This window comes from Episyrphus balteatus, chromosome 4, assembly GCF_945859705.1.
Source record: "Episyrphus balteatus chromosome 4, idEpiBalt1.1, whole genome shotgun sequence".
Lineage (NCBI taxonomy): Eukaryota > Metazoa > Arthropoda > Insecta > Diptera > Syrphidae > Episyrphus > Episyrphus balteatus.
The window spans coordinates 73,816,073-73,888,161 of record NC_079137.1 but is presented as its reverse complement, the minus strand read 5'-3'; the positions used below and the strand labels follow the sequence as shown (position 1 = coordinate 73,888,161).

The following is a 72,089-nucleotide window of genomic DNA, read 5'->3' as shown; positions in this document are numbered from 1 at the left end:
CCCCATTCCAAAAAGTAGGTAGGTATGTTTAAAAAGTTCCTTCATGATTTTTTTCTTTATATTATTTTTTACGTTTTAATTAGGTACTTTATGTTAGACTTAAAAAAGGCTTTTTAGATTCACCCAGCTTCGATTGTGTGCAGGCGACATAAGACTTTCCATAACGACTTCCACAAGCTTTCCCAAAATCATAACGTTTTTTTTTTACTAAAAGTCCCACAAGTTTCTCGTTCCTCTTCAAAGACTTCTCCCTCCACAGGTTCTCCTAGACTGTTCTTAGCTTCGCTACCGACTAGGCTGAAGGTTTTATTAGAAAAGTGTTTTTGAATTTTTTCTCCTACCTCAAGGAAGTTTGCCGAAAGACCGAATTACGACATTCATCAGTATTTTTATTAGGGGAACTCGATGTTTGTAAGTAAACCCTTACGAAATTTTAACACATAGATCAACAAAAAATTTAACTTAATTTTAAGAAGCTTTTGAAAAATATCTTTGAAACTGTTGGCACATTGAAGCTATACGGTGTAAATTTAAAATACTAAAATACAACTTGCCAGAGCCTTTAAGTAACGAAATCAATTAATCGTGCAATTGAAACTGCAAGTTAAGTGACTGCGGTACTTAACTCAGTAAAACTTTTGAGTTTTATCAAATATTTATCTTGACTAAAAATGTTTCAACTGGTGCACAATTTTGGTTATTTAAAAACTTTTTTATGTTGAAATTTTTGGAAAAATTAATCAAGTATAAAGTTTACATATTAAACACATTTCATTACATTATCCAATCTGTCGGAGTAAGGCTACAAAAAATGTTCAAAGATGCAAGAAGGGTTAAGATTTGATGTACCTACTCATAAAACTTTAATAGTTCCAACTACTTAAAAATTTTTCTGTTAGTCAAAAATGCTTAGAAAACAAGAAAATTGAAAAAAACTTCTTTGCTAAGAGGTATTCACCACACAATTATTTAGTAATGTCTATATCCATTTGCAAGAAAACCTCAAGTTGTACAAAGTATTCTTGAAAAAAAAAACTTTTTCTAATTTAATTTATTGAAACTATACTCAACTATGTCAATACTCATGTAATAACTTAAATTGATACCACAACTTTTTAAAGTAAACAGATTCCAGTGGTTGATTTTGACTACCTTTTTACATCTTTTCTTGTTTCAGAAAAATATAAAAAGTTGGTATCAATTTCTTCTCAAAGAAATGTACATTTAGATTCTTTTAGTTTTAATAACGCCATTTGTTGGTGGTATTTAATTTAAGAAAGTAGTTCTAGTCATTTAAATAAACGAAAAAAATCAAGAAAAATTTATAAGGTAAACGACGTCAAGATGCAAATCAACTATACAGGGTGTCCCGAAATGATATAAGAACATGTTGAGGGATGATTCTTGAGGATATTCTAAGAGAAAAATTGTTTTAAATTAACTCTCTATCTTCAAAGTTAACACCCTTTAGCTATGATTTAAGAAAACGCTTACTTTGGTATACCTTTACTCATGTTAATGTTAATAACTCTGTTAATACTCATGATAGAAACTTCATTAATGTCTTGATTTTTAGAAGAAATGCTATTTTTTGTAACTGCATTTACAAAATGTTAATATCTTTTTTAATTGCTCAGATATTTATTTTTAAAAGCAATTATTTTTTTCTTACCCATGATAATTTTTGGCTTTGGGGCCAATTTTCTTCGATAAATGTATGTATAATAAACATAGTGTTTTAAAAATTTATTTTTATGAAGAAAACAATAATGAACAAAAAATTTCAAAGTTTGCCAGAAAACTCATAGTCTAGTAATTTTAGGTTTTATCTGCGGAAAAATTCCTACTGGGCTCAATTTTGGTATAGACCTTCGTTACGGCGTTGTTATGAAGATGTGAAAAATCGACATTGATATCGCGTCCGCGTTAGAAGTTATAGAGGTCAAAAGGTCACGAAAATCTGTTTTTCGCATATATCTCGTGACCTGTTGCTCTGAGGTCAATAGGGGTCTATGGAAAATCTGTTCGTCATAAAATTATCTACAAATATTGCCTTATGCATTTTTCTGTAAAACCAACCGATTTCGGACTGTATTATAACGTAGTCATTCAAACTACATAAATTTGTTCAAAGTTTCGATATGACTCTTAGAAGTTGTCTAAGATTGATTTGGGGTGTTTTGACCCTTAAAAGCTTTTACCCTGAGACCAAAACTTCTCAGGGTAGGTAATTTTGACTTGAGGGTCAAAATTAATTGCTAAGATTTTATTAAATAGTAAGTAAGAGTCACGTTTATTATCCAACCTAAATTTCAGTTTCTATAAAGCGTGTCAGAAGCTACTACCATGCTTCTGATAAGCTTTACAGAAAATAAATACCTCCGCTATTTATCAACGATTTCTAATAAAAAAACTCTATTTACTTCTTCTTTGAAAGCAATCGTTTCATAAAATAATATTCCAAAATATTTCAACAAACCCAATTTACCCTATAAAAATAACTTCCGTTCTTTTTGCTACAAATTAATGTTCAGCAATTTTACATGGTTTGGTTCTATTTCGTTTATATACTATACTCGTATATACGATATATGAGTGAGAGAAAACAATTTGAACACCAGATGGGATATAGTGTGTAGTTTGCTGATGGCCAAAAAAAAGAAAAGGACGAAAGGAAAAAGCAACTTTGAGAAAATGATAAGTGAGACGACCAACAAGGATAACGATATAAATCAATTTGATAAGTTGATAATTTTATAGACGATTTGTTAGTGCACTTTAATTTCCTGGCAACTACTTCTTACTCGTACATATAGTAGAGAAACCTCCTATAAAGGTGCTAGTAATATTAACTACCTTTGGTCTGTTTTTGAAAGTTTAACAAATGAGGCTGAAGAAGTGAAAGAAAGAGACCAGGAATATTTGAAAGAATATAAAACAAAAAAAGAGGAAAAGGAAGAAAATTTAACTTTTTCCACAAGGATATAAAATAAGTTGATAGAGGCAGCAACGGATGTGAAAATGCTTCCGACGACGCTATGACACGGACACGAGAGGAGAGAATAAGGATAAAATGTATTCCCATTTTGTAAGTGCTAAGTACTTAATTATCCTGATTGCAATGGAGCTGAAGTGTGAAAATGAAATAGATTGAACGAGAATGCAAACACAAAATCAATTTTGCTGTACAAAATGAGAGGAATATAAGAGTGTGGACTAGGAAAAAGAGAGTAAGTATAGTAAAGTGCACAGAAGAATGTCTGGTACCTTTTACTACCTGCAGGCACACAGAAGGTGCAAAAGAGTTTATAATTTAATTGATTTCAACGATGTACTCTTATTAACCATGGTTAAAACAGAGTTTAACAGTAAATTGATTTATATATTGAATCGATAAAAAAGGAGTTTGAAAAGTCATTGAAGATTTAAATTGGAATAAATTTTCTACAAAGTATTTTTTTTTTTTACACAATAAAATGTATAATATGAAATACCTTTTTAAATCAAGGACATAGAACAATGTTCCTTTATTATTATTTCATATGTTACGACAGTTACAAGTACTGTTTTTCAGGGTTTCTTTTTGTGTGTTATTTTTTTTTTTTTTTGGTTTTCTTGGAAGGAAACCCTATTTTAGTTGTGATAAATCAGCAAGGACATTTTTTCCTTTGACACACAAAATTGAAGAACAGTCTTAAATCTAACATTTTTTTTTTTTTTTATTAATATTCTCATGAAAAATGGTGAGAAAACTCAGCATGAGTTCTCTATTTCATTTTGAAATAGGTACAAAGAAAAATCATAAAAAATTTATTTTTTCTTGGGAAAAAATATTTATGTTGCTTCCTTTTTGAGGTGACTTAAAGTTATTGACAGACATAAAAATTCAATTGGGTGTCACAAATAACATAAGCTACACTCAAACAAAAACTTTTCATTTTATTTTAATTTTCGAAATTGTTAATTTTTTTTTTCATACTTATGGCAATTTTAAATAATTTTTTTAGCTAATTTTTACCAGTGCGGCAATAATTTCAATTAAAAATAAAGTATTGAGGTATTTTGTATAGGTTATTTGAAAGATAATAAAATTAAGTTTAATATTAATGAAGGATTTTTAAAAATGCCATCATTTTATAGGGTAGATAGGGGTAAAACAAAAGTGCAAAAGTCGATAGATAAATTTACTGTAAGGCTGACAATGGTATTGAAAGAAATCTAAAAAATTTCAAAACCTAGTTATAAATGTTTTTTTTTTCTTAACTAAAACATGAGGTAGAATTTTGACAAAGTAGTGATTATATATAAAAAAAAAAGGAAAAGGGGTCTAATACGGATGTTTTTTTTTTTTTTTAATCTCTTGGTTTTGAAATATGAATTTTTGAAAAACACCGTTTTTCGGAAGTATTTTTGGGTGGGTTTTTATTTTTAGCAATTTTTTGTAGCGTTCAAAAAATTATAGAACATATAGTTTATGTCCGTGTGCATGCATTTGCAAAAAATAGGTATTCTTAAATGATTTTTTACCGAATAACGGAGAAAAAGAGTTTTTTGTCCCAAGTTTTTGAAATTATAACTTCTTATGCGGCGTTGGAGTAAAAATTTCTTTTTTGACAAGAAATGTCAAAGGGATTAACGGTGCTCCTAGTCACATGAAATCAAAACAAAAAACTGTCGGCAAGGTAGTAACTATACAGGGTGATTCAAATAATATTTTTGAGATTAAGGCTGGACCACATGGGAAGGTACGCGGTAGCGGTACGGGTAACGGTACGGGTACTTGTATGAAAAACATTCGAAACTGACACATCAACGTTCAGATGTGGAATTTTTTTTATACAAATATCGTTATCGCTACCGCATACCTTCCGATGTGGTCAAGCATTTACACTTCTTTAGCTGCGACGGATGAAAATTTACTCTTCTGTAAAGAACTTTCACTTTCGTAGTGCCATCTAGCTTATAAGATGGTAGGTACCTATTACAAAATTTTGTTTATTATATTATTGAAGTTATACATCTTATGGGAGGGTGAGTATGAAAATTTACTTTTTGACAAGAATGTCAAAGGGATTATGACGCGATCACCATGGGTAGCAGGGCTGTCTTTTTACCTCTAGAGTAGGCAGTACTTTAGTATTTAAAAATGCAGTACGCCGCAGTGCGGCAAACATAAAACACACAACACGTTGCAAGTTACATGTTTCATGTGGCAAGTTGCATGTAGCAAGTTGTATGTGGCAAGTTGCGTGTGGCAAGTTGCATGTGGCAAGCTGCATGTGGCAAGTTGCGTGTGGTAAGTTGCATGTGGCAAGTTGCGTGTGGCAAGTTGCATGTGGGAAGTTGCATGTGACAAGTTGCCTGTGGTAATTTCCATGTATCAAGTTGCCAGGGTTGCAAAAAGCTCACATTTCAGCTCAGCTCACAGCTCAGCTCAAATTTGAGCTAGCTCACTTTTGAGCTAGGTACCATAGCTCAGCTCATTTGAGCTGAGCTGAAAGTGAGCGCCCCTAACTTCCAACGCCTATATCTCGGAATTTTGAAGAAAATGAAAAAAAAAAATTTTGTTGCCAAAAGGTAGCGGGGACTCTAACCTACATTTGGGTACAACTCTCATTCCTGTAGGTCCACGCGTTCTCAAACCGGGAGAACTTAAAAGTAAAAAAAAATTAGGCACGATTCTGATAAAATAGGCATGATGTGGCGGTTTAACATAGAAGGTGATTTTTTAAAAATCTGATAATGTGCAAAGCGTAGGCCCATGACACAAGCTATCATTTGGCATCACTCCCAAAAATTGCTCTCAAGCGGTTTAGCTTCCAGGAGCGTTCAAAGATTCGGGGATTTTTCGAAAAAAAATTTTACCCCAACTTTCAAAGGCGATTTTCTCGGAATTAAGAAAAAAATCGAAAAACCGGATTATACCACTATTGGGTAGCTGAGAATATAAGCTTTCCTATGGCACCACTTCCATGTCTCCTAGATCAAAGCGTTCGAACGCCTATATCGCGGAATTTTGAAGAAAATAAAAAAAATTTTTGATGCCAAAAGGTAGCGGGGACTCTAACCTACATTTGGATACAACTCCCACCCCTGTAGGTCCACGCGTTCTCAAACCGGGAGAACTTAAAAGTAAAACAAATTAGGCACGATTCTGATAAAATAGGCATGATGTGGCGGTTTAACATAGAAGGCGATTTTTTAAAAATCTGATAATGTGCAAAGCGTAGGCCCATGACACAAGCTATCATTTGGCATCACTCCCAAAAATTGCTCTCAAGCGGTTTAGCTTCCAGTAGCGTTCAAAGATTCGGGGATTTTTCGAAAAAAAATCTACCCCAACTTTCAAAGGCGATTTTCTCGGAATTTTGAAAAAAATCGAAAAACCGGATTATACCACTATTGGGTAGCTGAGAATATAAGCTTTCCTATGGCACCACTTCCCTGTCTCCTAGATCAAAGCGTTCGAACGCCTATATCGCGGAATTTTGAAGAAAATGAAAAAAAATTTTTTGATGCCAAAAGGTAGCGGGGACTCTAACCTACATTTGGATACAACTCCCACCCCTGTAGGTCCACGCGTTCTCAAACCGGGAGAACTTAAAAGTAAAAAAAAAATTATGCACGATTCTGATAAAATAGGCATGATGTGGCGGTTTAACATAGAAGGCGATTTTTTAAAAATCTGATAATGTGCAAAGCGTAGGCCCATGACACAAGCTATCATTTGGCATCTCTCCCAAAAATTGCTCTCAAGCGGTTTAGCTTCCAGGAGCGTTCAAAGATTCGGGGATTTTTCGAAAAAAAAATGTACCCCAACTTTCAAACGCGATTTTCTCGGAGTTTTGAAAAAAGTCGAAAAACCGGATTGTACCGGAATTTTTTTTTATGATTAAAAAAGAAATATTTTACTAAAAAAATGGAAATATATTTACTATTAAAAAAACCAAGAAAAAAGATCACGAAAAATTATCTGTTTTATTTATAAAAATATCCATGTGTTAAAATAATTCCATTAATAACTAGAACCAAACATCTTAAGCTATGGTGTGTTATAAAAGTTTAAAATATCTTCATATTTCATTATACTTTCCAAATAAAAATCAATGTATCCTCTCACCCATCAAAACTCAGCTCAGCTCACTTTACCTTAGCTCACCCAACAGCTCAGCTCACCGACAGCTCAGCTCACTTTCAGCTCAGCTCAAATGAGCTGAGCTATGGTACATAGCTCAAAAGTGAGCTAGCTCAAAATTTGCAAGTTCCATATTGCTACTACTAGTGCTGAAGCACACACAATTCTCATAAAATAACCATATCGCACATTTTATGCGCAATTCATTTACTTTCGTTAACCATATACCGTACGTATGAAGTTATACTTCTCATTCAGTATATGTAAATGAATTTCATTTGATATTTTTAATTTTTATTATTAAATTAATTAATCCACACTTCGTTTTTTACATTTTTATCAAGTGAACAATAAATTAATTCTTTCATCCTCCTTGCGTCCATGTAGTTTTCAATTTATTCTGTGAAATTTACTCATGTTGTGCGGTTCAGAACATACGGTATATGGTTAACGAAAGTAAATGAATTGCGCATAAAATGTGCGATATGGTAATTTTATGAGAATTGTGTGTGCTTCAGCACTAGTAGGAGCAATATGGAACTTGCAGGGTTGCTACAAAGCTCAAAAGTTAGCTGAGCTCAGCTCACAGCTCAGCTCAAATTTTGAGCTAGCTCACTTTTGAGCTATGTACCATAGCTCAGCTCATTTGAGCTGAGCTGATGGTTGAGCTGAGCTGTTGTGTGAGCTGTTGGGTGAGCTGAGCTGTCGGTGAGCTGAGCTGTTGGGTGAGCTAAGGTAAAGTAAGCTGAGCTGTGATGGGTGAGGGGATACATTGATTTTTATTTGGAAAGTATAATGAAACATGAAGATATTTTAAACTTTTATAAAACACCATAGCTTAAGATGTTTGGTTCTAGTTATTAATGGAATTATTTTAACACATGGATATTTTTATAAATAAAACAGATCTTTTTTCTTGGTTTTTTTAATAGTAAATATATTTCTATTTTTTTAGTAAAATATTTCTTTTTTTATCATAAAAAAAAATCCGGTACAATCCGGTCTTTCGACTTTTTTTCAAAATTCCGAGAAAATCGCGTTTGAAAGTTGGGGTAAATTTTTTTTTTCGAAAAATCCCCGAATCTTTGAACGCTCCTGGAAGCTAAACCGCTTGAGAGCAATTTTTGGGAATGATGCCAAATGATAGCTTGTGTCATGGGCCTACGCTTTGCACATTATCAGATTTTTAAAAAATCGCCTTCCATGTTAAACCACTACATCATGCCCTTTTTTTCAGAATCGTGCCTATTTTTTTTTTTACTTTTAAGTTCTCCCGGTTTGAGAACGCGTGGACCTACAGGGATGGGAGTTGTACCCAAATGTTGGTTAGAGTCCCCGCTTCCTTTTGGCATTAAACATTTTATTTTCATTTTCTTCAAAATTCCGCGATATAGGCGTTCGAACGCTTTGATCTAGAGACAGGGGAGTGGTGTCATGTGAAAGCTTATATTCTCCGCTACCCGATAGTGGTATAATCCGGTTTTTCGATTTTTTTCAAAATTCCGAGAAAATCGCCTTTGAAAGTTGGGGTAAAATTTTGTTTCGAAAAATTCCCGAATCTTTGAACGCTCCTAGAAGCTTAACCGCTTGAGAGCAATTTTTGGGAATGATGCCAAATGATAGCTTGTGTCATGGGCCTACGCTTTGCACATTGTCAGATTTTTAAAAAATTGCCTTCCATGTTAAACCGCCACATCATGCCTATTTTTTCAGAATCGTGCCTATTTTTTTTTTACTTTTAAGTTCTCCCGGTTTGAGAACGCGTGGACCTACAGGAATGAGAGTTGTACCCAAATGTAGGTTAGAGTCCCCGCTACCTTTTGGCATCAAACATTTTTTTTTTTCATTTTCTTCAAAATTCCTAGATATAGGCGTTGGAAGTTGTGGGCGCTCACTTTCAGCTCAGCTCAAATGAGCTGAGCTATGGTACCTAGTTCAAAAGTGAGCTAGCTCAAATTTGAGCTGAGCTGTGAGCTGAGCTGAAATGTGAGCTTTTTGCAACCCTGGCAACTTGCCACATGGAAATTACCACATGCAACTTGTCACATGCAACTTCCCACATGCAACTTGCCACACGCAACTTGCCACATGCAACTTACCACACGCAACTTGCCACATGCAGCTTGCCACATGCAACTTGCCACACGCAACTTGCCACATACAACTTACCACATGCAACTTGCCACATGCAACTTGCCACATACCACTTGCCACATGCAACTTGCCACATGAAACATGTAACTTGCAACGTGTTGTGTGTTTTATGTTTTCCGTACTGCGGCGTACTGCATTTTATAATACTAAAGTACTGCCTACTCTAAAGGTGAAACGACAGCCCTGCTACCCAGGGTGATCGCGTCATAATCCCTTTGACATTCTTGTCAAAAAGTAAATTTTCATACTCACCCTCCCATAAGAAGTATAACTTCAAAAATGGACTTTAATTGAAACAAAAAAAAAAGAAAAAATAGATTGATTTTCTTTCTTTTTTTTGATGAAAATCGATTAGGTTCAATATATTCTAGCTCTTTTTGTTAGATGTCATACAGACATGGTTGATAAAAATATTTTGAGCAAAAACAATAGGCTCTCAGATGGTATAAAATTTATAAAAAAAATTAATTATGTTAGAAAAAAAATGTTTGATTTTTTCACTTTTTTTTGCATAAAAAACGATTGTTTTCAATAAATTTTAATCTCGTACGATAAATTATATTTATACCTTTTACGTATTTAAGTATGGCTTTAATGATCGAATAGGTAAAAACAAGTTTTTTTGAAAAATCCCTTACCAAACGTTGTAATTAAACTCCATAACCCCCCCTAAATACGGCTATGGTGGTCACCATCTCCCTTCAAAGCCAAAACAAACAAAAAAAAAAAGTTAACGAAGGTTTTGATCTTTTTAAATTTCTTCAAAATTCTCGAACCCACTTAATTGTGGTTATCGATATAAGACTTTTAAATTAGCAATTAAGGACAATATCAACAAAAAACAATTGCCAAACACCCACAATAAATAAGCACACATAATCCCAATAAGCTAATAAATCCAATCAGCCAAAAATACATTCAATATTAACCCATTCCACCAAAATTCTAATTAATTGTTTTGAATACGGATTTTCTAGGAAAAACACACTTCACTAACGATTTTCTCTCAAATCACTGAACATTACTTAATTAACGTTCAAACTAAATTCAGCTTTCAGCTATCATTAATACTGTCTCTATTCTCTTCCCTTTTTTGTGTGTGGGTGTATTTTTTTATATCCTTACGCAAAAAAAAATCATCTAAGGATTTTAATGATGTAACAGAAAAAAAAACTTAAAGTAAAATTGAGATAATTAATATCTTGTTATCAATTTTATTCAAAACAGAACCATTTTCTGACCTAAAAAAAAAGCTCTCCATCAATACAATTTAGATAGAAAACTAGCATCATTAAAAGACTATCACATCTTTTGTGGAATAAACTTTTTAATCTTGTAATATAAATTGTTAGAAAATATTCACTTAATCATCTACTCTTACTACGACAACTGTCAGTTTTTTCCTCAAGAACTTCAAGTTGTCACTTCGAAGAAAGACCATTTTCTTTAAGAAGTTTTTTTTTTTATTTTTTTTTGTTGTTTATAATTCACAGAAAATAAAAAGTTTAACATTAAAGTTAAAGAGCTCTCTACACCAATTAATTTAATATTTATTATTTTCTCAAACTCGAGATTGAAGTGTTCTACATCAGACGACCGACGACGATAAGGACAACAACGATAAATTCTTCGAAATGGCATTGGTCAAGATGAAAAAGTAAAACTTTTCAATAAGTTTTTGAATTTTTTTTTTTTAGTTTTTTGTGGATAGACCCTGTCACATCGAGATGTGGAATAGAAGAGTCGTTATCGTTTTGAGGCTTTTGGTTTGGAAATATAACATAAAAGTCATTATATTTGCAAAAAAAAAAGTTAAAATTGCAATCCTTATCCGATTTCTCTTATTTTTTATGATGAGGTTTGTTGATTTTCCAAAGTCAAATGTTCTTGTGAGGGAGTGAAGTAAAAAAACTTTTACTTCACAGAATTATTGAAATTTCTGTTTTTTTTTTTTTTAGGTTTTTGAGTAAAGAGTGGGTGCGTTAAGTTTTAAGGGTTTTGCATTGTTCAAGTGTTGTTTTGGGAAGTTTTATAAATATATTTTTGAGAGAGAAAAATCTGAAGGTTAATGCGTCAATAGAGATTTATTTTTTACCTGTTATAAATAATTACTATTTCATGTACAAGTACAACTAATATTAGTAGGTTGGTATTATTTTGTACTATGTACTAAGTACTTTTTGGTACTACCCGAGTACTGCACAGTGGTGACTTTGGTGCTTTTTGGTGTCAAAATTCATTTGCACTGCCATTTCTTGACAAAAAGTCATAAAATTTGGTAAACTGAATAATATTATTATATAGATAATTTATTTTATTCAAAATGGCGGCCAAAATAAGCCTTTAAATAGAATTTTCTTTTTCAAAATATGTACTATATCAGGTAGAAATTTTGCCAAATTCATGTCAAAAAGGTGTTGGATCTTCGATTTAGGATAAATAGATTCATATTCCATGAAAAAAAATCAAACATTTTGAAAACAAAGTCCAAAACGTACCAAATAAGTAAAAAAACACTTTTAAACCTCTTATTACGCTATTTATTGGATTTATTCTTATAATTAGCTCAGTTTGACATCTCTTTTATTTATATTTCATAAAAAATTGAATATTTTGAGGTTAAAAACTAAAAAATTCTGTCGTAGTTTATAATACAACCTTTGGAATTAGGCCTTTTTTTTTTTTTAAATATCAATTTTTAATATTTAAACACAATTTTTATTACACAGTTTTTTAATATTTTTTTTTTTAATTTCAAATACAAATAAAATGCACGACTGGGGTCGCACGTCCTTGCTTTTGCATTTTATAACACTTTACTTATAGATTTTAAGAGCTGCCTCTATATAAATATAAATTTTGAAGAAATTTTGTTGATGTTCGGAGCCGACATTTAGGGCAAAATTTTGTTACATAAATTTTTTTATTTGACTTTTTTTGAAAGAAAATAAAAATGCATTTTTATTGCAATTGCTTCAAATATTACGTCTGCAAAGTTTAATCAAAATCGTTAGAGCGGTTTTCGAGTTATTTGGTTTGAATTTTTTTTAATACAGGAAAATAAAATTTTAATCAAACAATATTGAATCCTAAGTGGGCTTTAGGTCTTTATTGAATTTAGATTGTAGATTTATCGACGTTTCGAACGTGTCTACGTTTTTCTTCAGGAAATATACAAAATCTGTTTAAATTCTAAGAGGTTTTTTAAAATTTATTTAGTTGGTTTTGGATGTTTTTTTATTTTCAATATTTCAAAATTCAATAATTCAAAGTCTTGAAAAAGACGTTTTTAACTTTCAAAATTTCAAAACAAGTGCGCTTAGGATTCAATATTATAAGAAAAAGGTCACGAAGATAGAAATTATTTTTATCAAACTGTTTTAAAAACGTAAACGAAAATTTAAGCCATTTTAAAAAAAGAAACACATTTTTTTGTGTCTGCATTTAGGGTTATCGCTTCATGAAAAAGTACCTATATATGAAACTATTGTGGTTCAAGTAAATGGATTTGGTAACCTTTTTTCTGAAAAAAAAAAAAAAAAAAAAAATAATAATAAAAAATCAAAATTTGCACTATTTCGAAGACGCTTAGTGTTTTTTTTTCGAAGTAAAATGTATGAATTACTGACAAAATTTGATCGGCAATAAGATTTTACTTCACATAGTTTATGACAAAAAAAATAAAAGAGATTATAATATCACCATTATTATATGTATGTACATATTTATGAAGAATAATCACTTTCAGAAATATTTTGTTTCATTTAAAAGAAGTAAGAAAGCAAAAAATAAAAATAATAATATAAATTAGAAAGATAAAAATATCATTATAACAAACTGAAATTTTAAATTCAGGAATACGTCCTTGATTTTTAATACAAAAATAACTAAATTCCAATAAATTTTGTATTAGACTTAAAAATGTACATAATACATTGTATACAATCAAAGTATTAAATTTAACCCAATATAACACATGTAACCCAATTTTTTGTAGAATCGACACCAAAATTTTAAACCGTGCGATTGCCAACTATGGTTGTATAAATAATAAGAAACTATGATATAATGAAACAATTCAATGTTCAATAAAACTGAAAATTAATTTTTTTGACGTCACGTTTTTGTAACGTCATAGATTTATTGACATTTACACTAGATAAAATTAAACATACACTGTCAGAGAAAGAAGTATGTGGATTTTGTTGTTTATTTTTCAAACATTCATTAATAGTACAGGTAAAATAGGCATTTATAAAAAAAAAATTGTTCCACTCATGAAACTTGGCAAAAAGTTTGCTTTTGGGATAAGAACCAAGTACAAAAAAAGTCTATAAAAAAGTTGGGTGGAAGGGTGTTTTTTCGCGGACAAGAGGGAGGGGGTGAAGGTCAAAAATATACCGAAAAAAATTGTTTGTTTAATATCATCATATGACACATGTTTTCAAGGTATTTTTTGATGCTGATTACTGAGAGACAGTAAAATCTGTAATTGGTCCCAAAAAGCCAATGATTCATTTTATTTATGGTTTTGATGACAAATTAAACATTTATAAATAAGTTCTTACACGTTTTACGCGAATCATTAGCTTTTTGGGACCAATTACAGATTTTACTGTCTCTTCGAAAAAAACACCCTTTCACCAAAATTTTTTTTAAGAACACTCTTTATTCTTGATTTCTATCCCAAAATCAATGTTTTTACCAAATTTCATAAGGGTGACCCATCATTTTTGTTTTCACTAAAAAAAAACACCCTGTTAACCATGATATTTTTATAGACACTTAAGATTCTTGTTTCTTATCTTAAAAGTAACATAATTGCTAAATTTCAATAGGGTACCACTAATATTACTCTAGTATTTCACACTTTTTCAAATAAACCCATATTTTCTTTACTTCTAAAAAAAACACCCTTACACATAAAAAAAATTTATAGACTTACATTATTCGTAGTTCCCATGGGAAAGAGAACATGTTTAATGAATTTCGTAAAGGTACCATTTATACCATTGATTTTATCGGACTTATCGCGGATTTTTCCCTATTTCCCAAAAAAACACCCTTTAACCTAAAATATTTGTATTTTTTCCCAGTTTTTGTATTACTAATTCCGAATTTCATCATTTCTTGAAAAAAAAAAAACACCCTTTCACTTAAAATAATTTTTTACTTTTTATAGATTCTTAATTCTTATACCAACTAAAACTATTTCACCAAGTTTTAAAAATTAATAAAATATAAGTTAGCTGTTATGATACCTTTCTCACACACAACTTAACCTATCAAAAAAACACCCTTTCACCCAAAATATTTTTAAAAACTTTATGAATCCTTTGTCCCTGTTTTATCTTAAACCTTCATCCCAAATTTTGTCAGTGTAGCATGTTTTTCACATGGGTTTCGGTTATATTTTACCTGTTGAGGTCAAAAAACAAGCACCCTGGTTTTTAATCGGAAATAACTTTTCTTAGAGCAATGGTATTGACTTTATTTTTATGAATACCTTGAAAACATGTGTCATATGATGATATTCAACAAACAATTTTTTCAGTATATTTTTGACCTTCACCCCCTCCCTCTTGTCCGTGGAAAAACACCCTTCCACCCAACTTTTTTTTATAGACTTTTTTTGTACTTTTTTCTTATCCCAAAAGCAAACTTTTTGCCAAGTTTCATGAGTGGAACAATTTTTTTTTTATTTCTTGATTTTATGTACTATTTTACCTGTACTATAAAAATTATTGAATGCAGCGTAAACACATTTTTGAAATAAGACTTATTTTACTTGACACTTGCACTGACTGGTTGGTTATCAAAAATAAACTAAACCGACTTCCATGGATCAAAACTGGATTTTATGGTTTTTCTCATAGTTTCTATACAGACGAATTGAGTACCCCCTCCTTTTTGGAAGTCGGTAAAGAAATCATTACCTTACTGTACAGTTTTTGTAAATAATAATTGAAAAAATTGTAAAAAAAATAAGAATTTAAAACAAGAGTGTAACAACAGTTTCCGACATTGTTGCTTATTCTGAGAATCAGTTATCTAAATTAGGGTATTCTTCCCACATCCATAAAATAACATTTTATTTTATCTTCAAAAACTGTTGTTGCTTCTGTAAATTAAATTCACTTACATGAAAACCTTTACCATACTGACTCCCTGCATAGTTTGGGAGGTAAACCCATTTTTCAATGGAAATTCAAACTCAATTTCACTAAATAAGTTAGTTATCTATGCAAGTTTTTTTTGCCCACACACATACCTACACAGATTTTGTTAAAAAATTATAAATTTCTTTAAATTTCCTAGAATTCACACTATACAAAACAAAAACTATTCAATTCGACTTTGTTATAATAAAACAAAAAAAAAAAAACAAAAAACTTGTGTTCACGGTGGCGTATACGTACTATTTATTATTATTTCACAGAAAAGCTGCAACAATGAATATTCTATGAAAGTTGAATGTTTTATATTAGTTTTGAAAAGAGTATTATTTGGTTTTTTCTAGGAAATAGTTGATACCAACATGAAATAAAATTTATATTTAGATTTTTTAAGTGAAAAGTTTAAAACAGAGTGTGGAAATCAATTTATTGTTGTGAATGATAATTGGCATCATTAAAAATGAATTACAAATTATGTCGTTTTACGGGATAAAAATTCTCATGTCCCATTTTGAGACTCATATAGTCTCAACTCTGATGGGCAATAATAAAATCTGAAAAAATGAAATCCAGAATTGAATCCTTTAGAAACAAGCTCATTTTTATAGAACCGATTTTAATCGCCCACGTGTAAGTATTTTTTTTTTAATTTTAAATTCTTTTTTTTTCAAACAAGTAAAAATGATTATTTACCTTCATAATACTGTCTCCGGATTAAGCTTACAGAAATATGCAAACGACGCACACACATGTGATTTGTAGCACGTTGCAATTTTCTTTTTAAAAAAAAGAGTCTTTCCTTTTGTTTGGATAATGTTTTTCTTTGAAGACCATTTATTTTCCTCGTGAGAAAATTATAGGTCTCTTTAGTCTCCTTAGATAAAGCATCATGAGATTAATAAAATTACTTTAAGAAAACAGATTGCATTTAGAGAAAACACGTGTGTGTAACAATCAATAAATTTTTCATTGAGAGTTAGCTTACGTAAACATAATAATTGTAAGGGATTAATAAATTTTACAACATCGTAGGTTAATGAAAAGGAGAGCTGTCGTGGTTACCATTTTTTTTTGACATGATAACCTCTTATAAATCGATGAACCATGGCAGCATCCACAAAAAAGTGACTCTATTTTCTCCCGTTCCACCTTAATTTTAAAAATTAAAAATTAACTATTGGAGGTACAAAAATTTTCTATAGCTTATTTGAAAGATAATAAATAACCTAAAGTTCAATACCAATGAAGGATTTTTGAAAAATCTCATCATTTAATAGGGTAAATAGGGGTAAAACAAAATTGTAAAAAAGTGGCTATTTTTTATACGCAACGTTGTAGAAAGTTTATTATTTTTTTTAATCGATACCTAGATAAATTCATTGTAAGACTGACAATAGTATTGAAAAAAATTCTAAAAAATTTCAAAACCGAGTTATAAAATTTTTTAAAACTAAAACATGAGGTTAACCTTTTACAAAGTAGTGATTATAATTAATGGACATTTTTTTCACATTTTGAAAAATGCCATTCGAAAGATAATAAAAAAAAATGTGAGGAGATTTTTTTTAAGTCTCTTCGTTTCGAAATATGAATTTTTGAAAACCACCTAATTTTTTTTGGGTATTTTTGGGTGTTTTTATTTTTTTAATTTTTATTTTAAAACGATTTCTAACCGAAAAACGGGAAAACAAGTTTTTTTGTCCCAAGTTTTTTGATCGTTTTTTACCGTTTTTTATTTTTATCTTTTTTTTTCTTTAACAGATAAATGAATAAAATACTGTACTATAAATAGATAATAGGCAGGACTATATTTTCGCATTTTTTTAAATCAATTTCGTATTCACAATTTTGAGATAACGGAAAAATAAAGTTCTATTTTTCAACACGTTACATCTTTTGATCTAGAGCAGATAAAAACTTTATGAAACTTTACTGAGCTAGCTGATAATATTAACTTTCATTTGATATATCACACATAATGGTACATTTACTACAAGCGTCACAATGTTAAATTAAAAAACTTCAGAAATACTTTAAAACACCTGTGGAGATCTGTTACCCATGCCCAGTAGGGTGTGTCCAAATGCTAAAGTATGGTATTTTCAAATGTAACAGCTTTTAAAAATTACATTGCTTATTAAAATTAAATCCTGCTTTTAAAATTTTCATTTTAATTAATATCTTTTGCTCGCTCAAAATATAGGAAGAAATCGAAGATTTTTTAGAGATTTTTGAAATATATGTTTTTATACAAAAACAAATATAATAAATATTTTTAGGCTTTCACGTAAAAGATTATTCCAAGAAAAAACTTTCAAGCTTATATTTGCGAAAAATAAGCGAAAAAAATAAATAAAATCGTTTTTTTCTTAACAACTTCAATCGTTTAGAGCTAGCCAAAGACGAACGATATTATAATTTTTTTGTACATGAAATTATGAAACCTTAGACCCTAATAAAACTTTTGACCACTATTACATTGCCATACAAAAGTGACATACCCTTATGCCTAGCCACCAGTGTGGGAAGTATCGTATTCTCAGTTCGAAATTTTAACATGGTTGCCTTAAAAAATGTTTACTTTTTTTTTTGAAGACATCGTAGAAATATGATTGAAGCACCATATCAAAGGTGAAATAATAAGCTTTCACATGATATAAAATTTGTTATAGGTTGTCATAGAAAAAAATCGATTTAATGGCGTGAGAAGATAAAAAAGATTGTTTTTTTTTTTGCTTTTTTTGATGAAAACTCTTTAAGTTAAAAAAATTCTAGCTCTTTTTGTAGATGTCATCAAAAATACATATAAAATATATAATAGGTTGTCATTTCTAATGACGTTATCACGTAAAATTATCGTCCGTAAACCGACTTTACAGACAACCACTTTTTTTTTTGTCTTGCATAAATACTCAAATGCTTTAGAAAAAGGAAAAAGGTAGATTGTAGTGTACATTTTACACTGATTTTTCTAAAGCATTTGACTAATTAAGTCACACAATTATTATCATCAAACTGAAGTCTTATGGTTTTCCTCCATTCTTTCATGTCTTTCACATCCATTCATCTCCCATTCTAGTGTACCATAAGGAAGACGCTCTTAGCTACTTAGTTTAATTGAAACTAAGGTGTCCCAAAAGTAATCCTGTCTTGTAACGAAGCGTTACAAATTTATTATTTCGACCGACCGAAACCGCTTACTAATAAATAATAAAATCTACCCAAAGACCAGAATTTGCATTCAGCACGTCGAACTAAATAACCCGAGATTTTTTTTCCAAATGTACAATCTTTTTCAAATTAAGTTTATTCCATATTTAAATTATATTAATGCTTTTGCAAATAAAATTAACCATTTTTCAAATTGAAATGAGTGATTTTTAAACCAAATTCAGCGTTTTGCAAATCAAATTCACCCTGAAAATAAAATTCTTTGTAAAATTGATTTTATTCTTTCAGTGTAAAAAATCCATAGTTTCATTTTCTCTATCACATGACTTATATTATATCCTCACACTTTCATATGAATCTAATTTGTTTCTCATATTTTTTTGTCTTTGATGCAATATTGACAAAAGAACTGTAAATTTCTCACCATATGGTTAAAGTTGAAGAAAAAAGAAAGTGCATTTCAATTCTTATGAATTTCAACCACTCAGCAGATTTTTTTTTTCTTTTCCAAATTTACTCAAAAATGCATTTGCAACGAGAACTATTCAACTATTTTTTCCTTTCACATGTAAATTACATTAACCTTCTAAAGGATAAGAAAGAAGAAAATAATATTGAAACAGCTTTTTCAAATGTCCACACCAAAAAGGATACAAATTACATAGAAATAAAACCCTAAATGGAATCATCCTTCTTTGAGTCAAACATTTATTCAGTACAGTCATTTGTCAGCTGACATATAGTTTTTTTGATAATGTATTCGACGATAACGCCCATAAAAAGTGATACCGTCGATAGATAAATTCAATTAGATTCATCCTTTTTTTTTTGGGGGAAACAGAAAAAGGATACAAAAAAAACTCTTTTTGCAGAAAAAGACTTTGCGAATTTAAATGGGATATAATAAATTTTTGTTTTCACTCAATTTAATGGTCTGTGAAATTATTACACCGGAAGTTGATGTTTTACTACTATTTCCTTCGAAAATGAAGAAATAAGAATCTCAAACGATTTAGAGACGGAAAAAAAAATTGCATCATTAAAGCAACAATATAATTAAAATTACAGCAATTAAATCAAGTCGTGTCCTTTTTACAGGATTTTGTTTTTATTTTTTAGGATTTCCTTTTCCAACTAAATCTTGGAATTGTGCCAAAATGTTTTTCAAAATGACATACAATTGTCGGGCGTTGCATTTTAAATTGAGCAAAAAGCCATTTTAATTGGCCAACAGGAATACTTTCACGAATCGTATAGTAGTTTATACAAAAAAAAAAAAAAGGATTAACGAGAGCAATGTGAATAATCTAAGTGGAATAAAAGGATTCACTGTGTGATTTTTGTCGTCGCGTTGAGTAAATCTGTGAAACGTGATTAAAATGCTTTCTCACATTATTTCACAGACAAAAATGCCATAAGGACTTCTAAAACCCCGCAAAGAGCCATTTAAATATTGTCAGTTTTTTTGGTGTAGAAGTGTTATAGTGTTGGAATTTGACTCTGGGAATGTTTTTAAAAATGTATAAAATTTTCAGAGGAAAGACTAAATGGGTTTTATTACAAAAATTATTAAATTTATTTGCATAGTAGTAAAAATAATAGCTTGGGACTATAAGGATTACCTAAACGATTTTTTATTTATATAAATTAAGAGGTTTTAAGGGACATTATATTGTTATTTAAAGCCAAGTTATTATTCAATATCAAAATAGTTATTCATGGCATCCCAACATTAAAAAAAAGCCATATTAATGGACTTTACATAAACCATAAACAGCGGCCAAGCAACGGTCTTCTAATAAATCTAGGTTATAATTAATTTTTTAATGCATTTTTTTTCCATTAGAAATTTCTAAAAAAAAATATTTATTGCAAATAGTTTCCATTATAAAAAAAAAAATTTTATTGCAACTGAAAAATATTCTCATTGAAAATAAATTTTGTAATTTAAATAAAAATACTTTGTATAAAAAAAAAAAAATGTTCTGCATTGAAAAAAATTTTGTCGAATTTCTTACAGATGAGGTCCTACTTTTGATATTAAACAAATATTTTTTAGACCATTGTTAACGGCCACCTGCCATAGAACCGTTTTCTTGGGTTTTGACTTTCTCAAAAATCACTTAACCGATTTCAGCGAATTTTTGTGCAAAAATATTTAAGAAGCCTTAAAAAAAAACTCAATTTTGAATTAAAAAAAAAATATTAAACTTTATTTTTCAAAAATCGAAACAATTTTTTCGATTACTAAAAAAAAAAAAAAATACAAATTCCACGACTGGGGTCGCACGTACTTGCTCTTATGGTAAAAGTTAGTCTTATGTTAAAGATTTTTACTAAACAAAATTAGGTAAAATATAAAATTTGATATTTTTATACATAGAATTTTATAAGTAATGAAAAAAAAAAAATAAATTTGTTTTCAAAAATTGACTAAAGACCGTTTTAAGTGATCTTTTACCCAAAACCAAGTATGCCATTTGATTTTTTGTTTAAAATAGAATTTTAAAAAGATAATCGTTAGAGCCGTTTTTTAAAAAAATTCTTTTTTTATACTTTATACAGGGTGTCCCACAGTCATCGCCCCAAATGAAAATCATGGATTCCTGAGGTCATTTTAAGTCGAAAAACTTAAGAGGTAATTTTCTCGTTTTCGAGTTACCACGGTTTTTATGATTTTTGCTCTCTTGTCCTTTAACTGGCCTTATCTTTGCCAAACTAAGTTTGATTTGAAAGATTTTTTTTACAACCAATCAAGAATTTACTACAGTTTAAGTTTGTCTCGAAACTTTTTTTTCTGCGGACAACCGTTTCGCCACAATTTTGCATCAAACACAATTTTCTTCGTTTTTTAAGTTGTTTTTTACACTTTCATATTATTTTAGTCAAAAAAACAAGTTAATGAGTATTAATTTTGTGTGCTTTTTATTAAAGCCCAGTTTATTTTCATAAAAAAAAATAAGTTTTATTTCATAAAAAAGGCTACTGAAAGTAATTAAAAAAAAAATAAACAAACTGAGTGAATTAAAAAAAAAAATAATTTTTAAATAAAAAATTAATTTAAATGAATTAAAATCTTTTTCTGAGCTATTGTGGTTAAGAAAAGAACAAATAGATAAAGCTCAGAAAAAGTTTTAATTCATTTAAATTAATTTTGTATTTAAAAATTATTTTTTTTTTTAATTCACTCAGTTTGTTTATTTTTTTTAAATCTTTCAAATCAAACGTAGTTTGCAAAGATAAGGCCAGTTAAAGGACAAGAGAGCAAAAATCATAAAAACCGTGGTAACTCGAAAACTGGCCGAAAACGAGAAAATTACCTCTTAAGTTTTTCGACTTAAAATGACCTCAGGAATCCATGGTTTTCATTTAGGGCGGTGACCAGTGCCTCTAGGCAAAATAATTCTTGGGCCCTTTTCCGATGCTTTTTCAATATCATAAGCTATTTTTAAGTTTGGTTAGAAATTTGTGCAGGTAACTTACTAGAGACTAATCGGATATAATCTGGTGTCTTATCATGTCATTTTATAAATGTAAACTAAATGTTTTGAAATAACTATAATAAATATTGTTATTATTATATTGATATTATTATATCAACAAAAAAATTTTAGCAACTTGATGGTTCACAGATAATTTTTATTAACGATAAGTTATTAGAAAATGTCTTAGATTCAAAAGGTAAAAGTAGGTATACCTACCTATGCCGACTTTTCACGAGTCGATTTTAACCACTTGATATGTCTCACGGCTTAAGTCGACTAGGACTCTAGTATGGGGATTGTCACTTAAGTCGCGTGGAGCTTACGTTCACACGACTCGACTGAGGCCAAAAAGCTTCGCCGCACGGCGAAAATCAACTCGTTATAGGTCGGCATTACGGTTTCATCAACTGGAAAGAGAAATCATACGAAAAAGTTTCAATTCTGATTTTATTATTATTATAGCCAAGGCAAAATACTCAAAACAGAGATCCGCAAAACAGTTCCAAAGCCAGAACGAACATGGAACGGTTGTTTTTTCGGTCGGAACTAGTTCCGCGGAACTATCTAGAATTTGAGTTTTTTCAGGAAAATGCATCAAAATAAGAAATAGTATGAATTTGAATATTTTTTCCTGATGGAAGACATGAACTGGAACTGTACAAACTTATAAACGTTTGTACGTTATTTAATTAATTTGCAAATATTTCGTTTTTCTGTAACGAGAGCTTCTGTGTGAACGATTGATTTAAAAGGTTCACCAGACGAAATACGATCTTTCGTATTTCGTCGATTTTGCTATTCCCACGGGAACGTAGTATTATATCTGCGTGTGTCACAAAGAAGCTCATCGAAATTATAAAATTGCACTCTGTGGCCGGAAATCCTTGAATTAAATTCAGTGCTTCTCCTGTCAGATTAGCGCGTAAGAAATACAATTTTTGTGCCAATGATATAGGTTGCTCAAGTATCATTGGCTTAAATAAGTCATAAAATTGACGCCACTTTAAGTAACTCCCATCAAACTCTATTTTAGGTAATTTTAGGATGGTTCCTTTGAAGGGCAGTCATTTGTTGATGGAGTTGTTGTTACTCCAAGCAACAATTCTTCGTATTGCTGTTGCAGATGAAAGTATGTCTCGATATCTTCCTCTTCCAGCTCTTCATCCAGACGGTTATATGTGTTCTTAATTTGGTCAAAGTTCTCTCTTATGTTGTTGACTTTGACCTTAAACATCTGCGGCTGACTCTGTTTTAGTTCTGGTGAACAATTATCCAACGATATTTTAAAGTAGTTTGAGAGTACTTTAAATTTCTTCTTTAAAGAGAAAGTACTTCCCTGATTAAGCTGAATACTTTCTTTTATTTCCTTTGGACTTATATCAGTTTTCCTTGTAGATCCTGGGTTGACCGATGATCCTGATTGCGATGCTGCTGGTGGCTGCAACTGGATCTGGTCTGCTACATTTTTTCCTTGGAAATTGGCCAACCGATTCTTAATGTCCAGCTTCATGGCCTCGTAGACCTTACGAATTTCTTCTTAGTACGACTTCGTGAAGTACGCATGTTGAAACGCTTCTGGGAATTTATCTCGTATGTCACTGTCGTTTTTATCGAAATACTCCAATTTTTCCTTTCTTTCTTGCAGTTTTGCAAGGGTTTTTCGATCATTCCCATCCTTTTTGTAGTTTCGGTAAAGGATGGAGACCTCTTCTCCAATTTGGTCTTGCAGTGTTGTCAATTCTTCTAGAGTTTTAGACATACTTGCTTTCTTATGTTATTTTTTGTTGTAGTTAATTAAACACACTTGTTGTAATTTATTGTAGTTAATTAACAAATTACAACAAATTACAACAATGTTGTAATTTGTTAATTAAACACACTAATGACACTAATGGTTTGTATTTTGATAATGTTTTAATTTGATTATAATTCTCGGTCTTTTAACACACACTTGATGATTTGAATAAATTCAGAACTACCCGTCCTGTCACGGTCGCCAAAATGTATGATAAAAGAGTAAATTAATGTAGTTCCATGTCCGTGAGCACGATTCATAAGAAAGTAGTTGTGGTTTTGGTTTGTGAATTTTTGGCGCTCAACTCGTTCGCATCCATGTGTGTGTGTATTGTGTATTTCAAACAGAGACAGAGATATATTCGCTTTCATTTTGTTTCTTGTTCCTCTTCTTCTTTCTTTCTTTTGAGTGTGGCTGTGTCTGAACGATGGAACTGTTTAAATTAAATTTGCGGAACGAGTGGAACTAGTTCCGAGTGAGGAACGAGTTTCAGGAACTTTTTGGCTCCGGAACTACCAATCTCTAGTCTGAAACGCGTCCAAAATGCGCCTGAAACGCGTCCCAAACGCATCCGAAACGCGTCTGAAACGTGCCCGAAACGCGTCTGAAACGCGTCCAAAACGCATCTGAAACGCGCCCAAAACGCGTCTGAAACGCGTCCGAAACGCGTCCGAAACGCGTCGGAAACGCGTCCGAAACGCATCTGAAACGCGCCCGAAACGCATCTGAAACGCGTCCAAAACGCATCTGAAACGCGCCCAAAACGCATCTGAAACGCGCCCAAAACGCATCTGAAACGCGCCCAAAACGCGTCTGAAACGCGTCCAAAACGCATCTGAAACGCGCCCAAAACGCGTCTGAAACACGTCTGAAACGCGTCTGAAACGCATCTGAAATGCGTCCGAAATGCGTCCGAAACGCGCCCGAAACAAATCTGAAACGCGTCTGAAACGCGTCTGAAACACATCTGAAATGCGTCCGAAACGCATCTGAAACGCGCCCGAAACGCGTCTGAAACGCGCCCGAAACGCGCCCGAAACGCGCCCAAAACGCGTCTGAAACGCGTCCGAAACGCGTCAAAAACGCGCCTGAAACGCGTCTGAAGCGCGTCCAAAACGCGTCCGAAACGCGTCTGAAACGCGCCCGAAACGCATCTGAAACGCGCCCGAAACGCATCTGAAACGCGTCCAAAACGCATCTGAAACGCGCCCAAAACGCGTCTGAAACACGTCTGAAACGCGTCTGAAACGCATCTGAAATGCGTCACGCTCCCGAAACTCATCTGAAACGCGCCCGAAACGCATCTGAAACGCGCCCAAAACGCATCTGAAACGCGCCCAAAACGCGTCTGAAACACGTCTGAAACGCGTCTGAAACGCATCTGAAATGCGTCACGCTCCCGAAACTCATCTGAAACGCGCCCGAAACGCATCTGAAACGCTTCCAAAACGCATCTGAAACGCGCCCAAAACGCGTCTGAAACGCGTCCGAAACGCGCCCGAAACGCGTCTGAAGCGCGTCCAAAACGCATCTAAAACGCGCCCAAAACGCGTCCAAAACGCGTCTGAAACGCGTCCGAAACGCGTCCGAAACGCGTGTGAAACGCGCCCAAAACGTGTCTGAAACGCGTCCAAAGCGCGTCTGAAACGCGTCTGAAACGCGTCTCAAACGCGTCTCAAACGCGTCCCAAACGCGTACCAAACGCGTCCCAAACGCATCCGAAACGCGTCTGAAACGCGCCCGAAACGCGTCTGAAACGCGTCCAAAACGCATCTGAAACGCGCCCAAAACGCGTCTGAAACGCATCTGAAACGCGTCCCAAACGCGTCTGAAATGCGTCCAAAGCGCGTCTGAAACGCGTCCAAAGCGCGTCTGAAACGTCTCAAACGCGTCTCAAACGCGTCCCAAACGCGTCCCAAACGCGTCCCAAACGCATCCGAAACGCGTCTGAAACACGCCCAAAACGCGTCTGAAACGCGTCCGAAACGCGTCCAAAACGCATCTGAAACGCGCCCAAAACGCGCCCAAAACGCGTCCGAAACGCGTCCAAAACGCGTCTGAAACGCGTCTGAAACACGTCTGAAACGCGTCTGAAACGCATCTGAAATGCGTCCGAAACGCGTCCGAAACGCGTCTGAAACGCGCCCGAAACGCGTCTGAAACGCGTCCAAAACGCATCTGAAACGCGCCCAAAACGCGTCTGAAACGCGTCCGAAACGCGTCCAAAACGCATCTGAAACGCGCCCAAAACGCGTCTTAAACGCGTCAGAAACGCGTCTGAAACGCGTCTGAAACGCGTCTGAAACGCGCCCGAAACGCATCTGAAACGCGCCCGAAACGCATCTGAAACGCGCCAGAAACGCATCTGAAACGCGTCCAAAACGCATCTGAAACGCGCCCAAAACGCGTCTGAAACACGTCTGAAACGCGTCTGAAACGCATCTGAAATGCGTCACGCGCCCGAAACTCATCTGAAACGCGCCCGAAACGCATCTGAAACGCGTCCAAAACGCATCTGAAACGCGCCCAAAACTCGTCTGAAACGCGTCCGAAACGCTTCCGAAACGCGTCTGAAACGCGCCCGAAACGCATCTGAAACGCGCCCGAAACGCGTCTGAAACGCGTCCAAAACGCATCTGAAACGCGCCCAAAACGCGTCCAAAACGCGTCTGAAACGCGTCCGAAACGCGTCCGAAACGCGTGTGAAACGCGCCCAAAACGTGTCTGAAACGCGTCCAAAGCGCGTCTGAAACGCGTCTCAAACGCGTCTCAAACGCGTCCCAAACGCGTCCCAAACGCATCCGAAACGCGTCTGAAACGCGCCCAAAACGCGTCTGAAACGCGTCCGAAACGCGTCCAAAACGCATCTGAAACGCGCCCAAAACGCGTCTGAAACGCGTCCGAAACGCGTCCAAAACGCGTCTGAAACGCGTCCAAAACGCGTCTGAAACGCGTCTGAAACACGTCTGAAACGCGTCTGAAACGCATCTGAAATGCGTCCGAAACGCGTCCGAAACGCGTCTGAAACGCGCCCGAAACGCGTCTGAAACGCGTCCAAAACGCATCTGAAACGCGTCCAAAACGCGTCTGAAACGCGTCTGAAACACGTCTGAAACGCGTCTGAAACGCATCTGAAATGCGTCCGAAACGCGTCCGAAACGCGTCTGAAACGCGCCCGAAACGCGTCTGAAACGCGTCCAAAACGCATCTGAAACGCGCCCAAAACGCGTCTGAAACGCGTCCGAAACGCGTCCAAAACGCATCTGAAACGCGCCTAAAACGCGTCTGAAACACGTCTGAAACGCGCCCGAAACGCATCTGAAACGCGTCCAAAACGCATCTGAAACGCGCCCAAAACGCGTCTTAAACGCGTCAGAAACGCGTCTGAAACGCGTCTGAAACTCGTCGGAAAAGCGTCCGAAACACGTCCAAAACGCGTCCAAAACGCGTTTGAAACGCGTTCAAAACGTGTGTGGGTGGTTTAGTTTTTTTTTTTTTAATTGATAACGCTGGTCAACAAGGTTTTGCCACAAGATCCAAAATATACTTTCCTAGTTGTTTTGGATGTGTTGAACTCGAATCTGAAGTCAACCAAATTAAACTTTTTTTGTCATAAGAACCAAAATATACTTTTCTGAAGGTTTTTTGGTTGCTGAATTCGAATCCGCAGTCACAAAAATTCTATTAGCCTTTGTTGTTGAAATATTAATGGTATAAAATGCAGACAAAAGATTTTTTTTTAAACGGTTATATTTCAAGAACTGAGGCTAATAGAATATTTCTGACTGCGAATTGGAGTTCAGCAACCCAAAAACCTTCCGAAAAGTATATTTTGGCTCTTGTGGCAAAAACTCTGTGACCAGTGACTTAAACTTTAGATTAAGTTTATTTTCTCTTTTGCTTATTAACTGAAATTTAAGATATCTCGAGCAATAAAAGATATATCGGAAAAATTTAAACAGTTTTTGAAAGAAGAATATCTGTTCTTATAATCACCGTTACAGATTTGTTTTCGATGAATTACTCCACATAAAAACAGAACCTCGAAAACAGCCAAAATGACATTTTTTTTTATCATTTTATAACAGTAATATTTCAAAAACGGAGGCCAATCAAATTTTTCTGACTTCAGATTCGGATTCAGCACCCCAAAAACTACTAGGAAAGTATACTTTGGTTCTTGTGGCAAAATAAAAGTTAAATTTTGTTGACCAGTGTAATCAATTTTTTCATGGAATGTGTTTCGCTGGCTGTCCTTATCATACAAATTAATTTGTTTGGCTGATAGGAGGTCGGGAGCAGCCGCCATCTTGGAAAAGAGATTGGTATCGTTTTTATTGAATATCTCCATTGTTGTTCAAATAAACAAAAGATGACAAATGTACCTAAGATTTATTAACTATAAACTTATCTTAAAAAATTATATACAAACCAATTAGTTGAGTTGATTAAATAAAATTTTATAATTTTCATACTACCCCAACAAACTTCGTCAGATATATGAAAAAATTCCATTTTGCCCCTACCTTGCGAGACAAATCCGCACTTTTACCAACTATAAAATTTTATTTAATCAACTCACGGAATTGGTTTTTATATCATTTTTTAGATAATTTTATTGTTAATAAATCTTACCTTTGTCATTTTTTGTTAAAATTAACAACAATTAATAGAGCTTTTCAATAGAAACGATACCAATTTCTTTTCCAAAATCTTCGTGTAGAAGCAGACGTTAGAAATCATCAAACTTCTGTAGATTCTTAAGCTACAATACAAGTTGGGAACGTTTATTGGACAACTTTATCTAATATTAACTTCTAACTTTTCTGCATGCACAATCTCAGATTTTTCTGACATATCATCTGATTTCAACATCATGAAGAGCTTTAATGGCACCATCTCGTTACTAAACTCTGGTTCGATGTCGTTGGAATAATATTCGAATTGACCAGTATTTGTCTTGGTATTTAAACGTGATATATTTTGAGCTGACTGTTCTGGGTTGATTTTCCATTTTTCCCTAATCAAAAATACCGAAAAAAACAGGAAAAAATCCCTCAACCTGGCATCGCTATGTTGGGCCCTTCAGGATGTGATGGGAGTCATAATTCATTATAAACACATGTAAACAATCAAAATTTAATTGATACGAATTTGAACCCAAACTTTAGAACTTGGTACACTTTTACATCTCAGTACTTTTTGTGCCAGCATAATTTCAACATAGGAGAACTTGGCTACTTTTTAACAGTAATGTTTTTGTTGTGATTTCACTACTTTTTGCAAGGTATGGCTGTAGAATTGAAAATCTCTATATTTGATGAAAATTCAGTGAAAATGGGTGGTTGTCACGCCCCCTGGCTGAAATTCTCAAACTTTAAATTTTTTCTTTGTATAAACTACCATCTCTACCATTCTACCAAATTTCAAGATTCTACGATAATTAGAAGTGCTCTATTATATTTAATGAAAATTCAGCGGAAATGGGCGGATGCCACGCCCCCTGGCTGAAATTCTCAAATTTTAAATTTTCTCCTTTGTATAAACTACCAGCTCTACCATTCTACCAAATTTCAAGATTCTACGATAGTCAGAAGTGCTCTATAATATTTGATGATAATTCAGCGGAAATGGGCGGATGCCACGCCCCCTGAATTGAAAATCTCAAATTTTCGATTTTTCCCTTTGTATACACCACAAGCCCTATCACCGTGTAAAATTTCAAGTTTCTACGTTAACGGGAAGTTCTCCATAATTTTGATGATCTGTCAGTGAGTGAGTGAGTGAGTCAGTCAGTCAGTCAGTCAGTCAGTCAGTCAGTTACGGTTTTTGCGATTTTTGAAGCCCTATATCTCAGAAACTACTCATCGTAAAAGGCTGAAATTTTGTGAGGAGTTTTGTTTTGACAATAAATGTAGCGAGTTTGAAATTTCTAGCATCTTTGGTGTGGAAGTTAGAGGGGGGTCGAAAATGGCCTGAGTTGTTTCCTGTAAATAAGGGTGTAGTGCCAAAGTTGCTAGAGAACTTGGCTGGGCACTACCGTGCCCCTTGATCTACTCATGAGTAAACTACCACCTCCAATGGAACGGGGCTAATGTTTAATGATTTGCAAACGTTTTTTTATTCTTCTTTTTACAAATCTGTATTTTTACAAATACAAATGTAATGCTGTTTTTTATTGTAGGTACAACTCCAAGAAATTTTGTTTGTTCGTAGTTGGGGCGAGGGGCCCCTAGCTGAAGTGGGGCCCCTAGGCAGCTGCCTAGTTTGCCATGAGGCTAATCCGGCACTGGCGGTGACTGTGGGACACCCTGTATAAAAATTTTCTAACATTAAAAAAAAAATTGGTATGCCACTTTAATTAATTAACCACAATTAATTTACACATAAAAATTAAATTTCAAAATTTTTCACCAACTCATTTTCAAAAAATTGATTTTTCAAAAATAAAAAATTTTTAAATAAATTTTTAAAATACAGACAGACAGAAGTGCCGGACACACTTTTTTGGCACTATCCATCTCCGTAATTTCATGTAAAATCGTTCGTTTTTTGTTTACGAATCCTAAACTTGCCCAATAGTACATATATCGCAAGTAAAAATTTAATAATTCGATAACTATTCAATAATTCAAAAAATCAAAAAGTCTTCCTTATTTATAACTAATCAAATCTCATACTCTGTTTTAAGATGAAGACCATTTAAAGAGTTGTTTTTGTAATTTTAAAATCAAATTTTAATACTTTTTTAACTTACTTATACAAATAAATGATAGCATTAAATTAACATTACTAAGTTAATAAAAAGCTTGAATATTCTAAGCAACTTTTTCCAAAAATTTATTTATTTTTTTAACTTTTTAAGTGTGAGTTTGTAGTTTGACTAAACTTAACGCACCTAACTAACAAATTTCTTTTGGGGGGTCTTCAAAAAAATTTAATAAATCTTCCCAAGATTATACAAATACATACATTTCCCGTCAGTTTAAAAATGTATGTCTGCTTTCTTATTAAACATGAATATCTTTTGCTTACCCAAAAAAAAGTATAAAAAAATATCAGAGTAAAAAGTTCAGTCATCTCTGGCAAAAATTCCTTCCACATGAATTAATTTAATTCATAAACAAAAAAAAAAAAAAAAATAATTGTATCATCCTATACTTAAAATCCTATATACTCATTTTCATTAATTTTAATAACTTGTCAGTGTCAGTAAAAAAAAAAAAAAAACATCCTATTTAAACTGATTTAATCTCAAGACTAAAAATTCTTGCCTGCTTTAGCTACGATATAAACTGCCACCTTATTAAATTTGTGTTAAGCTCCTTTTTAACTGCCTATAAAATTGAATGTTTGTGTAAATTTGGTATAATTATAATTTTCATTCCACTAAATTTTTGTAATTTACCAAAAAAATTTAAATTTTAAATTCGACTTAAAGTTCTTGGGTCAAAAAAAAGAAATTGAATTTTAAATCAACCCAAATTGACCAATTATAAAATGGAATTGTTCTGCTGCTATACAATTATATTAAAAAAGGACGACTCTAAAGGAACTTTTGAACTTTTTTATTTCTTTGAAGGAGAATGGATACATTTTTAAATCCCATCAAATTGACAAACAAATGGCCATTTAAAAAAAATTTTTTTTATTCTTCATGACGAAAAGGATCAAGATGTTTTTGGATAAGCATTCAAGTGTCTTTATGTTGTCTTCATGGTTCTTTCTGAATTGAAGTACTCACATGAACTTAAATTGAGGTTAGGCCCGGCCAGACAGCTCTTATAAAAGAATTATTTTCAATAAACAACACAAAGTACAAAGCTCTTGACCTTGGTCCTTATTTTTTTTTTTATTTCTTTATTTTGGTTAATCCTGTGCTAAGGAATAATTCAAAATCTGTGTCGGCACTCTCCTTGGAAGACTCAGCTGTTGAAATGTGGTATTCTTAAAATCAGACGCTAAGCCACTGCAACCCACACAATAAAAAAAACAAGAAAAAGTATAATATTCACATAAATGTTCAAGTTGTTGGGAAATTGTTATTACACTTTGAGGACATTAAAATTGAAGGTTCAAAAAGCTTGAAATCCTGTGTCTTTTTTGTTTCTTTCTTTTCAACTTTTGTTGCGGATTCTTTGTATTTAAAATGTATATACCAGCACCATATCCAACTGACATATAATATCTTTATGGTTTTTTTTTTCTTGAAAATAAGCTTTTTTAGGTGTAGGTCGGGAACGTTATGCGTTACCAAGTTGTATTGTGTATCCCCAAAAAGTGGGTGGATTAATAATGGTGTGCCAATAATCGTCTTTTCGATGCATTCAACCAAGCATTTCAAAATGTCCCATAAAAACCACATGTCGTTAAACGGAGTCGTCTCTTTTTCGTGCTTGAATTGAAAACAGTTAAGGCGGACAGAAATGTTCTTCTTCTTTTTTTTTTTTGGTTTGGTTTTTTTTTTATTAGAAAATTCTTTTAAATGTATATAATATTCTGTGCATATAGCAGTTATATATCGCATTCGATGTCATATAACGATCGATGTAATTTAATTTCGTCCTTTTATTGTTATGTTTTATTATGACTTTGTATACTGCTTTTGGATTAATATTTTTTGTTGTTGTTGTTGTTAATATTTGACGTGACTTGAGTTATGATTTGAATTTTGTGTTATGTTAGATAGGAGTTGAATAAAAAAGGATATAACCAATCGTAAAAGAGAGCTCTAAGGACGATGTTTGGACATTTTTTTAGTATTTTGTTATGAATTATGTATTTTTAATGTTTGGCTACTTTCAGATTAGTTTTATGATGTTTTGTTTGTGGAATTATTTCAGTAATAAAATTAAGTCTAATTTAGGAATATAGAAGAAGAAGAAGAAGAAGAAAAAAAATTTTTAAAATTAAATTTTTATTATTATTATTTTTTTAAGATTTAACTAATGAGCTTTTTTGAAAAGTATTTTTTTTTTTATGTTTTCAAAAGAGTAACGACCCAAAAGAAGCCAATGAACAATACCTTGACTGTAAATATAAACAAACAACAGCGATTTAATATTCTTCTTTTGTTTTATTTTCAAATACCTTTGTAATTACAACGAAAATAAATTCAATCATAAAAATTCTTTTCGATATTTCTTTGAAAAAAAAAAAAAATCCATCTCTATGATTTTTCCTCTGCAAGACCAAAAATTAAGTACACCATCTTTGTGCAAACAAAGCCCTGGAATGCTATTAAAATTATATTTACCATCATCATTAGGTGAATGATACCTTCTCTTACCTTTAAAAATTTCACGAAGAAATTCATAAAATCTTTTAGCAAATACACAGAAAACAAAAAAAAATAAACATTTTTTGAAGTAAAAAAAACCTTCAAGAAACAGATCCATTAAAACCAAACAGAAAATTATGTTAGGTACTTATTAGCTATCTCAATCGCAGACGTCTGGGGCACATCCAGGCTATAAAGAAAAAAAAAAGGAAGGTATATTATTGGGTATAGTAAGAAAATTACGAGTCAAAAGTTCATGAACCAAATATGAAGCTGAGCATTTATAATAATTGCCAAATGTTTACTTAGAGTTACACACAGAAAGACAAAAAAGAATTCTAATCAAATTTTGCAAATTTCGACAAAATCCTTGGTGCAAGCAAAAGAAAAATTTTATGCAGACAACGAAAATTGTTTGTTTGTTTTGCGATGATACTAATTGAATCTCCTGGCAGCTAGTTACCTAAACTTGCACTAATTAGGAGAAACTCATTAGAAATTGAGTCGAGGGGGAATATACATATTATATCGAATATCTCTCGAGGGTGCAATACACACGCATGTGGGGAGGCTAATAAAGTCTGGCTCTTTGGGACTCAAAGATATATATAAATTTCTTATGTCCTTTGAATTTGAGACAAAGACACATTGTTGTAAATGGCAGTTTTTTCTGTATTTAACTGATTTTGACAGAGCTTGTATGTCTTGAAAACAATTTTCTGGAAGTCTTGTGATTTTTGATGTGGAAAATTATTTTTTTTTTCTTTTCTGATGAAAGGAAATTATTTCTCTTTGGTTAGTTTCTTTTTTCTTTGAAATGATTTTATTTTATTTTATTTGATATTGGAATCTAGCAAATAGGATTGAAAAAGGTATTTTTTTTTCAGGAAGACCTGTTAAACGGTCAATTCTAAGAAATGCTATTGAATGATATTAATGAAGTGTAGAGTTTAGGGAGGCAGACATTACATGAAAGTAAAATCATTTAATTGTCTAGACTTATGTATATTATTTATGAAGATTGATTTATTACAGGATCATGTTCGAGTATTTTCTATCTTGAATCGAGTGAAATGAAGAAACAGGCATCTAGATTTTAAGGAGATTTTGTCAATGTGGTCAATATTTGTTCTTCAAATCCAATAAATATTGGCAGTTTTTTTAAATCTCTGACTTACTTAAAAAAAGAAAAAAAACTACTAATTCTAAACTAGGAATTTTTTTTTTTCATTTTATTATTCCTTGAAGTCTGCAGTATAAAACTATAAAATGGAGTATTTTTTCTTACCGGTAGTAGAAGCACTCATTTTCCCATCCATTTTTTTTTTAGGGAAAAATTTATGATTAACTTAAACTACAAAAATAAATTTTTAATTCGTACCCATTTTTGACCAACGCAAAAAAAATACATATTTTTTTTAAAGATTTTACCTGGTGCAGGTTTTCCTAAATATCATAAAATTTAAGAGTTTTCTGGCAAACTTGTTGGTGAATGTTTAGCTCATTATTATTATTATTATTTTTTTTTTTTCATAAGTATAAATTATTAATAAAACACTATGATTAATAACACAAGTCAACAACGTTTTTGGTGCAGAGACTAAGATATACTTTTCTAAAGGTTTTTATTTTTATCAGCTCCTATTTTTGAAATATTACCGTTAGAAGATGCAAACATAACTACTTTTGAGGTTATGCTTTTATGTAAAGAAATTTTTTTTAAATACAATTTATTACGGTTTCTGTAAGAACTGTTTTCCTTCATTCAAGAATTTTTTAAATCTTTTCGATATCTTTTTTATTGTTCGAGATATCGTCAGTTTAATGGCTTATTGTAATGTATCACGTTTTCATATCCTTTTTTGATAAATTAAGCCAAACATTCTTACTTCATTTTAAGATATCTCAAGCAGTAAAAAAGATATTGCAAAGAGGAGGAACGAAACTTGGAGGAACGAAAATAGTTCTTATAGAAACCGTTATGATTTATATTTAAAAAAAATTTCTTCAAATTAAGGCATAACACCAAAAGTAGTAAAAAAACGTTTTTTTTTGCATTTTCTAACAAAAATATTTTAAAAACGTGAACTGCTAGGATATTTTTGACTTCGGATTCGAGTTCAGCACACCGGAAACCTTCAGAAGAGTATATTTTGGTTCATGTGGGGAAAATCTTGTTAACTTCAAAATAAGTCAAAACACGATTTTTTTTAACTTTCAAACAGTAATATTTCAAAAACGGGAGCTGATAGGATATTTCTAAATTCAGATTCGAGTTCAGCACATCAAAAACCTATAGAAAAGTATATTTAAGTGCCCACACCAAAAAAAAAATTAAATTTTGTAGACCAGTGTAATAATCATGGGTAAGAAAAAAAGAATGCCCTTTAAAAATTTATATCTGAGCAATAAAAAAAATTTTAACATTTTATAAATGCAGTTTCAAAAAAGAGCATTTCTTCTAAAAATCAAAACATTGATGGACAATGGTGTTTTACATAACTTTGTTGCTGAATCACCCGAAATGAAACAAAATCGGAATTAATTCCTTAAATAATAGTATGGGAATAGTAAAGCGAAAGGGTTTTTTTTTTTAATTTAAATTTTTCACTTTTTGTGAATATTGGAACTTTTTCCTCGTCAATTCTAGACTTCCTCAGGGTTGGTATCTGGAACCTATATTATTTGTTTTGTTCATTAATGACATGGAACTACAATATTTTTTTTGTTAATTTGCTTTTTGTTATACATAGAAGCTACAAAATATTTGTGTAAACCAAAGGAATAAAAAAAAAAATAAAAAATATCTTCTTTTTCATGTCCCGCACGTGACTGAAGAAAATATCTCCCTATTTTTAAAAATAAAATGTTTTTATACTTGTAAGTACAATTAAATAAATAAACGAATTCTAATATCTTCGTATACAAAATTATAATTTTACGAACTTACATATACAGTAAAGGGAAACAATATAGGTATTCAATGCACAAGTTTCCCACACGTTACAATGGAATACCCCACATATAAGCAATTTCGCTTTATGGGTGGTAGGCACAGAACAAACGTCGAAAAGGCATAAAATAAAACAACCTCTTTGCCAACTGCTAAGCAGATAAAATAATAATTGCAAACTCAATAGGTACGAAATAAAAATAAAAATTGAGGAACAAAATTGAAAAATTCAATAAACCAGAATCCCAAACCAAAACTCTGTCTTTTTATGTAATGCACGCATACAATCAAAAAAGCATATTTTTTTTTTTTATTTGTGGCAACTAAATTCAAAGTGTCTACAATTTATGCTTCAATATTATTCATCAACCAAAAATATGTAAATATTTTCCTGATTCGAATTTTTAATGTGATGATTTAGGATATTATAAAATGAAAACAAAACCAAACAATGGCTTATATAATTTCTAAAAACCAATTTGGTGTTTATTTTCTTAATTGTTTGTTTGCTGGTGAATTACAAAATTGAAATTCAATTTACCAAAAAAAAAAAAAAAAAAAAATAAATTGAATTTCAATGTCGACAGCTAAAAAGTGGTTGTTTAATTTAATTTACAAATTATTTCAAAATAATTTAGATTTTTATGGGTTAAAATAACATAGAGGTTTTTATAGGTTTGGTTTATTTGAATTTAAAATATTTACAAATGAATTGTATTGAAAAAAAAAAACTGCCATCAGCTCAAATAGTATATTAATGTTAAAATTTCGTGGGTTAATTTCTGAAGTGAAAACTTCTTTAGTATCGTAGTGATTTGAAACAAGATGAAATGAAAAAGGGACAGTAAAAATTAATAAATTATATCTTTTTTGTTTTATTAGATAGATGAATGCAATTTATACTGTAGATAGGTAGCAAAAAAAAAAACTATATTTTATAAAAAATTCAAATAATTTCATTTTCACAATCCTGAGATAACGGTGAAAATATGTTCTTTTTCTAAACATGTTATATCTTTTGATCAAGAGCACATACAAATTTGATTTAACTTTAATAATATTACATTTCATTTGATATATCACACTTAACCGTACGTGCTCTACAAGTTACACAATCTTAAATTGAAAAACTTTTAAAATACCTCAAAAGACCTACGAAGATCTGTTACCGATGACCAGCCACCACCAGTACCGTAATGTCAGTTTAAAATTTCGACATGGTTGGCTTTACAAACTTGTAACTTCTTTTCTAGATGTCGTACAAATAGGTATGATTGAAGAAAATATTTTAAGCTTAAATAATAAGCTTTTATATGATATAAAATTTATTATAGGTTGTCATATAAAAAAATGGATTTCAAAGTGATGGAATAAAAAAAGTTAGATTTTTTATTTTCAAGAAAAATTATTATTTTTTAAGGATTTTGTTTTTTGCTTAAAATTTATAATATCAGTTAACATGTCGACAACTCATTATTTAATCGTCATGAGTCATCACTAAATACAAACACCTTTGATCTGGGAATAAACTGATAATAACCAAATCTTCTTATTATAAATGTCAATACCTTCCAAAATATCTTTTGAAATCAAACAAATATGTATTTCCAATTATTATTACTAAGGCTCTTTGAAGTCATTATTTGATACGAAAATAAACATAAATTAAAGATTATCTCCAATGGATTACACAAAATTCATAAATTACCCTTGTTATCATGTAAATTCTTAACAAATCCAAACAACAACAAACAAAAATAAAACCTGTTTATTGTTAAAGATTTTATGAAATCCTACATTTTTAGTAGGTAAGTATCTAGGAATGAACCCAAAAACACACCTACACGCATCATATCCTCTCTTTTATCTTTTATTCTCAGACAGGATAATAAAAGTATAAAACCTCTAAAATGCATGTTCTTCTTTAAGATCAAACATTTTATTTATATATTTTTCACGTAAAAATGACGACAAAACACACAAAAATAAGCAAAAAGCATTGAGTGTTTTCTGAAGAAAGGAAACACAACGAAATGTATTAAAATCCATCTAAAAAAGAAATTTGTGTAATAATAATAAAGATTTGAAAACAAGCACGCTCCTTGTTTTTTATTCGGTCTCAAAATATACAAAAATATATAAAATCTCTGTATTACAACATTCCTTTAAGAAGATTGCCTAGAAACTTTGAGTCGCCACGTGCCTCTTTGTCAACACGACCACAAGCATCTTTTTGTTTTGTGTTGCTTTTTTTATTTATGTATTTTATTTTCTGAAAAAAAAAAACAAGGTAAAGTACTTCTTTTCGTCTTCCCGATGAGGTTTTAACCATCAGAACATAGAAAACCTCAGTAATCACCTTTCTATTACAGATTTTCTTGTTCATTATCATCCACAACAGCCCACAAAATAAGGATTGCCAAATATTTGAATTGTTCAACTTCAAAATGGGGAAAAAATTCATTTGGGTTTTCTGGAATTTGTGTTTTCGGGATTCTGGGTTTTATGGATTCAAAATTTCGGGATTCTGGGTTTTCTGGATACCAAGGATACCTCGAGCATGCTTAAAGCCAAGATCAACTAGAATCACTACGAATAAATTTCTAAGTCGTTAGCCTGGAATCCAAAGAAAATGACATAAGCCTTTATTAAGAAATTTAGATTTACATAGTATCATTTTAACATCGGAATGGATTGAAGATATCTCCATGACATCTTCTACTATTCCGGCCTTGAATAAAGCTGAATGAAAACGAGTGGTTACCAGGTTTATTGTTCTAATACTTTTTCTGAGAGGATGGGACCTAGTTAAATAGTAATCAATACCATTGAACATGTTATTCAGTTTCGAACTACTACACAGAAAATCGCACTGATAGAGTTAATAGAGTTCTAAAAACGATGTAGTTGCACAGTACTTCAAGGAGTACCATCGTACTTGAGACTCAATTGGAGTTCACTTCGCCATGACCCCGAGTAAAAATAGAATTTCACAGAATTTTCGTTTGAGAACTTACATAATTCTCCTTCAGAATTATAATCTGCGATGGCACTAACTTAACGTGTGTCGTACATAGGGGTATTTGACACAAAAAGGTGATCAAAACTATTTGTTGATATTTTTAAATGAAAAAAGTTTAGTTAATTAATAAATATAAAAATTACTTGCCATATTTTACAATTTTTACAATTTGTATTAACAAATAAGATTTTTCAATATAAAAAAAAAAGTTACGTATTCGCCACAGTGACCCGTAGTAACCACTAACCCATGCAAAAAACAAATCATAAAACAAAATGGTCGAAGTTGGTAGAACTTTTTATTTTCTTACATGATACAGTAAAAAATACTGCGAAAATTATGTAATACTTAGTTTTTAGGTACCTTTTACTTTTTTGTTAATCTTTCATGAAAAGACAATTTGAACGCTGATGATTGATCAAAATTAAAAAAGAAACTTGCTTATTTGAAAAAAAAATCTATGTTTTAAATAAAGTTAATAAAAATTCTTCAAAAATAAAAAAAAAAACACATGACATTTAACTTATTAAAAAAACACATTGGAACAAAATCGCACAAAAAAAAAGTCTATCAAACAATAACTACTAACTTCTGACTTAGAATAAAAGTAACGGATCGACATGGTGATGGCGTGGTTGGATATGGTTGTCACATGATGCAGTGCCTATTTATCTATGACGTAACGGTTAAACTTTCATGTTATGCTTCGTTTTTGTTTTAGACTTTTGATCAGCTTTTTTGTATAAATACCCCTCTGTGCGTTGGGCAGATTGCGCAGCCAAAATTTGATGGTTGCAGAACTCTAGAATTATTATAATTAGGGTGGTGCAAAAAAAACTTTTCTTTTTTATAAAAAAAAATGGATTTTAATGACACCGAAAATTTCTAAATCGTGATTTTTGAGATATGTAATGAGTTTAGTTAAACTGCAGTTTTTTGTATTAGGGTGTCTCAAAAAAATATTATCTATACATACTACAGTTGCTTGTGAAATTAAAAATAAATCAACGTGGATATTACTTTAGCCAAATTATAGAATCAAAAAAAAACAAAAAAAAATCCATTAGGGTGCATCAATTTTTTTTAAATTAAAAAAAAATTTTGATTTTCACACCAGAGAAATTTTGCAAAACGTTTCTTATGAGACAATTTTAAATTGGGTATTTTCGAACAAGGGGACTCAGAAAAGTGCTAGGTATATTTTACATTTACTCTTGGAATTCAAATCGATTTAATTAATTTGATATAAATTTTATATTACTATATCAAAAAAAGCATTTTACAAACTTTTTGTGCAATAAAACTCATTTTTTATTTTCAAAGACGCAAAAAACAAATTTTTTAAACATTCTAAATTAAAATATTTTTTTCCATCGACAAATATGTGAACGACGAGATTTTGTTAAATTATTCATTAAAAGCAGAAGAAAGTACGTATTTTTTTCGCCACCCTAATGTAACACGATTTACAAATGTTCGTCCAGTTTAAATTCGACAAAAACGAGTGTTTTCTTAGGAAGCAACTTACTTTATTTCCGTTTAAAAAATAATGAATAAAATAATTGAATATAGAATGATGGCAACCCTAATCAAACTGATAGGCATTTTCAGATAAAAGGTTTTCCTTTAAAATTCAGGTATGTAGCTACTCTTGGGTGTCAGACCAGACAAAACACACAAATTAAAAGGTTTTCACTGTGCACGCACACGTAATAATGAATGAAATAGTCCTCCTTTTATAGAAACCCCCAAGACAGTAGGATGAGTTTCTTTTATAAATAGGTTAGGTACCTCTACTTACCGGGTAGGGTATAGGTATATATCATTTCTCTTTGAGAGTTTTATGCAAAATTAAGTGGGTCTATTTTTTAAAGCTTACATTTTATATATCTCTCATGAATATGCATAGAGACAAGCTTGGTATCCCTATTTTTGTATAAATAAATGTTAACTGTCGGCAATGTAGTTGATAGCAGAATTATTCAATATTTACACTCCTGATGGAAAGAAAGATTGATATACACATTGATAGGAAGTAGGAGTGTATTTTGCATAATGACCTTGAAATGTCTTTGCATATATTTCTACCAATACCCTTAGAGCAATTTATATACCTACATATTCGAATTAGCAATAAGTTGAAGGTAAATGCCTACCTTAACCGGTAGTTAACCTCCCCAAAAATAAGCCCCCTAAAGAGAAATTATTAGATCTTTTGCTTGTGCACTAGGATAATGCTGTTAGCAAATAGGTGATTTAATAATTTCGCATATAGTTTCTTGTGTAGGTTAATTTGCTTTTCGATACTCTCTTCAAGACATAGACATACATGAATAAATGTACATAAGGGTGGGTCAAAAAAATCGAAATTCTTTTTTTTTTTTTTTTTGATTTTGTACTCCGAAAAATCGATAAAAATGTTTATATTCTAGAGGTGTCTAGGAGTACAAAACAAAAAAAAAGAATTTCGATTTTTTTTTTTGACCCACCCTAATGTACATACGCATCATTATCAACAAAAGAGATTTCTTTTTATTTCATTAAAGCAATCAATATGCTTACCGACATGAAGGCACTTTATTACATAGTTGAGGCATTCGGCAGGATATCAGCAGAGGGTGGCAATGCTATGTGATGGCATCGTGTGGGATTGTTATCTAAGGATTTTAATTACCATCTTAGGAAAATATAGAAAGCCATTTTGTTTTTGGATTGAGAGAGGAAATGATACACCGGTTTATGAACTAATTACACACTTAGTGGAGTTAATGGTTTAATAGAGAGTGGGCTCATTTTGTATTCTCCCCAACATAATGCGCCTTAAGATTTAATGAATAGAAATGAGGGAGTTTTTATTAGTAGATAGTGTTGTTGCCAGGATATTTTGGGGTTGTTGTTTAGTGATGGAGATAAAAGGATATAAAACTTTGATTGCTTTATTGATAGCAAAAAGAGGAATTTTTACGCCAAATCTTAAGTTTCTGTTTGAATAAAAAAGAGAATTGCTTTTGAGTGTGTTTTAATTTAAAGAGTTTAAAGGGGACTCAACCCCCTTCCCACACCATAAATGCATATTTTCGGGTTTTAAAAAATTATTTTATTTTTAATGTATTTCTTCTCCATTACAAATTTTTAAAAGAATATTTACGTATTGCAAATGAAAAAAAAATAGCATTGAAAATAAAATTTTTATTGCAAATAAAAATATTTTGCCGTGAAAAAAAAATTTTCATTGCAAATAAAAAAATTTCTTTATTGAAAAAAAAAAAAGAATAGAAAATGTGTGCATTAAATATTTTTTTTTCAACACTCGTCGATTTTCTTACCAATTTGACTTTACCTAATATTGTCTTCAATATTATATGTAGTTTAAAAAAAAAATTTACGTATGGTCAAATAACCAAAATTGTAACAAATTCAACGAGTATTAAAAAAAAAATTAATACACACATTTTCTATTCAATTTTTTTTTTTTTCAATGCCGAAAATTTTTTATTTGCAATACAATTTTTTTAATGTAAAATATTTTTAATAGCAATAAAAATTTTATTTTCAATGCAATTTTTTTTCATTTGCAATACATTTTTTTTTTGTATTGCAAAATATTTTTAGTTGCAATTAATATTTTTTTTTCTGTGCAAATATTTTTTAGTTGCAATAAATATTTTTTTTTTCAAATCAAATTTTTTTTTTAATTTTTAATAAAAAAATATTTTTTTTTTTGAAATTTCAAATGCATTTTTTTTTAAATTGATATTCTTACAACCCTGATTCAGAATTAAAACACGACTTTCAGAACCCGGAACATACAAAAAGACTAAGTTTGTTAAAAATAATTTTGAATACCTAAATTGATTTCTTGCAACGACTAAATTTAGATTCCCACCAAACTTTTAGAAAAACCATTAAAATATGTTCAAAAATTTGCGCAGGTAATGCAAAATATAAAATTTATTTAACTAAAATTCAAATATAATTTTTTTTTAAATTTAATTCGAAGAAAAATAAAACAAAAAGTCAAAATCACATCTGCATCGATAAAAGAGTTAAGATAAAAATATATTTAGAAATGATAGAGAGATAAAAGTCATCTTTCTAACCTCTTCCATAATCTTATGATACCAGTTTTTATATAATCAAAATAAGGTTGCCGCGATTATTAAGCGTATATTAACCAAAAAAATCTATCAATTTTCCATCAGTTTGAGAAGAAGTCTTGAAGTAAACGAATTATTTACATTACTAGCATTACAATGAAAGTCTTGATTGGAAAAATTGTTATATTGTGCTTTGCCTATGTCAATTGTGCTTCTGTTGAATGTAAGATAATTTAATATTGGTAAATTAATTTAAATTCAACAATTTTTTTTTTATATCAGAAACCAATGAACAAATTCTGGAAATTATCACAAAAGAATGTGATGATAGTTTTTTTGGAAGATACATATATCGATCCATTCAATTGTCAAAGTTACTATAGTTGTATAACTGTGGCACAGGCTTTGGGTTTGATCCAAAACTTGAAAAGTGTACCCCGGAATGATGTTCAAAAAAGTAAAAAGTAAACATTTTTTGATAATTAAATCCTCTTAAATATGTAGATAATAACTCAAGGCGCTGTCCATTACCTAAGTTTAAACGTTTTTATTTAAAAACTAGAAGTGAAACTACCTCTCTCCTGAAAGTATTATTTTTTGTTTTTGGAATCCCGAAAACCGAAATCCCAAATTTTAAAAAATCCCAAAAATTAACAAATCTAGGAAATCGAAGTCCAAAATCCCAAAAAACTAAAATCCCAAAAAATTCTAGAAAATGAAAAATTTCCCCAATTATAATTTTCGGGATTTCGATTTCGAAAAAATAATTTAAAATGTAATGTGAAATGCCAAATATTTTAAAATTGGTATTTAAAAAATAAATTTTTTTGAAAATGGGTTGATGAATTTTATTCAAACTTCGTTTTTATATGTTGAATAGCTAATATTTTCTTAAAAATATGATACCAACATTTTTTTATTTTGAAAAATGAAAATTTTTATAAATAAAAAATTATTAAAAAAAAAAACGACTCTAACGTTTTTTTTTTTTTTTGTTTAATTAATGTTTAACTAAATTTCTAAACAACTTTTTAATACTGGCAAGTCTTTTGACACCTCAAGGTTATTGATATTTACCTATATACAAAATTCTACATTTCGTAAACAAAAACCTTTTGTTATCTTTAATAATACTATTTACTAAACACTAAAAAAAAAAAAGTGCAAAAAAAACTTTCACAAAATTCATATCAATTGAATATCATTAAAATTAGTGTCAATCAATTAAAAAGAAAATAGAACATTATATTTCCTGTTTCCGTTATCTATTGTACGAAATTAAAAAAAACAAAATTGTTTTGTTTGTTCAACTCTATATAAACAAAGAATCTGCATTTTTGGTTTCTTTTCAATTCTAAACGGTATACGGACGTAATTTATGATGGCGGCAACAAAACTTTTATTTGGGCTTATTTTTTGTTTTTCTTATATTAATTGTGAAAGATTTCCCGAGTGCATTGGCAGATCAAATCGAAGTTATGTGACCAGTAATAACCGAAAAAAAGATTGTCGGTCATTTATATTTTGTGATGGAGAAAATTCTTTTGAAGGTTTATGTCCCGAAGGATTAGCATTCAATCCTGAACAGCTAGCTTGTGGTCCTAAGGAAAGTTTTCAATGCAAAAATGATGATAATGGAATATCTATCCAATCAGAATCTTTTAAAGTTGATAACTCAAAAAACCTCATTGTCACAGGTAAAATATTTAAGTCTTCATATCTAAATAAATGATATTTTGGTGAAATATTGTAAATTTTCTTTCGCTCATCAATTCATCATACCAAACTATTTTTTTCCAACTACAGCTAAACATCATCTAAATCCAACATTAAGACCTTCAACACCAAAAAGTTCTCCAACGAAAACAAATTCAAGAAAAAATTCCAACCGACCTATCCCAACAAGACGAAAAACTTCTTTGCCACCAAAGATGCCAAGCAAAAAGCCATCTACAACAGCTCCAAATACAATAACAACTAGAATTCATGAGTTGTGTTTAAGTAAGTCGGTTGGAAGACTTTCCTATCCAAATGATTGTCGTTACTATTTTCGTTGCATGAGAGGAGTTTTGAACAAACGAGAATGTCCTGAATATAGTCTTTTTTATTTGATATAAAAAATGACTTGCAAAGAAAAAAGTTTTGCTGCCACATGAATAATTACTTCCGTTTAATGTATTTAAGTTCATAATAATTACTAAGTGATATACCATTTAATTTAATTTTAGTATTTAAAATTAAAGTTATGTTCAAATATATTTAAGAAAAATTTAAAGTTAACCAACTAAAATTTTGAAATGTATTAAAAATATGGGATAAGTTGGTTTTTAATAATAAGTTACATTCTCTAAGAAAAAATTTAGTAGTTATAAAAACTTAGAAAAAAAAAAACAATACAAACAAAAAAAAAAAAATAAAATATATTTTTTTTTCTCATCTGCTCATCAGCAATATATGGAAAAATACTTTTAAACATCTGTCAAATATCTTTCTTCTAACTATCCCACAGTTAATATACTTTTACTGAACGAAGAAATCAGTTTAAATTCATCGTTCCATTCGTTTGCCACAGTTTCTATTAAAAAGCTTCGTTCTTGTTGATTCTCATGAAACTGAATGACCAATACGAAAAAAATTATTTTCAGTTTAAGTAAAAAAAAGTTGCTTATAAAATAAAACTTAAAAATTACAATATGAGAACAAAATTATAGATAAAAAGTTTGCGCAAGCTAGTTTTGAGATATAAACTATTCATCGAAAGTGATAAATTGAAATTGGAGATGAATTGCTGATAAAAATATATAAAAAAAACATGATAACTTCTGCCGCAAATGAAAGAAAAATAAAACATTTTTTAAGAACAACAGTTAGCGGGCCTTAATTTACTACTTTCGGGTAATAAGGCCAAAGATTTTGAAATTTTAAAACTATCAAAATATACACCCTATCAACAAATAAAAGATAAAAAAAAAAAAATAAAAATTTAATGGAACTTCATAATTTAGTTTTAGAAAAATTTAGGCAAATATGGCCCACCATGAGTTAAATATTGTCTACCTTGTTCTGGTGTTTTTAATCTTTCAATATACAAAAAAATAGAAGTCAGAAGATCAATTGGAAAAACATGTCAAATATGGCCCTTCTAAGCACTAAAATATGTGATTGGCCATTTTAACTATCACACTGTGGTTTTCTTTGACTCGTTTAAGTATTAACACATTTTACAATGAAATTTAAAAAAAAAAAAATTGCCGCGTTTATATTACACACCTCATCACTTAAAACAGTATAAGTTTGGACATAGGTATTTGCAAGAAAAAATTTTGTATAAAGGTTTTTTTTTTTTAAATATAGTGGTGGGCCATATTACACATGCGGGTACTATTTGCCACACTTACTCACCTTAAATCAGCCATATTGTCATCATCACAATCGTGACAGTATGAACTTAATTTGACCGTTATGAAAAACTTTTACTTTTTGGAGTAAATGCATTTTTGTATTCTCAAGAGGCCTCCGGACAAAATTTCGTGAAAAACGAGAAATTCGGAAATTTTCTGCACAGTTTGTGAGGTCCACAGAACACTTATTGCAAAAAACTAATTTGCTAATGAAAGATTGACATTTAATCTAAAACATGGTCTAGCCACATTTTTACTTTTTAAATTTTGTTCATACCTTATATTAATATTTCAGTAACAGTTTTTGCAAAATAGCCGAAAACAACTTTTTTCTTGCATAGTTTATGAGAAACTGAAGTGGAAAATAGATATGATATATATGTCAATTTAAAGGTAATGAATAAAATTAGAGCATGGTCTGAGCGGATTTTTCATTTTTGGCCCTATTTTTGAATAATCATTTCATGAAAAACATCAAAATTGCTCATTTTCTCATGCCTTATTAAATGTGTAGTTGTATGAAAAAAGCAATATAATTTTCCCCAAATGACAAAATAGGTACCTTCTTTTAACTGATCCAACAAAAAAAAATTAATCAAAAAGCTACTTATTATTGCAAAATAACACAGTTAATAAAACTCTATTTTTTTTATTAAAAAGTCGTTACTTTCTGTTAACGACTAATTTTAGTTCATCGATTTACCACCAGGGTTGTTTTTTCGAAGATACCCCTTTTTTTTGTTGGAAGTTGGAACATAAACAAGTTGGAAGTAAGAAGATACAAAAAAAAAAGTATGACGATAGAAAAATGTAGAAAGCGACAAGTGATAGGTTATTTTTGTTTTCAATAACATTGCGGATCTGCGGATGTTAGACAGAGACATGGATATAGGTACATAGATCTTTATATGGATATGGTCGAATACGAATCTTCGAATCTGAGTTCGAACTTTTTTCCGGAGGCCTCTTAAATGGGTAGGCCTTATTAAACACCAACAATAACATAGTAACAGTGATGACAGCCGTTAAACTATACCAATTTGAAGCATGGTGGAGCAAAAATTGTGAGAAAGTGTCAATCTTATGATCTTGATCTAAAAGACTAGTCCATTGTGTTCTTCTTCAAGAAGCTCTGAGATTCTTCTTGTTAAAAAACATCAGTTAAAAAACTTTGTTATTTTTGTATATACCTATTAATCCAAAAAAGTTAAAACTTATAAGACGAGTCCATTTCACTATTGTTATATAATTGCTATTCAGATTTTTATTTACTTAATATTTGTTAATACCTATATAAATCCTATCAAAATAAAATTTAGTTTATAATTGCAACATTTATTGTAATGAATTTATATTTATTCAGGAAATCATTATAGATTTATCTCTCATTTTATAAAATTTCGATTTTACAAATAAATAAGATAGAAATCAATATTTATTTTAAACATCAACAGAAGTTTTGATTGATTGTATTAATATGAATGAATCAAGATATATTATTGGTATTTTACATAGATAAATTTATTTTCTAAATTCTAAAACATTATAGAACAGTATATATAATTATTCCCCATTAATTTAGTTAAATTGATCAAATAAATTAGAAGAAAATTAGACTACAAATAAGTGATGGTAATTAATTCGAAACTAAACCAACATAATTATAATACAATCAATTATATAAATTAATGCAATAACTAATTGCTTCATATTGGTTGATTTGATTACATTTTTAAATTATGAGTCATTAAAAGACCAGGGTTATATAATTATTATTTAAGTGCCTAAAAAGCCTTTTAATTTGTTGATTTTAGTCATATCAATTTATTTTGGGCATTCGAATTCATGAGAATCAACAAGAACGAATATTTTTTTTATGAAAATTCTAGTTTACGAAACTAAGTGAACGAGGAATTCTTAAATGAATTCAAAACGAATATGCCTTCAGTTATACCAGACTTTTCTAAGCATTTAGAAATTTTTATTATGGTTACCAACTATCACAAAATTAAAATGATTGCCATATTAGATAAAAATAGTTTTTTTTTTTCTTCAGAATATTTGAAATAACAATTCTACTCTGAGCAAATTGCAGATCTGTTATTTTTTTTTCTGTCAAAATTATAATTGAAAGTCTCTAAAATAAACAACAATTATAAGTTATTACCAAAAATTCCCCAAAAACAAACGAAAAAAAGAATCCTTAAACATTTATATAAATCCATCACCCAACACTCTAATTCAATTAAAAACCCTGAAGCGTTAAAACCCATGACCTCTTTGCGCAATTGGACCTTGTACATAATCCATCAACCTCCTAATGGCTCTATCTACAGCACAGTGCCATGTTGCACAAAATAAAACCAAATAGAGTTATAAATTACCACACTCAATTGGTGTTATGTATTTATTTGTCGAAAATGCAATCCTTTTTTTTTTTTCCTTTAGTCCAATCTCCGATATGGTCTCTCTCTCCCTTGTGTATAATATTCAAACTGAACCTTGAAATGACCATATTCCTCTCTAAATTTTGTGCCAATGCAAAAATAATAAAAAAAATAAACCATTCACTTGTTGTTGGTTCAAAATTTACAACTTAATCCGTTTTGATAAATGGCAAATGGAATTAATTGCATAAACTCTTGTTTTGCTGCTATACTATTTCACACCCGCCCGCCACTTCTCTCGACTACAACAGACTTCCGAGGATATTGGTGGTGGTGGATTCAAGAGAGAATCATATTTATATCCAATTCAAATAGCAAGTTTATATATTTTTATTTTGATAGCTATGATGAAAGCTACACAGGATATCCTCTCCTGAATTTTACCATTTCGATGTATCTGCAAAAATGTTTGGTCTGTATGAATGTTTCTGTCATCAGAAATGAAGTAGGGTATTATTGTATAGTAGTTATTAAAGTTGGGTGTCCTGTTAATTCCACTTCAATTTTTTTTGTTGTTGTTGGTATATTTATAAATGGAATTTGTGGATTCAGTGTCCCATGTTACAAGTACTTCTTAAGAGGAATTAATTTTGCCAAAAATTGACAAAAGTGGATATGAGGAGGTCACAGCTAGAAAATCACATTCACATAAATTTAGATTGGTGTTGGTTTTAGTTGTCGAAGGTAAAAATAGGATTGATATTATTTTTTGTTAGTATGAAATGTAATTCCTGAGTGAACGAGGCATTTTTTTTTGATTTTCTAAAAATTTTAATATTTTTCTTGCATCCTTCTGAAAGTAGTGTTAAGTGTGAAGTGGTTAGTGGTAAGTGTTAAGTGGTTAGTGTTAAGTGGTAAGTGTTAAGTGTTAAGTGCTAAGTGTTAAGTGTTATGTGTTAAGTGTTAAGTGTTAAGTGTTAAGTGTTAAGTGTTAAGTGTTAAGTGTTAAGTGTTAAGTGTTAAGTGTAAAGTGTTAAGTGTTAAGTGTTAAGTGTTAAGTGTTAAGTGTTAAGTGTTAAGTGTTAAGTGTTAAGTGTTAAGTGTTAAGTGTTAAGTGTTAAGTGTTAAGTGTTAAGTGCTAAGTGTTAAGTGTTAAGTGTTATGTGTTAAGTGTTAAGTGTTGAGTGTTGAGTGTTAAGTGTTAATGTGATTAATTGACAATTATTACTCATATATTGAGTTTAAGTTTAATGATTAGATTGTTAGTATTTAAGCTTATTTCTAATGTAAGCATTTAACATATTAAATAAATAAAGTTTTAAGTGTTAAGTGTTAAGTGAAGTTATAGATATTTAAGTGCCAAAAAAAAACATTTAAATTAATTCTGATATTTTAGCTTAAGTCATATAAATTTATTTTGGTCACTCGAATTCATGAGAATCACAAAGAACGAATATTTTTGTATGGAAATTCTAGTTTGCGAAAGTTATTGAACGAGGAGTTCGTAAACTAATTCAAAATGATTGCCTTCAGTTACAAAAAGCTGAACTCAACACCTTGAAATTTGTATTATGGTTGCCAACTACCTCTAAATAAAAAGGCTTGCCATATTAGATAAAAATAATTTCATAAAGTAACTAAGTTTTTTTTCTTTTTTGTAAATATTTTTTAATAATAGATAAAAATCTTTCTTAAAGAGGAATATGCAAAGAAAACATGATTCTGCCTCAGCTTTTCACTAAATCTTGAGTTCTTTTTTTTAATTAAAAAATAAACTTAAACTCATGTTATTCATAAAAGGGCTTACTTATTTTACAGAATCGATTGAAAGTTTGCTTTAACATGACTCATTAGTTTTTTCTTTAGGTTACGGACACATGATTCATCGAAAATTGCTGATAATGTATCTCCCTCATAATGATGATACACTTTTTCCTTATTTGAAGGTCTATCTTCCAAACTACATCAATAAATTGCTTCCGTGTGAAATATCTTTTAAAAGAAAACGCAAAAACCTAACAGCTGAGAACTTTCATATAGCTTCTTTTGATTATTATCCTCCGGATGCACACGTCTTCAGGTGTTTTCTCTCATTTATGATGTTCTTTCTGTTTCTGTCGTTATCACAAAGTGATTAATGATATAATTTTCTCAATTTTCAAGTCCATCAAGGAATCAGAAAAGTCATCTCTTATTTTCACACACACAAATTTATTTTATGTATTCCATTTGTCTGTCAAATGAAGGCACAGTTTTTGTTGTCTTCAGGCTACATTGTAGGTTTTAAACCTTTTTTTGTAAGTCTTCAAAATGATAAATAGTAAGCGATAACTTTTAGACCATGATGTTCTTGAGATTGAGACTGGGATTCGTTTTGTTTAAATGATACTTTTTGTATATGTTTTGAATGTATAAAAAAGCTTGTAGGAATTCTTGGGAATGTAAATCACACGGATTTAAGTTGTAAATTATAAAGAGTGATGGAAAAAATTTTTTAACACTTGAGTATTTATTTGTTTTTTGATTTTTTTCTTAGGCTTAAATATTAAAAAAAAAAAAAATTTCTAGAGCGAAACTGACGATGAAAATATTTTTGAAACCTTCTAACGAAGCATTTAAGTAATTATTCTTTTACTAGTAGCAAAGGCTGGACAGTACATTGTCATTACCAGTTAAAATAGAAAAATTTAAACAAATTTTCAATTACTTTCTGTTCATATAATCCACACCCAGTTATGCAAAAAAAAAAAAAACGTAATTTTTACTTTCATCGTCAAGCGCAATCTGCTTTTGGGTGTATCAATAACACAGATGAAAAATCTCCAAAGACATGCTTTTAAAGTTTATCTTGAGTTCTTATAGAAAAAATTTCATGATTAATTATTGTCTTTATCTTCCTGAAAAAAAAAACTATTTAAAACCGAATAAAAGACTCCATGTCTGGAAAATTTTATCTGTAAACCTTTCAAGTTTATTTTATTTTGATTTGGTTTAATTTCCTGTGTCACCTCTTTAATTATGACACTTAAAAATAAAATCTAAGGACGTTTCATATACCATGGAAAAAAATAATAAAATATGTCTACCAAAATATTTCGGGTTGAAGGGTGTTTTTTTTTTTAGTTTTTTTAGCGGGAAAGAACACTTTTGAAATGGTACCATTGCACCACATGGGAAATTTATGAATTTTTTTGAACTGCATACAAATGTTATACATACTATAAAGATCAACAAATAAAAAACAAACTTATTATATTTACCATGGAATATGTAATTTTAATGACAAACTCAAAGAGCCTGCTTTTATTTTTCATTGAATTTTCATACAAATTATAGTTTTGAATTAGTGAAGTGCATAAGTAAAAGTATTTTGGTGGACATATTTTATTATTTTTTTCCATGGTATATGAAACGTCCTTACAAAATTTTATCAGCCTACCACTTTTTTCAAAGAGCAATTGTTAATATTCTGATTCTTGCTCCTTAAGTAAATGACTATTCATAAAGAGTCCAATAACTTTTTACATGATGGTCGAATCGAAATGGTAACGGAGTTACGAATAAAAGAGTTACGCGCGACAGAGTTACGTCATGTGATTTTTGGGTTGGCAACAATTTGCGAGGAACGATATATTATGAAAACATAAATAAGAGAATATCGATAGGTAGGTGCAATATTAGTTGGACAAATAAGAAGTTAATTTCAATTATGTCCCCCAAACTTACATAAGCATACTTATGTTTTTTTTTCTATTTCAACGTTTTTGCGATCTTCTCACAAAAACAAAACCATATATGTATATATCTATACCTATCCAATCAAAGTTTTACTAGATTAAATAACACCCATTTTCGCTTTACTCATTTAGTTCTGACATGAGAAAAATGTTAATCTCTTGTTTGTATTTCCATAATTCCATATCGTTCCTCGCAATTGTTGCCAACCCAAAAATCACATGTCATAGCTTAACATAACTTTAGAATTCGTAACTCTAGTTTTTCGTAACTTCGGTTTCGCGTAACTTTGACGCTCGTAACTCTGTCGCCCGTAACTCTGGTATTCGTAACTTCGTCGGTTTCCCGGTCGAATCACCTGGGTATTAATTTAATTCGATCGGGCGTTCAAAAATACCTCGAAATCATGTATCATATTAATACAAATGTTTTATTACTTATACTACTATGATATGCAATAAAACAAGTGCAACACAGAAAAACTCTTGTATCTACTCTTCCAGATGGAATACAAGATGGCCCAATATCTCAAAATAACTCTTATATTGAGTACTGCCAATGATGTAAATTTCATGCTTTTATCACTAAGTGCACGATTGAGCTGATTTTTAATGCTAAGCCGCCTCACTAGCACTTAGGTTTTGTTAAACTTTTCTTATCAACAAATTATCACAAAACTTACTACTTAACTATTAATAATTCTACACTTTAAAAAAATCTAAATCAAGGTCCACTTATCTAAAGGCTTGAGGAAAAAAAAATGGGAAAGACCTTTAAATTTTTATTTGTCAATAAGTGAGCCATGATAGAAATCACATCAATCTAATTACTTCTTCCCATTTAACTTAAAAAAATCTTATGATGTTATCATTCAAGTATCTCTTCGAGATAAGGTTGAGTAATGATAAGTGGTTGATTGATAAATCACACAGCGAGTATTGGAATTTTATCAGCAATTAGCTTTTCAAATTTTGGTGTAGTATTTATTTTGATAAATTTTACTACTTAAACTACTTAATGAATTTCAAGCGTAACCTTTGATGATGCAGAGATTTTTAGGAATGATTATTATTTTTGAAGGGGGGCATTGAGTTTGATTTTTATTTAGAACTCTTAAGGAGGCAAAAGATAGAACCGAAAAACTTAGAAACTGATAGGAAACGAAATCCCCAAAATTTGATGTTGCCGCATTTGACCGTAGATAGCTACCAGAAACACAAAAAAATAAACTTCCTGCAAACATGCAGTGTCACTGGATTGGGGTCGAAATCCCAAAAACCGAAATTACGAAAACCCACAATCCCGAAAACCCAAAATCCAGAAAACCCTAAATCCCGAAAACCCAAAATCCCGAAAACCCAAAACCCAGAATCCCGAAAATCCAAAATCCCGAAAACCCAAAATCTCGAAAACCCTAAATCCCGAAAACCCAAAATCTCGAAAACCCTTAATCCTGAAAACCCAGAATCCCGAAATACCCAAAATAAAATGAAAAATTTGCGTAAATTTTTGTTATTTAAATGGGTTTTTTTTTATGTTTCAGTTAAAATTTCAGTGATACCTACACATTTTTGAAAAGTTTTTTACTTTTTGTGTTTTATTTTCGGTTTGGGTTTTCTGGATTCTGGTTTTTAGGGAATCTGGGTTTTCAGGATTTAAGGTTTTCGGGATTCTGGGTTTTTAGGATTTCAGGTTTTCGGGATTTTGGGTTTTCGGAATTTTGGGTTTTCGGAATGTATGGTTTTCTGGATTTTGGGCTTTCTGGATTTTGGATTTTGGGATTCTGTCCGTCTCCCAGTGTCACTCTATAGTTTTTGAAGAAAAAAACCCGTATATATGAAGCAAATGAATGCCATCTTGAGTCTTAATGGATCTAAAACACTTCCTATAGAAGAAGAAAACTTTCACCTATTCTAAAATTTCTTCTTAAAATTCATTTAGGTATTTAATTAAATCAATGTTCTTGTATAACGGAACTATTTTCGAGAATTTTTATTTTCAAAAAAAAAAGAATATTTTCTTATTTATTTTTTCGAACATCCTTTCGAAGTACACATTTTACTCTTGGCATCCCAACCAAAACTCCTGGGGCATTCCTGTTTACTTAAATGTCCACTTATACAACGATAGTAAAATTTACACTCGCCTGGATAGGCAAAACTTCCATTGAACTTTTTTCGACATTCTTCTCGAATTTCTTGAATGCTATCGTCGATATCATTTGTTTCTTCTGAGCTTGCTAATAGTTCTGTTTCAGTTGATGTTGTCGTCATCGTAGTTGTTGTTTTTGTTGTTGGTGAAGGTCGAGAAGATAATTTTTTAGTTTTTGATGTCACCTCAGTTGGCAACCATGTTGAATCTAAAAACTCAAAAAATAAAGACACTTCGAACCCATGTAAAAATTCTAAAAAACTAACCTTCTTCATATGATTCATCTGATAAAGTTGTTGGTGAAATAGGTTTTTTTGGACGATCAGGAACATAATGACCTCCTCCACCTTGTGGTGGTGTTGGCAAACGAATTGGTGAATCATCTGACGATGTTGATGATGTTTTTGGTCTAACTGTTGTTGAAGGTGATGGTTTTTTACTTGATGGTCGATTTGGTGATAGTGTTGGTGAATATTTTTTCGTTGTTGATTGTATCAATGATGTAAGTTTTGTTGGTGAATTAGTTTTAGGCTTTTTTGTAGTCGATCCTAATGGTTTTCTTGTTGGAACTGGTCGTTTAGAACTTTTTCCCAATGTTGTTGATTTCGTTGGTGAATTTTTTTTCGTTGTTTTTAAGGGTTTTCCAGGTGGTGTTGGATGTTGTTTTGTTGTAGCTTTAAAAAAAATAATTGTTGAATTTAAAATAAATTCACCAACGTTTTTAAATCTTACCTGTAATTGGTTTTTTGGAAGAAATTGATGATTTTCTTGTTGGTGAAATACTGCTCTATTAACAAAATTAACAAAAAAAATAAATGTCAAATCATGTATTTTATTACAAAAAAACTATTTAACCAACCATTTTAACAACGTCATCAATATCATAATCATCTTCATCATCATCACACTCAACATTTTCCTTTAAATCACAAGTTTCTTCCACAGGATTAAATGCCAATTTCAAAGGACATGAGTCTTCAAAGGATTTTTCACCATTACAAAATATAAACGACCGACAACCATTTTTTCGACTACTTGCTACATAACTTCGACTTGGTATGCCATCACACTCTGGAAATATATCACAATTGACATAAGCACAAAAGCACAATATAATAATTCCAATCAAGACTCTCATTGTAAAATGCCAATTTAGATCTGCGACGCAACTTTGAAAGGCTCTATATATAAAGTTTGATAAACAATCCAAAAGATAGCTGCGCAAATAGACTAAAAAATTTAGTGGTTTTTTGTGTTTTATTTTTGTTTTGTCGGGGTAACATTTATGTTGTTGATATGAGTTACAACTATTTTTGTGGTGATAAGAAAACATCAATCAATTTCAAAATTACAAGAGATGAAAGTATTGGTGAAAGTTTTTTGTTAGGTTTCTAGTGAAAAAAAATGTTAATTCATTTCATTCAAAACAGGGTGTTTTTTTTTGGGTACAAGAAAATTTTGTATTTCACTTTCAGAACTGACCTTTCTAGATAGTGCCAAAAAGAAGGTATCAAAAAAATCTTTAAATAACTTACAAATTAATTTTCGAGTACTTGCTTCATTTCAGTCAATACAGGGTGTTTTTTTGTGTAAACGAAAATTTTATATTTCACTTGTAGAACTGACCTTCCTAGAAAGTGATAAAGAGAAGGTATCACAAAAAACTTTAAACAACTTACAAATTAATTTACGAGTACTTGCTTCATTTCAGTCAATACAGGGTATTTTTTTGTGTACAAGAAAATTTTATATTTCACCTACAGAACTGACCCTTCTTGAAATTGCCAAAGAGAAGGTATCACAAAAAACTTTAAACAACTTACAAATTAATTTATTGATTACGTGCTTCATACAGGGTGTTTTTTTGTGTATAAGAACATTTTATATTTCACCTTCCAAGACACGTGATCTGAGGCCAGAACTGACCCTCTTCTAAAGGTATCACAAAAAGCTTTTAATAACTTACAAATCAATTATCAAGTACCTACTGCCGATCAAAGTGGGTACTTCAATTGTGAAACGCATCAAATTGCAATTAAAATGCAATCATTATTTGTTAAATATAGTCTATTGGTCCGGAAATGTACTTCAAAAATGTCTTTGAAAAACTTCTTATCACATCAATTAAAACACTTGACCTCAAGTAGCCAACAAAAATTGAGCATATAAAAAGCTAAACTTTAGCGAAAAATAATTCAGTCTTATTGTTTGAGACCTCAATCAAGATGTCAAAAACAATAAATCATCGTAATTTTGTTAGTAGTATTATATCAGTGAAGCTGTCATTTGGAAGTATTTTGGTGTTGTCCCTTGTTGCAACACAAATCACCAATACCTATGGAATAGATGATTCTGTTTGTGCGGGCAAGGATAATGGATGGAAAATCCAGGATCCACTAGATTGTCATGGATATTTTGTTTGCCTTCAGGGTAAAGCATATCAGACTTATTGTGATCATTATGAAAAGTTCGATGAAACGACAAGAACGTGTATTGTTGGAAAGTGTCCTCCTTGTCAGAAATGTACTGATTGCCCTTCAACACCAGCACCTCCGACTGGTTCGTGTTATGGCTGGGTTAATGGACAAATGTGGAGGGACCCGTATGATTGTGGAACGTATTATATTTGCTCGTGGGGTGTCATTACAACACAACAATGTAGCTCTGGTTTGCAATTCAACACGCTAACAAATAAATGTGACACTAGTGCAAATGTCGGTTGTGGTACAGCAACTCCACCAACACCAACACCATCGCCAGCAACACCGGGTCCAGCAACACCGGGTCCAGCAACACCATCTCCAGCAACACCATCTCCAGCAACACCATCTCCAGCAACACCTTCGCCAACACCAAGCTCGTGTATAGGTCGGCCACATGGCGATATGTGGAGAGATGCTGATAGCTGCGAGAAGTATTACGTTTGTTCCTGGGGTTATATCACCCATCACGATTGCCCCTCTAATTTACAATTCAACGAAGCCATAAAAGCTTGTGATTATAAGGAAAACGTTGATTGCAGTAATAAAGATCTACCAACTCCAGCTCCAGCTTGCTATGGCCGTCCAAATGGAGACGTATGGCAAGACACTACTAACTGCGCTCAGTACTATCTTTGTTCTGCGGGCTCTATCACGCTGGAAAAATGTGGAACAGGATTGCTATTTAACCCATCAAAGAAATCTTGCGATTATAGCTCTAATGTCAACTGTGGTGGCACAACACCTTCGACACCAGCTCCTGGTGACTGTTACGGCCTTCCAAATGGCGATAGATGGCAGTATCCTAATGACTGCTCACAGTACTATATTTGTTCTGCGGGTGTTATTTCCCTGCAAAAGTGTGTAGCAGGACTGCTATTTAATCCAGCAAAGAAAACCTGTGATTACAGTTCTAATGTCAACTGTGGAACTACAACACCATCACCAACACCTGCTCCCAGTTCGTGTTATGGCCGTCCAAGTGGCGATATATGGGAAGACACTACTAACTGTGCTCAATATTATGTTTGTTCTGGGGGTATTGTTTCCCTGCAAAAGTGTGTAAATGGGCTGTTATATAATCCAACCAAAAAAACTTGTGATTACAGTTCTAATGTTAACTGTGGTGGCACAACACCAGCACCTATTACTTGTTACGGCCGTCCAAATGGAGATATATGGCAGGACATTTATAACTGTGCTCAGTACTATATTTGTTCTGGTGGAGTTATTTCCCTGCAAAAGTGTGCAACAGGATTGCTATTTAATCCAGTCAGAAACACTTGCGATTATAGTTCTAATGTTAACTGTGGTGGCACAACACCTGCACCTTCGACACCAGCACCTGCGACACCAGCTCCTACAACACCAGCTCCCAATTCCTGTTACGGCCGTCCAAATGGAGATGTATGGCAGGACATTAATAACTGTGCTCAGTATTATGTTTGTATCGGTGGTGTTATTACCCTGCAAAAGTGTGGAACGGGATTGCTATTCAATCCAGCTAAAAACACTTGCGATTATAGCTCTAACGTCAACTGTGGTGGCACAACACCTGCACCTTCGACACCAGCACCTGCGACACCAGCTCCTACAACACCAGCTCCCAATTCCTGTTACGGCCGTCCAAATGGAGATGTATGGCAGGACATTAATAACTGTGCTCAGTATTATGTTTGTATCGGTGGTGTTATTACCCTGCAAAAGTGTGGAACGGGATTGCTATTCAATCCAGCTAAAAACACTTGCGATTATAGCTCTAACGTCAACTGTGGTGGCACAACACCTGCACCATCGACACCAGCTCCTAGTTCTTGTTATGGCCGTCCAAATGGAGATGTATGGCAGGACACTACTAACTGCGCTCAGTACTATCTTTGTTCTGGTGGAATTATTTCCCTGCAAAAGTGTGTTTCAGGTTTGCTGTTTAATCCAGCCAAAAACACATGTGATTACAGCTCTAACGTCAACTGTGGTGGCACAACACCCGCACCTTCAACACCAGCTCCCAATTCCTGCTACGGCCGTCCAAATGGAGATGTTTGGCAGGATATTACTAACTGCGCTCAATACTATATTTGCTCTGGGGGCATTATTTCCCTGCAAAAGTGTGGAACAGGACTGCTATTTAATCCAGCCAAAAACACTTGTGATTACAGCTCTAATGTAAACTGTGGTGGCACAACACCTGCACCCTCGACACCAGCTCCTAGTTCTTGTTATGGGCGCCCTAATGGAGATGTTTGGCAGGACACTACTAACTGCGCTCAGTACTATATTTGTTCTGGGGGTATTATTTCCCTGCAAAAGTGTGGAACAGGTTTGTTGTTCAATCCAGCCAAAAACACATGCGATTACAGCTCTAATGTAAACTGTGGTGGCACAACACCTTCGACACCATCACCTGCAACTCCAGCTCCCAGTTCCTGTTTCGGCCGTCCTAATGGTGATATATGGAAGGACTCTTACAACTGCGCCCTGTACTATGTTTGTTCCGGAGGTGTTATCAGACAGTACGCATGCGGAACAGGCTTACTATTCAACCCACTTAAAGGCTCTTGTGATCTGAGCTCTAACGTTAATTGTAATTCAAACAGTGAATGCGATGGCAAAACTGAACGTTACGCCTTCAAAGATCCTACCGATTGTTCCAAATACTACATTTGCACGGGAGGAATGAAACTTCCTGCTACATGCCGATCTGGATACTATTTCGACTCAAATCTAATGGGTTGCGTACCCAGTGACCGAGTTCAATGTGATACAAATCCTTCAACACCTGCTCCAACACCATCGACTCCAACACCTTGCACAACATGTAGTAACCTATGCGAAAGTGAAGTTGGCTATGTTCTATTCCGAGATCCAACTAATTGCGCTAAAGTTATTATTTGCAACAAAAAAGTCCCCATAACCTATTTGTGTCCAGCTGGAAAGTATTTCGATTTGAATATTGGAGCTTGCATGGCATCAAGTACAGTTGATTGTAATGCTATAGCAACTCCAGCTCCTCCGACAGCAAATCCTCCATCTCAAACGTGCTCAGGTGATACAACATATTCAATTTATCGAGATCCATATAATTGCGGCAGAGTGACAATTTGTGTTCGAGGAAAAACATCAACATATGACTGTCCAACTGGTAAATATTACGATTTGACAATAAATGCGTGTCGTACGGCAAGTTTAGTGGATTGTAGGAGTGGTAATGTGCCAACACCAGCTCCAACACCTGGAGTAACTTCGACACCAACTCCAGATAATCCATTTAATCCCTGTGATGCATTAACTGGTTATGCATTGTTTAGAGATCCAGCAAATTGCGCTAGAGTTTTCATTTGGGAAAAGGGTGTTTTGAGAGCTTATGAGTGTCCAGTGGGAAAACAATTCGACTTGAGAACTAGTTCTTGCATGAATACAGGTTTAGTGGATTGTTCTGGAAGTATGGCAATTACTCCTTCATGGTCGAATGTTACGCCAGCGCCAACACCTTCGCTAACAGTTGCGCCAACACCAGCGCCAACACCAGCGCCAACACCTGCTCCAACACCATCAAATGTAACAGTTAAGGATGGTCAAGTTGATCCAAATATTAAAGATTGTTATGGAAAAGCCAACGGATCACTATTCCGTAGTGTATCACACTGCAGAGTCTATTACACTTGTCGCAATGGTCAAGCAGTCAAATCTTCATGTCCAAGTGGTCAGTGGTTCGATGATGTTGCTTATGTTTGTAACTTTAGCGGATTGGTAAACTGTGGGGCAAGAACAGATTAAATAATGTATTTTTTTTTTTAATATCTGATTTTCGAATCAGGCTTATGTATATTTTATATTCAAATTTAATAGCAAAATAAACTTTCATGTGCATTCTTTAAAAAAAATGTGCTTTTTATTTAAATATTTGTTTACTATTGGTCGGTAAAAATTTAAGCATGCTACTAAACCTTGAGGGGTTCTGTGTCCCCATGTTAAACATAAGCGGACCTGTTATGTTGCGTCAGAAAGAGGTATGTCAGATTTTGCAGAATATTGTAGGTCTTTCCTGTTCTTCCAGAATATTTATTGAGAGTGTAGGTTACTAGGCCTTGGATTTTCAAATTGGTTTTTTTTTTTTTTGTTTTTTGAAAACCTTACGTCAAAACTAAGACACTTTAGCCGGACTTAACAAAAGTAGGAAAAACAGTCTCACGATCTCTAATGAAGAAGGGTAAGCTTTTCATGGTCCAGTCGAAAACTTTTCATGGTCCATGGCACACAGTTTCTAAGAAGCAAGTTAAGTTGGCCCAATCTTTTGGAAAAGCAGGAAAAAAAGGCCCACAATCTTTAGAGGAAATAGTCTCCAGGCCTACAGTCTCCAGAAAAATTATAGAATACTTTGACTCTTATCTCCAAATGACCAGGGCTTTTTTACCCATCGGTCTCTCAAATGAACAGATCTACAGTCTTCATAACACCAGAGATAAGACAGTTGCAAGGTCTCGCGGAGGAGCAGAAATAACTGGTACACAGCCTTCAGATCGTAAGGGGCAAAAAAACAGTTCAAGGTCTCTCGGTTAAGCAGAGAAAAACAGAACCTATTATATCTTCAGAAAGATTAAGAAAAATTAAGCACTTGGTTTCCAGAGGACCTCTACAAACAAATTTGGCCTCTCGAAATAACAGAAAAACAGACCCCCTGTCTTAGGAGGAGTGGAAAAAGCAGGCTAGGATCTTCCAAAAATCTCACCACAGCTGCCGTTTGGCTGAAAATTTCGGTGCACCACCGTGCACCATTTCATTTTGTATGAAAAAATTGCTGCACCATGATACCTACATAGTTTTGGATTCTTGAAACATAAAAAAAACTACCGATGAGAAGGAAATTCGAACCCGTATATTCAGAGCACTTTCAATTAGAAGTTCAACACTTTAACCAGTCGACCACCAAGTCATGTTATTACGAACTGGCAATTTGTTGCTTGAGTCAAAATAACTTTAAAGGCGACTTAAATATTAAACGAGAATAGAATTTTTGATCAAGGTGCAGGCGTGGTGTGGTGGCGGTGGTGGTGCACCGAATTTTTAATTCAAAATTAAATGGTGCGAACGTGGTGCAGTCGTGGTGCGGTGATGGTGCACCGATTTTTTTTATACAAAATGAAATGGTGTGGACGTAGTGGAGTCGTTGTGCGGCGGCGGTGCAGCGAATTTTGTTTTTTATTTTTTCATTTTCTTCTTTTTTTCAAAAAGAAATGGTGCAAACGTGGTGCAGCGGTGGTGCGGCGGTCAAAAAGTTGTGCGGAATTCCATTTTTACTCAGGGAAATAAATATCTCTCAGAAAAGCATGTAAAAACCAGGCAAACTCTTGATAAGAGCAATAAAAGGAGACTGAACTGTCGGTGGTCTTGTATATGAACGGAACGGTGTCGGTCGGTGGCGGTGGAGGGAAAATTGTGGCGTTCTCAAAAACTTTTTATCTCTCTTTTTCTCTCTTTATCACTCTTAGATAACCATAAATCCATTATAACTTTAAAACAGGAAAATGCCTTCATTTTCCTCAAAAACCGCACTCTCGACCCATAGAAACATTATAAAATTCTACAAAAAAAAAAATTAATTAAGTATCTAAGCTTTTACGCCCGCTCTCACTTTCACTTTCAGCGTTATCCTTTTTTGTTGTGGGTGGTATGTAAGACATCAATATCAACTTCTTTTTTTTTTTAATAAAGTTCCTCTTTTAGTTGGGGGTTCTTTTCTTTCCCCCCATTTTTCAAAAGGAATGGGATAAAAAGGCGTAAAAAAAAAACATTTTCAAACTTTGTTGCACATTTTCATGCCACATATAAGCGTGCTCAGTGTAAGTAATAATTAATTTCACGTCTTAAAAAACATAAGAATATTTATTTTGTTGCATGTGTGGTGTTGCTGTGTATATGCTTGTGTGGCGTGTCATGTTTTTACGATACTCGTTTTGTAATTTAAATTAAACAACCACACACGGAACCATAACCAACTTCCTGTTGTTGGTTGGGTCTGAGAGCAAGTGTCAGGAAAAAACAAACTTTTCTTTTAAGAACGGAAGGCAGACTTTACTTTGGCCTTAATTTAAGGCTCGATGTCGAGTGCCTGACGATTGATTGGAGTATATAAGAGTTTGATATAAACTTTTTTTGAAGAGTTGTGGTTTGTAAGTCTGGTTTAATTTTTAATAAGCAATTTGTCTTAGACCACAAAATATGTTTAAGAAACTGGGTAACCTACTGTATGAATGATTTAAAGGCTTTAAGAAAAATCACCGTTTTTTGTTCATTAGCACGTGCTACCTTTTCCACTATCAATTTTTTTTTCTTTATATTTTTATAAATTTAAAAAGATTGCTTAATTAAGTGGTACTTAATTAAGATTTATCAAATTGATATTTAATTGCAATCATACTGGACTTTATAAAGTGTTCCCGGAAATGAACTTGAAGTATTTTTAAAATAACTTATCATCAATTTATAGAACTGAAGTGGTGCACTTTTAACACTTTTTAGTCTCAAGTAGTAGGTAAATGGGTGCATATAAAGCTGAGTGATTGAGGGAAATAAATTTAGTCTTACTATTTGCAACTTCGACATGGTGTCGAAAAAAAATTGTCAGAAAATTCCTTGCGGAATTATATTGGTGTTGGCTGTTGTTTTAACACAAATCAACAATACCAATGCATTGGATGATTCTGTTTGTATTGGCAAACAAAACGGATGGAAAATTCAGGATCCACTAGATTGTCATGGATATTTCGTTTGCTTTGACAATAAAGCATATCAATCTTATTGTGATCATTACGAAAAGTTCGATGAAACAATTAGAGCGTGTATTGTTGGAAAGTGTCCTCCTTGTCAAAAATGCCAGGACTGTCCTTCAACACCAGCTACTCCAACTCCAGCACCTTCAACACCAGCAACTCCGACTCCAACACCTTCAACACCAGCTCCTCCAACACCAGCTCCACCGACACCGGCACCTCCAGCAACAGCTCCTTGTTCATGTTTAGGCCGGCCACATGGAGACATGTGGAGAAATCCCAATAATTGTGGACAGTTTTACGTTTGCTCCTGGGGTGTTTTGACATTGCACAATTGCCCTCCTAATTTACATTTTAATGAACAAATAAAAACCTGCGATTACAAAGAAAATGTAAACTGCAATTCAGATACTCCAACTCCATCACCAACTCCTGCGACACCGGCACCTCCAACACCAGCACCTCCGACGCCAGCCCCTCCAACACCAGCTCCGCCAACACCAGCTCCACCAACACCAGCACCTCCAACACCAGCTCCTCCAACGCCAGCTCCACCAACACCAGCACCTCCAACACCAGCACCTCCAACACCATCACCTTCAACACCAGCACCTCCTACACCGGCTCCAGGTTCTTGTGACGGGCGCCCACATGGAGCGATGTGGAGAAATCCAAACAATTGTGGACAATTTTACGTTTGTTCTTGGACTGTTGTGACACTACATGACTGCCCCGGTAATTTACAATTTAACGAAAAACTAAAAGTCTGTGATTACAAAGAAAACGTGAAGTGCAGTTCAGATACATCAACTCCGTCACCAACCCCTGCGACACCAGCTCCTCCAACACCAGCTCCGCCAACACCAGCACCTCCAACACCAGCTCCGCCAACACCAGCACCTCCAACACCAGCACCTCCAACACCAGCTCCACCAACACCAGCTCCACCAACACCAGCTCCGCCAACACCAGCACCTCCAACACCAGCTCCTCCAACACCAGCTCCGCCAACACCAGCACCTCCAACACCAGCTCCGCCAACACCAGCACCTCCAACACCAGCTCCACCAACACCAGCTCCACCAACACCAGCACCCCCAACACCAGCACCTCCAACACCATCACCTCCAACACCAGCACCTCATACACCGGCTCCAGGTTCTTGTGACGGGCGCCCACATGGAGCGATGTGGAGAAATCCAAACAATTGTGAACAATTTTACGTTTGTTCTTGGACTGTTGTGACACTACATGACTGCCCCGGTAATTTACAATTTAACGAAAAACTAAAAGTCTGTGATTACAAAGAAAACGTGAAGTGCAGTTCAGATACATCAACTCCGTCACCAACCCCTGCGACACCAGCACCTCCAACACCAGCACCTCCAACACCAGCTCCTACAACACCAGCTCCTACAACACCAGCTCCTACAACACCAGCTCCTACAACACCAGCTCCTACAACACCAGCTCCTACAACACCTGCTCCTACAACACCTGCTCCTACAACACCTGCTCCAACACCAGCTACAACAACAGTTAAGGACGGCCAAGTTGATTTAAGTGTTAAGGATTGTTATGGAAAACCTAACGGAACACGCTTCCGTAGTCTCATCCATTGCCGAGTCTACTACCAATGCCGCAATAGCCAAGCTGTTAAATCTAGTTGCCCAGCAGGTCAATGGTTCGATGATCAGGCATATGTTTGTAACTTTAAACAAATGGTTAACTGTCCAGCAGATGTTGATTGATTTAAATGTCAGTTAATTTCTTGAAATAAATACAAAAAAAAAAAAAAAATCATGTGCATTCTAAAATTTTGTTGTTTTTTTCTGCAGTTTTGGTGACATGTCACTTAAAGATTCATGTTGCTTACCATAACATGCTGTTTAGAAAATCGATCAAATTGAAAATGAAGGGTTGATATGTTGCTAGAAGGGATTAAGCTAAATGGCATTAAAGAATTGTTGAAAAAAATAGTATATGAGCAACATGTTGCAGTTGCTAGATATCATGCAGCTACTTATTATGTTACTTAAAATCAAAAAACACGTCATGTAATCAAGTAACATCTAGTTACTATAAGTAGCTATGGAACAGTAAACATAAACATACTGCTGGGAGCTTTTGATAAGATGATATTTTGTTAGCATCATGTATCTAGGAAACATTTGAGTAGGTACAATGTTGCAATAGAATATCTACCTACACAAAATTTAATAAGTCAACACATTGTTGTGAATTATGAAGGAAATTGATATTGAACTAGTAACTAAGCAACATGAGGCATGTACTTGGGCAACATGTAGTTACGTTTGTAGAAGTAGGGTGATTTGTTTTAATTAGGAAATATGCATTCAAGTGAAATATACAACATTAGCAAGGCAACATGTTTCTAAAAAATATGAAAGTATGCAAGTATGTTGCTTAGAAACATATAACATTTGGTGACTTAAAAAAAAACGCACTGTATTCATTAATTTTATTATTTGACAGAAACATCATTGGAATATTGCCACTGTGAAGTGTATCCTTATGGCATAATCGTTGCCTTCGATGTCCTTAATTGAACTATAAAAACTTTGAACTCATTGTCTCATCCTTGCATTTTTACAATGACTTTAAGTAAAAATGCTTTTCATCATACTTTTTCTTCGTTAAAATTCTCAAAGAAGGACGAACATAATTTTGCTTTATCCTTATTGTCCTTTCTGGTTTATTGTTTTTTAGTTTTATTAGTGCGACGCCAACTTCTCTGATAAAACAGCCTTTAAAAGGCATGGCATATATTTTTTTAAGACATAATCATGATTATACGTGAAGAAACTAGGTCCTTCTTCAAGGATAAATAATGTTTATTCTTTGTTTAGCAAAGATAACAAAAAGTAAAAACTATTTTTCATTATTTTTTTTTTCTGTCCTGTCTTGGAAGGACACATGTGTGTTCTGATGGGGCTTCTCATTTCACTCTAAAGGACATGACTCTGTCTACAGATTAAAATACAAAACAAAAAAAAAACATTAATTTCTCATTTGATTTATGTATATATGCTACTACTACGTCCAAGGATAACCCAATCTCTTCCCTATGTCCTGACATTAATCGAGTCTGACGATAAAGTTTTTATTATTTTCATTATTTTTTTTTTTTTTAATTTGAATCTAGACAGTTAAGCGGATTATATTCTCTCTATCGACTGCTGCTGCTGTTTTTCATTTTTAGTGTAACGCTTGAGTAAATAAAAATACAAGGATCTCTAGGATCATGTGTAGGTAGAATAGAATGAGTGTGAAGTTATGTGGGCAAAAAAAAAAAAAAAAACAAACGTTGGTTGTTGATGTCTCGCGGTTCATATTATCCTTTTTTTTTTTCTATATTTTTTTTTTTTTATCATTTATCACGCCTCTACGCAACAGGATAACGACACTAATGCTTGATGAGATGATGTTTATAGCGCGCAAAAAATAATACACGGCTCCTTGTTTTTTTTTATTTTAAGTTGAGCTGCAGCTTAAGTTGGTGCGGAGGCATTATATTACGCGTTAGCATCAGGAATTTGTTATCCTTTGAGCTCTCTTGTTTTTTTCTTGTTGTTGGTTGGTTGTTTTCAGTTTATACGCTTCTATTTTTCATTTTAATTTCAAGAAAAAAAAAAAAAAAAGATAAGAGAAAACTTTTTATTATCTCTGCGTGGAAAACTGGTTGAAATTCATCATCTCTATGTACGACGTGTTAGGTCAGGAATAAAGTTATAGGATAATTATAAATATTTCATTCATTCGGCCATGTGTTAATAGATATCCAGGGTTATATGTGACAAGGATGTATGGAAAAAGTTTTTTTTTTTTTATTAGTCCTTGGTGTGGGAGAGAATTCAGTTATAGAGTTTTATATAATTATTTTCTAAAATTGGAAAATTTCTTTTTCGCTGAATTTTCGCTGAATTCACGCCTAACCAACGACAAAGAACCACTGCACGACTTTTTGAGCACCGAACCACCGATACACCAAATCATAGACGCACAAGGTTCGAAAATTTCTTTTTCGCTGACTTTTCGCGGACTTCCTTTTTCGACAATTTTTCGCTGAATTTACGCCGAAACATCGCTGCACTTCTTTTTGAGCACCGAACAATTGATAGACCAAACCATAGACGCGCTGCGATCCAAAATTTCTTTTTCACTGAATTTTCGCTGAATTCTCGCTAAACCAATGCCGGGTCACTGCTAGACGGCTCTTTGAGCACGGAACCACCCATGAACTATCACTGAATTATAAACGCAATACGAACGAAAATTTCTTTTTCGCCAAATTTTCGCTGAATTCAGGCCGAACCAATAAATTGAGTGAAACAAGCCCTCAAGCGATTACCGATGGTTAATAGGTCGGATGACCTAAATAACAAACAAAAAGGGAAAAATTGAAAAAAAAGTCCTTAAAAATTTTTGAAATGTTTCCAATTTGTTTCCCCGCTGCCGCTATCATAACAATGAAGTAATGTCGAAGATTTTTTTTTGTTTTTTTTTTGATAAAAACGTGGCTTTTCCCAGTAGCAACCACCGCACTAGGGTACGCAATGAAATGCATAATCAAACAACCATCATCAAACCACTATATTGCAACCGCACAAGAACAGAGAGAAAACCACACGCTTATACAAACACACTGTGAATTTTTAAAAATAGTAAAAATAAAAAAAAAATCATCCAACGATGTTGGTTAACAAGGACAAGGAAGACATATAATACACCATCCACCAAAAGCCACATAGATTGACCACACAATTCCGACTGTGTGAGGCGAGGTTTTGCAATGAAATTGGAATCTTATCGATTGCACAGCAGCCAGCGTACAGCGCAGCCCGACGATGCCCGAGGAGGCTAAGCCAATTTATGTTGACGTTGTCCTGTTTTTCGTTTTTTGTTAGTGTTGGTGTTTGTGCCTGTTGACTATAAAAAAAAATAACAAAAATCTATGAAAATAATAAAAAAAAATAAAAAATTATGACGAAAAATAAGCAACAGTGTTGTAGTTAGTCGGTGGTAGACGACATAACTTTTTCCAAGGACACGAACCTTGAACAAGAACGGAACAAGAAAACTTTTATGAAAGAGAAACCTTTTAGATTTTTTTTTTTTTACTATCCGCATGTACCCTACCCAAAGTGGGTATAAAGCCAACTGCGATGTCCCTTTCCTTAACCCAACACCACTCCAACCAGGACCTCCCTTTTCGCTCCTTCCACCAACCATGGACATTAATCTAACTGTCTGAAAGTTATGCTGTTCTGCTGGTAGTGCCCCGCTTGAAAATTGTGTTATTTTTTTCTTCAAAGTGAAAAATGTGTGTGTGTATGTGTGTGAGGTTGGGAAGCTAAAAAGTCGGTCGATGCTCTGCAAGGAATGCAGAAAGTGAACAAAAAAAACAAAAAAAAATTGAACACAACATCAAAATGCGTTTTTAAGGTTATCTGCTCAAACTCAAACTTTAAAAACTTATTTTATGTTTTTGCGGAATTGGTTATCAAATTGGGAACTTTTATTTGTTTCAGGATCAGGACATGGTTCTTTTTTTTTTCTTTTTTTCTTTTTGGATTGTTTTAGACATTTTTAAAAAGGAAAAAGGCGTCGACCACATTGTCACGTGCAAATTTTAAGTCTTATTTTTAGGTTTATTTGTTTTCATTGTTTTGTGTTCGATGGTGATAGAGAAAGGAGAATTGGATTCAAAAAGAAGTTGATAAATATTAAAGTTTGTAACAAATTGCTTAGACTTAAATATAATCATTAAAGTACAGATTCCTCCCTTAAGGGAAATATTTTTTGAGAGTTTAATAGCAGGAATTGCTGTTTTCCAACCGAGGTTTCACTAGTCAGTCTACTAAAGAAAAATAACGAAGCGTTACTCTTTTTCTTCCCATCGTTCTTGTATTTCATACACTAAAGCAATCGAAAAGTTCAAATTAAATATTTTAAACACATTTTCAATTTCTTTCGTGGTCTATCATTTTGAGAATACTCTTTTTATTACTGTAACGCAGCGTTACCCGTTCCCATCTCATTATTCGCTTATTTTATTCACTAAAATTATCGAACAGTTCGCCCATAATTTGCCTATTTTAAACTAACCTCAAAAGACTCGATAACTATCTTTACATGGTCGGCTTCCTTTGAGAATGATCATTTTACTATTGTAACGCAACGTTACTCTTTTGCTCTCCATCATTCTCATATTTCATACACTGAAACAATGGAATAGTTCGAATAGATTTGATTACTAATATTTTGTGATAGCTCCCTTTAAAATAACTCTTTTTTTATTGTAACGCAGCGTTACTTTTTTGTTTTCAATCGTTTTCGTAGTTCACACGCAAAAACAATCAAACTGTTTGACCAAAACTTACATATTGTAAACAAAAATCAAAAAATTCGATTATTAACTATTCGTGGTCACTCCCTTTGATAATACTATTTTCAATATTGTAACGCATCGTTACTCTCTTGCTTCTGATCATTCGCTTATTTCAAACACTAAAACATTTCGAACAAAAATTACATATTTTAAACAAACCACAAAAGACTCGATAAGTAACTTTTCGTATTATTGTTACGCTGCGTTACTCTTTTCCTTCTCATCATTTATTTATTTCATACACTAATATAATCGGGCAATTCACTCAAAAATTACATACTTAAACAAGCCTCAAAAGGCTCGATTGCTACTGCCTACTCTGCATGGTCGCTCCCTTTGTTAATACTCCTTATATTTTTGTAAAGCAGCGTTACTCGTTTTTTCTCATCATTCTCTCATTTCTTACACTTAATAAATATGTATACAGTTCACCTCGATTATTAATTTTTTCGTGTACCCTCCCTTTAAAAATACTCTTTGTATATTATTGTAACGCCGTTGTAACGCAGAAAACTATGCAATGACATGATGTTACATTAGATCTTCGTGCTAACCTACAAAAAAATGCAGACGTTATCTCCAACGAAAATGCTGATCGCCATAAAACATTACTCATTCAGACCCATCTAATGGGTGTCATGTCATGAGTGAGATTAAACAAAAGTATTTAATATTAATTTGTCTGTGATTTGTTTTTCTATTTTTATAATTCACACTGTGTTTCCTCAGAAAATTGATAGTTCAAGATCCCTCCATTCATTGATCTTCCTTCAACAAGTTCCATGACAAAATTTTGTTGTATTAATTTTAATATTGAAAAAACAAATAAAATATTTTAGAGTTACCACCCGACAGTAAGGGTTGACATGTGATAAAATGGAAAAATGCGTATACGCACAAATATAATCCAAAATTTAGCAAAAATGTGGAAGGGATCGAAAAATTTCACTTACTTCTGAAAGTTTTGCTTGGTGCAATTATAGAGAAACTTTCTAATGAAAAACAAAAATTTCAATTATATTTAATTTTTAAATTTTACTTTGAATAATTTAATTTTAAACGTCATGCATACAAAAACTAATATTATGCAAATACACTCCAATGAGTTATAGTTTTTCATTGAATTACAGGAAGGAACAGTAATCTAGCAGTAACATTGCACAAATTCGTGTGTAAATCAGCTTTCGTCCTGGATAAACTTTCCTTCCAAAACATAGTTACCACAATATCCTTGGGGTTTTTTAAACTAAAATTCATCAAAATCAAATGTCACATACACACACTTCTACATTTTTCACATAAACTGTCCACACTTCTATAAAGACTGCAACTAAACTTACATACATTACATACACGTAATGTCCTAGATAAAAGTTTTTTTTTTTTTAAACATCCTTGCCAAGTATAATTACAAGGGACAAAAGTTTGTTATTTTTTTTTTTAATTTTAATGTTTATTAATAGCGCCCTCTAGTTCTTATATAAA

The 72,089-nt window shown here is 32.3% G+C and overlaps 3 protein-coding genes and 1 long non-coding RNA gene across 4 annotated transcripts; 3 read left to right on the top strand and 1 right to left on the bottom strand.

Annotated features, from left to right (window-relative positions):
• The first annotated feature begins 38,267 nt into the window (after window positions 1-38,267).
• On the top strand, window positions 38,268-38,905 carry LOC129917822 (uncharacterized). The gene is made up of 2 exons (XR_008772866.1): window positions 38,268-38,439; window positions 38,522-38,905. It is a non-coding gene; the product is annotated as an uncharacterized LOC129917822 (long non-coding RNA).
• A 5,600-nt stretch (window positions 38,906-44,505) lies between these two features.
• Window positions 44,506-45,570, top strand: LOC129920205 (uncharacterized). Its single transcript, XM_056001452.1, has 2 exons — window positions 44,506-44,965; window positions 45,075-45,570. Exons 1-2 carry the CDS (start codon window positions 44,647-44,649, stop codon window positions 45,383-45,385), a joined length of 630 nt encoding a protein of 209 aa, XP_055857427.1. The 5' UTR covers window positions 44,506-44,646; the 3' UTR covers window positions 45,386-45,570.
• Window positions 45,571-54,785: 9,215 nt separating this feature from the next.
• LOC129917714 (mucin-2-like) lies at window positions 54,786-56,086 on the bottom strand. The gene is made up of 4 exons (XM_055997783.1): window positions 55,802-56,086; window positions 55,675-55,729; window positions 55,209-55,616; window positions 54,786-55,150 (listed from the first exon to the last, which is right to left on the bottom strand). The coding sequence occupies exons 1-4, from the start codon at window positions 56,078-56,080 to the stop codon at window positions 54,816-54,818; spliced, it is 1,077 nt and encodes a 358-aa protein (XP_055853758.1). The 5' UTR covers window positions 56,081-56,086; the 3' UTR covers window positions 54,786-54,815.
• Window positions 56,087-57,135: 1,049 nt separating this feature from the next.
• On the top strand, window positions 57,136-65,989 carry LOC129919353 (uncharacterized). The gene is made up of 2 exons (XM_056000210.1): window positions 57,136-61,197; window positions 63,980-65,989. Exons 1-2 carry the CDS (start codon window positions 57,168-57,170, stop codon window positions 65,941-65,943), a joined length of 5,994 nt encoding a protein of 1,997 aa, XP_055856185.1. The 5' UTR covers window positions 57,136-57,167; the 3' UTR covers window positions 65,944-65,989.
• Window positions 65,990-72,089: the final 6,100 nt, after the last annotated feature.

Excerpts from the sequence above, each read along its gene's own strand:
- LOC129919353 (XM_056000210.1), top strand. The coding sequence starts at position 57,168 with ATGTCAAAAACAATAAATCATCGTAATTTTGTTAGTAGTATTATATCA. Across the intron at positions 61,198-63,979 it reads CTGTGGGGCAAGAACAGATT|TGATTGAGGGAAATAAATTT; the intron begins AAATAATGTATT and ends TATAAAGCTGAG.
- LOC129920205 (XM_056001452.1), top strand. The coding sequence starts at position 44,647 with ATGATGGCGGCAACAAAACTTTTATTTGGGCTTATTTTTTGTTTTTCT. Across the intron at positions 44,966-45,074 it reads AAAAAACCTCATTGTCACAG|CTAAACATCATCTAAATCCA; the intron begins GTAAAATATTTA and ends TTCCAACTACAG.
- LOC129917714 (XM_055997783.1), bottom strand. The coding sequence starts at position 56,080 with ATGAGAGTCTTGATTGGAATTATTATATTGTGCTTTTGTGCTTATGTC. Across the intron at positions 55,730-55,801 it reads TTGATGACGTTGTTAAAATG|AGCAGTATTTCACCAACAAG; the intron begins GTTGGTTAAATA and ends TTTTGTTAATAG. Across the intron at positions 55,617-55,674 it reads TTCCAAAAAACCAATTACAG|CTACAACAAAACAACATCCA; the intron begins GTAAGATTTAAA and ends TTTTTTTTAAAG.